The sequence below is a fragment of the Callorhinus ursinus genome, unplaced genomic scaffold (assembly GCF_003265705.2).
Source record: "Callorhinus ursinus isolate GAN/ISIS: 27379988/994484 unplaced genomic scaffold, GSC_fseal_2.0 scaffold14, whole genome shotgun sequence".
In the NCBI taxonomy this organism is placed as follows: Eukaryota; Metazoa; Chordata; class Mammalia; order Carnivora; family Otariidae; genus Callorhinus; species Callorhinus ursinus.
In genome coordinates this window covers 11079592-11151680 of record NW_027397076.1, presented here as the reverse complement: position 1 = coordinate 11151680, position 72089 = coordinate 11079592, and the positions used below count along the sequence as shown (strand labels likewise).

Genomic DNA, 72089 nt, shown 5'->3' with positions numbered 1-72089 from the left:
CTCTTGTACCAGGTTGAATAGCGCTCCCCCCCAAATTCATGTCTACCTGGAACCTCAGCACGTGACCTTATTTGGAAATAGAGTCTTTGAAGACGTAATTAGTTAAATTAAGAGATCATACTGAATTAGGGTGAGACCTAATCTAATGACTGGTATCCTTATAAGAGAAAACAGAGATCCAGAGGAGACACACAGGTAGAATACCATGTGAGACACAGGCAGAAATTGGAGGAATATATCTATCTACAAGCCAGGGAATGCCAAAGATTGCCAGCAACCACTGGAAGCTGGGAAGAGGCGAGGAAGAATCCTCCACTAGAGCCTTCAGAGAGAGCATGGCCCTACCAACATCTTGATTTCAGACTTCTATCCTCCAGAACTACATGAATAAACTTCTGTTGTTTTAAGGCACCCAGTTTGTGGTAATTTGTTATGGTAGCTCTAGGAAACCAATACACTTCCCATTTTGTTATTTTTCTTCTTGCTCATTTGAACTTTCTAATTTTTCTACAATGGGCATAGATTATTTGGACAAGAAAAGCTTAAAAATTCCAAACCCAGGGCGCCCGGGTGGCTTAGTCATTAAGCATCTGCCTTCGGCTCAGGTCATGGTCCCAGGGTCCTGGGATCGAGCCCCGCATCGGGCTCCCTGCTCCGCGGGAAGCCTGCTTCTCCCTCTCCCACTCCCCCTGCTTGTGTTCCCTCTCTCGCTGTGTCTCTCTCTGTCAAATAAATAAATAAAATCTTTAAATAAATAAATAAAAATAAAAACTATTGGTTGGATGTACATACATCCCAGCAGACATGGGTGGATTTTAAAACATAATGTTTGGTGAGAAAAATAAGAAATGGAAAGAGATACCTAACACATAATTTATACAAACTAAAAATATATACGGAAAGCATCAATACACATTTTTTTCAAATACATTAGAATGGTTTCCCACATGGTGATGGGGACAAAAGGAATAAACAGAGTAAGATCTTACGCATACTAGTTCATAGGATGCCCTGAGCTAGAGAATACAGTTGGCTCAACCCTCTACACCTGGGGTCACCTCCCCTACCCCAAGAAAAACCCATCTCTCTTCCCTGGGCTTTCATGATGGCACACTCACCTATTCCCCCTACCTTTTTTTTCTTCCCATAAATATTGTAGTTCCTCAGGGTTCCTCAGGGTTCCTTCTGTTCTTGCTTAGTCTCCCAAAATTGGGCCTTCAAATATCATCAAAGGATGATGACTCTCATATCTATATTTTTAAATCCAGTTCCATAAATCCAACTTACTTATATATCAGGAATACATGTTCATGAATTTATTAGAGCTAGGATGAGCTTCACAATCAAAATGTAGTGGTTTAGATTAAAATCCAGAGTCAGCCTTACTCAGGTTAAGGGTGTATTGTGATACAAGACACAAAAAATAAGGCTCTCCTTTCATTTTTCACCTGGCCTTTTACTGCTTACTTACTGTCAGGCAAGCAAGTAGACACTGGGCTTATTTCACCTAAACAGTAGCTGCTACAACACATAAATCCTAAGATCTCAGTGTCATTATAATCAAGCTTATTTCTTTTTTTTTTTTAAAGATTTTATTTATTTGTCAGAGAGAGACAGAGCACAAGCAGGGGGAGAGGCAGAGACAGAGGGAGAAGCAGCCTCCCCACTGAGCAAGGAGCCCGATGTGGGACTCAATCCCAGGACCCTGGGACCATGACCTGAGCCGAAGGCAGATGCTTAACCGACTGAGCCACCCAGGCGTCCCAATCAAGCTTATTTCTCACTCACATCACAGATCAATGCAAGTGTAACTGGTGGGGCAATCATCCTCCATCAGTGATCTAGGGATGGGGGCTGCTTCTTGTGACTTCACCATCTTTAACATACAGCACCCAAAGTCAGCCCTGGGGGATGTCTCCACACCAGCCATCCAGAAGAAGAAACTAGTACTGAAGATGGTCCCTGGGAGATTTTTATGGAACAGGCCTGCACGTGATCACCTCTGCACATATACCAGTGGGCAAAACTCAACATAGGGCCACATTTAACTGCAGAGGAGCCTGGAAAATACAGTCCAGGCATGGGCCCAGAAAGAAGAGGAAATAATTCAGGCAGACATAGCAATCTCTTCCACAGTGCTTTTCCTGCATTATCTCATGTACTCTTTCCACAACTACTTTATTATCTCTATTTTACCAATTAGAAAATCAAGTCATAGAGAAAAGTGAACAACGAGCCTCAAACACTCAATACTCTGAAGCATTTTCTCCTGGCCAGACTTACCAGTCAGGCAGCCAATCAGAGCTGCAAGATCCGATTGCCAAAATAAATCCACCTACATCAGCAACTTGTTGCTAAAATCCTTGAAGATGGCATGAACTTCATTTAGGAAATGGTGGACAGTCCAAGAGTCACAATTACCAATCTCTTTTTTTCCTCTCTTTTCAGAGTTGAGCATTTGAACACAGTGATATACAAATGGCTGGTACAGAATTTTCTTCTTATGTAACAGTGGATGGGTGCTGTGTTTTGATGGTCTTGGTTTAGAGCCATATTCCTTATTCATTATGTTCAGGTCCCTTTCCTTTCAAACCTATTGATGAAAGATAAAGGATTCACCTAGCCAGCTGAAAGCTGACATCTAAGCCTTGTTCCATGCACTGCACTCCATTAGGCAGTTTTAAATTTTTTGAAATAATGCACTTGACTTATAACCTCTTTTAAGTTTTGGTAATGCTAAACCTAATGAAGGTCTTTACCTCCCTCTTAAAGTCTGACCATATGTTGACATCAGTTACATTATTCATAATTCCTCATCCAAGACTTCCCAGCAATAATCCAGTGTGAGAATAGGCCAGAATGACCTTACAGAGAAAAAAGAAAAAACGTTGCATTGGTTTATTCAGTTCTCATGATGAGACACTGGAGTTAGTGGGCATCTAGAGAAGTTGGAAGTTGTCTGCCAAAAGAAAATAATTTCCATTTTCCAAACTTGACCCAAGCCATGTGTACCCTTGTCTCTCAGAGTCATGTTTTATAACCTCTTTTATCAAAGCTAAAAAAAAATGGGGTTAAGGCTATCCCACTGCTCCAACGCAGTGGAAAGGAGACAGTCCTTGCCCTGCTGGAAAACAGAGGGGCTCTTCTGCAGTTAACAAAGGTACAGGGAATCTCAATGAAATTTCCCCTTAGGGCCTACAGAGTAAACACTGACACTAGACAACTGTCTCATTCAACTTTGTTTCCATAATGCTGCACACTTAAGAAGTGCATGAATATTGGGGCACCTGGGTGGCTCAGTCGGTTAAGCAACTGACTCTTGATTTCAGCTCGGGTCCTGATGTCAGGGTCATGGGATCAAGTTCCATGCCAGGCTCAGCACAGAGTCTGCTTGTCCCTCTCCCTCTGCTCCTCCCCTTGAGCTCTCTCCCTCTCTCTCTCAAATAAATAAATAAATAATAGAGGTGAATGAGTATTAAAAATATTTGAATTATTTAATGTTAGGCCATTTCATCTTATAAAATCAAAACTTTAGAACTCTGTAAAAATTCAGTAGACTTACTCAGAATACTATTCCTTTATTACTGAGACAATAAAAATTGGGTTGTGTTTTCACATTTTGAGGAATTTGGTATGAGAAAAATATTAACAAACTGCAAGGAAATTATTTTAATATAATTTCTTGCAATTGATTTTTATGAGAATAAAAATTTTTTCTACCCTCCTCATTATTGAAACTGAAAAAACAATCAATGAACATAAACCTTTGGAAATCAAAATGCTATTTAGGTTTTGTTTTGGCAGGCAGGTCTTAAGTTTCTGGAAGAAAATATACTGAATCAACAGGTCTAGTTAAGTAAAATACATCACCTGTTTTCCCCCTGTAAAAGTTTTCGCTCCTAGATGATTTCTATGGCTTAACTCCTAGTATTGTACTGGTTTCAGCAGTCTGGAAGCTTCCTCTGACTCTCCCTTTATTTAAGCTTTCCAAGTGTTATAACTTAGTTTAAAACACAAAATCAAAGCCACAAATACACACACACACACACACACACACACACACACACACACACACACACACACACATTCTCCTTTCCAGAGCTCTCTTAATCATCTCATGTACTTTTCAAGGAGATTGGCAGCTCCCAGGGAATCTTCACCTTCTCTCTCTGTTTGGTTGCCCAGGAAGGCCGAGCACATCCTCATAGATGATGTTGGACGGGCACGTCAGCCTGGCAGCAAGAACATGCTCTGGCCCAACAACTGCCATGACCCTGCCAAGAAAAGCAGCACCCTCATCTCCCTCCCTCAGACACCCAGGCGGCCCGAGCCAGATTTCTAATCTGGACTAGGATCCAAACTTTCAGCCCAGGGCAAACCCAACTGCTCCAGGCCAGGCACCTAGGATTCTTCTGACCTGGAATGACTCAGGAGTTGGCAAGTTAAAATCCACCAACCTAAGCTAAGCTAAACCAGGGGCTGCCTCTGAATTAAACCAGCATTTACTCTTCCTCCAATGACTTAATCAGCCTCTGTTAAAAATTAATCAGAGACTCAAGTGGTTTATAATTCTACTCTTTTAAATACAATCCCTGCAGTGAAAGCATTCTGTATGGTGCTATAATGGAGGATACATACCATCACATTTATCCAAACATATAGAATGTAACCCTAATGCTACCAAGAGTGAACCCTAATGTAAACCATGGGCTTGGGATGATAATGATGTGTCCATGTAGGCTGAGCAGTTGTAACAGATGTACCACTCTGGTTCCGGATGTTGATAGTGGGGGAGATTGTGCATGTAAGAGAGGAGGGGGGACAGGGGAAGGCAAAGATTTATGTATTCTCTGTATTTTACACTCAATTTTGCTATGAACCCAAAACTGCTTTAAAAAATAAAGTCTACTAAAAAATAGTAATAGATAGGGATGCCTAGGTGGCTCAGTTAAGTCACTGCCTTTGGCTCAGGTCATGATCGATAGAGTCCTGCATCAGGCTCCTTGCTCAGTCAATGCTCCTGCTTCTCCCTCTACCTGCCACTCCCCCTGCTTGTGAGCACTCTCTCTCTCTGTCTAATAAATAAATGAATAAAATCTTAAAATAATAATAAATAAATAAACTCCCTAAATATCCCATTGGCAATATATACTTATATACTAATATTTAATTGAGTGCTATGGTATTACGGTAATTAAAATTATAACCTGGGATTACTTTTTTAAAGATTTATTTATTTTTTAGAGAGAGAGAGAGAGAGCACGGGGGGCGGGGGTGGGGGACAGAGGAAGAGGCAGAGAGAGAATCTCGAGCAGACCCCACTGAGCACAGAGCCTGGCAATGTGGGGTTTGATCCCACAACTCTGAGATCAGGACCTGAGCCGACACCAAGAGTCAGTTGCCTAACAAACTGAGTCACCCAGGTGCCCCTATTTGATATTTTTTAAACCTTGATTTTCCACATGTGGATTACATGGATCAAAAAATTTAATCTTATGAATTATGCTTTATAGTATAATTTAGAAACACAGATAAAAAGAAAGGATAAAAGAAAATGAGGGGGCACCTGGGTGGCTTGGTTGGTTAAGTGGCTGCCTTCAGCTCAGGTCTGGGATAGAGCCCCAAGTCGAGTCAGGCTCCCTGCTCAGCGGGAGGTCAGCTTCCCCCCCCCCCAATCCCTCCTCCCTGCTTGTGTTCTCTCTCTCTCAAATAAATAAATAAAATCTTTTTAAAAAGAAAAATGAGAAAAAAAATGATCTTCTCACCATCCAGATGTACATCATTTCCTTTCCTATATATATGTAACAGGATGATTTCTAAAATATTAATTTTTTTGCTTTGTTGCTCCCCACCCTCAGCTAGATGGGTGGGCACCCAATGCTTTAGACATTTTTAGCAAAGGTACTAAAGAGAACACACCATGTATATATTTTTTCTTTTAATACCAAAAGCCATATTGCAGTGTAAAATAGAAACCACTGGGAAGAATATGCAAATAGTTGAAAACAGTTTTTACTGGCCCCTCCCCTACTCTACCATCCATTCCCTGACTAGTTAAGACCCTCTGAGCTGGAAAATGTGAGGAGAATCAAAAGAGGAAGCAAGGTCAAATGCAGAGTGTAGTGGGTGCATTGGGCCCTGCAACAGACTCTGCTAACTGTGACCCAGTATCCACCCTCCACTTTCTTTCTTACTTATACAACCTCAGATTTGTTCAGATGCCATTTTCCCAGACTTCTTCTTACAGTAAAGTATGGCTATGTGACACAATACTAGACAATTACATGTGAGCAAAAGTCTGCAAAGGTTCTAGAAAATATTTTGCTTTCTTTATATAGAAACCATTTCTTCCTTCTTCCTTCCTTAAATGCAGAACTGATACCCAGTATGCAATAGCCAATTGGCTACCATGAGGCAGCAAGTTAACAGGCTAACATAGAATAGCAAACAAAAAGGTAAAAACCTTAGATCTATACTGTCCAATAGAGTAGCTGCTAGCTACATGAAGCTATTAAGCAACTGAAATGCAGCTATTTCAAATGAAGATGTGCCATAAGTATAAAATACACATCAAATTTTGAAGAATTAGGACCCCCCAAAATGTAAAATATCTCTGAAATAATTTATTTCTAATTGCATATTGAAAGGACATTATTGGGAATAAATTGGGTTCTGTGATATATATTACTAAAATTAATTTTACCTATTTATTTTTTTAATATTGCTACTAGAAATGTTTAAATTACATATGTGATTCACATTATATTTCTACCGGACAGCGCTGCCCTAGAACATGAATGACATCATAGAGTCATTGTACCACTGAAGCTTATGAGAAAAAATAAATCCTTATTAAATTGCTGTTAATCAGATTATCAGTTTCTTGCAACCAAAAGCATTCCTGGCATATACAAGTGTCCTTGAAGTGGAGTTTCAGAATGGGTAGAAATTTAAGAACCACTTTAAACTTTGGGGAGCCAAGAATAGAGATCTGTAAGTCAAGTGTAAGCTGAGGAGGTATAGAGGCTCCTGACAGCCTCATGGAGCAGCAATCATAGAGCAGAAGAGAGACACATTTCCATATTAAAAGAGCCTAGTGACCCCTGGATCTCCATGGTTCCCAGATTGCCATGCAAGAGCATCCAAAGGCTTCCCAGAGTCCAGATGGTGCTCAGAAGTAAGCTGAGTGAGGAAAGGAACTGCCTGGACAATAAGATCATCCTTCAGCCCAGACAAGAAATCCCTGCAATGAAAGGTAGAACACAGACTTGCTGTACTTGGGGAGTGTTGAGGATGAGGCCCCATCTCCAAAGAGTGGAAACTAGTTGGAGCCAAGCAAGGGCCTTAAGACTGACAGGTGGATAGGGAGACATCTGATGCAGAATGTCGTGCACAAGATGAGAAAGCAGGCACCCCCTTTGCCCTGCTGCCAGAGTGGCGTTTACACAAGCTTCTGTTAAGTTCATTAAACAGGAGGCCACTAGACTGGTGTGGCTTTAAAGCCATAATGAGCCTACATAAGCAAACCAACATCTAAGCCTGAAGATGTCCCAAGTTTACAAAATCAAAATGCTAAGGACAAGCAAACACAAACAGCCATCTAGGCTTTAAGCTGTAGCCAATCAGATATCTTCCTTTCTTAGCTTCTGCGCCTTCTCTAGATGTCTTTCCCCTGATTTCTGTCCACAGAGTGCTCCTAGCCACTTCTGGTTTGGCACAGCCCCCACTGGAATCAATTTTTGCTCAAATAAACTCCTAAAATGTTTAATATGCCTCAGTTTATCTCTTAACACTCCCCAGGGCTTAGCATCAACTCCAGGGGAAAAGAAGCACAGAGAGGAAACAAGCCTATGTCAGGACTTTAAGACTGAATGACTAAGAAACCAGTGAAGCCAAGCGTGTTTATCGGAAGCAGCTAAGTACCATTTTCTAGATCAAAAGAATGTGCAGGGCATGGATTCTAGGGGTGGGAATTGGGAATTGTAGTCATAAATTGAGTTTTAGAATATAAGTAAGTCACATTTCTAGCACACCCAATTTTTTGTGACCTTGATATATCATACCCTCTACACACACACACATACACACACACACACACACACACGTGCATGCAGGCACACATACATGTAGAGATGCAGCCTTGCATATTTTTTGTAAATGGAATCATACTGTACATGCTGTTCTATGATCTGCTTTTCTCAGTTGATAACATACCTGAAACAGCTTTCCATGAACCAAACTTTCAGTGCCAGGCTGAAATGGGTTCAATCCATGGCACCCTTCCAGGCTCCAGGAAACTGCATTTTCCAAAGAGTCTTCAACAACATATCCTATCCCACGTGCTCTTCTGCAATGGGACCTGGCCCTCTGCCATCAGGAAGTGGAGACTAATCTGCACCCCCTGAAATCTGGGCTAGCCTTGGTGACTCACTTATACCAAAAGAATGTAGCAAAAGTGACCACTTTGTGACTTCTGCCACAAGGTCAGAAAAGGCCATGCAGCCTCCCCTGATACCCTTGCATTGTTGGCTGGCTGAATGCTCTCTTTTGGAACCGACTCGCCATGCTGTAACAAGCCCAAGCCCCAGGGAGAGGCCAAATGTAGGTGCTCCCAGTAACAGCCCCAGTCAAGCCCAGCCTTCAAGATGTCCCAGCTGCCCAGGCACCAGCCATGGAAGTAAAAAGTCTCCAGATGATTCCAGCCCCTCACATTCTAAATCCTCCTTTACTATTCCAGTCTTCCCCATCTGAGGCACCAGATATTGTGGAGAAGAGGCAAGCAATCTCCACAGCCCCTCGTTGGATTCCCGACCCACAAAATCTGGAAGCATAATAAAATTGTTATTTTAAACCACTGAATTGTACGGTGGTTAGCTCTGCAGCGATTGAAAACCAGACCCCAAATCCAACAGTATCTAGGGTGCTATAGACAGAATGTATCCCAGCCAAAATTCATATATTAAATCTTATCCCCCGATGTAATGGTAGTAAGAGGCGGGACATTTTGGAGGGGATTAGGTCATGAGGGTAGTAGTGCCCTTATGAAAGAGGTCCAAGAGCTCCCTTATCCCTTCCACCAGGGAGAAGACAACCATCAATGAACCAGTAACAAAGCTCCCACCAGACCTGAATCTGTCATAATCTTGATCTTAGACTTCCCAGTTTCCACGACTCTAGGAAATAGATTTCTATTGTTTATAAGCCCCCAGTCTATGGCACTCTGTTGTAGCAGCCTAGACAGACTAAGACACAGGGAAAACTAATGTTGCCAGCCTAAAAACTAACTAAAAAAGCAAATTCTCTATAAACATCTAATGCAGTACAATGAGAGCCACGCCCTGATTTAAATTTATTTTGAATTCTCTCTGCCAACTTTCCCCTTTGTGGGGGAAGTGTGTGGCTTTCCATGTGTGGCTTCATCATGTGTGGCCAATGCATGTGTCAGATACTTTATAAAACACCAAACATACTAAACACTTCATAATTCACAAGAAGTCTGTAAGAAAAGTATTTTATCCTCATGCTACAGGTAATAAATCTGAGGCTCAAAACACTTAATCAGCTAATATATGGCAGAGTAGAGATTTGAATGCCAACCCTCAACTCCAAAACACCATGCTCTGCCCACTACATACAAGAGTTAACTGTGTAGCATTTGCAGGAAAGCTTATTTTACCATAATAAACCAACTCTTCACCATTCCCCTAAAAACAGAGGGAGGATTTCAGTGAAATATGGTCATGGAGAGGATCCCACAGCCTCATTCCTCGTTCGTTTTGTGTGATGGAATACTCTTGTCGTTGCAGCCACTAATCTTCTATTTCATGGGGATGTTTATATAATTATACAGTTTACATAATTAATATCTTTTTCTCAAGCAAAATCTTTATCAAACCAGTTTGTCAGCATATACACATATAAAAGACCCCCTCCACCAAGAAACTCCAAAAATAGCATTATTAACATGCTCTGAGTTGTTCTTTTTCTATTTTTGATTTTTATAAGGGTGTATGTTGACTTATTACTACTATTCTGTGATGTAATGGCGGACAAATAAAGTGAGGAGAATATATGGGAATACAGGGAGTATGACAGAAGCATTTATAATTTATCAGGATATTGGTACTAACCCCTCCTGTTTTTTATTTTTTTGGTTTTTTACCCAGAAAAGGGGGATCTGAATTTAACACTAAAATAACTCCTGGAACATAAACCATCAAATGGTTTTTTTAAGGTTCAATTTTATATCCTCAGCTTTGATTGTCCTTATATCAACTATAATACCAACAACATCAAGGATAATAATTTGAACTTATAATTACAGAGTGTTCACCAGGTTAAATGCTTTACACTTTACCATGTTTAATATTAATAGCACCTCTACCGTATCTTGACTCTTATTATCTGTAACTTACCAATAAGGAAACCGGCTTGAATGGCTGACTCAAAGTGAGTCAAGGGAAGCTGTGGAGCTGGTCTTGAACTAGGGCCCATGTGACTCCAGAATCCATGCTCTTAGCCCCTTTGATTCTCTTTCCATTTGGCATGTGCCCTCTTCACGGTGGCCCAGGATCTATTGTACGTTCTTCCTGTTTGGAGAATTTCTCACACGATGAGTCCCACTCTCAAAGACAGAAACCAGAGACTTGCTTTCTCAGCCTCTCTTGCAGCTGGGAAAGGCTCTACTAATCAGATGCATCCATATGAAAATTCAACTTGCAGAACAAGAGGAGGCAACAGGCAGCGTGCTGAGCAAAACAGGCAGCATACTTCTGGGAAAGGTGCAGGTGGAGCAGCCAACCTCTGGAGGCAGCAGGGACAGATGTTCCAGTGGAGTCTTCACCGTGGACAGCAGTCGAGAGCACTCGAACACGGCCTTTGGTGTAACCGCCATGTTATTTGTCTCTGGCTGTGAGGCCACCAAGCCTGACTCTGACCCTCTCAAAGTTTCTCTGAGCTGTCAGTCAGTCCTCAATAAATTCTGTTTCTGCTAAACTAGCTACTAAGCTCTGTTACATGGGATTAAGACCCCAATTGGCACAATCCCTTCAGAACTCAACCAATATTTCAAAAGGAGCCACATACACCTGTTTGTTTTGCTTTTCACAAGCTACATTCAGTTTTATTATTAATCATTTATTTTAAATGCACACAGCTTTTGGGGCACCTGGCTGGCCCAGTCAGTGGAGGATACAACTCTTGATCTTGGGGTTGTGAGTTTGAGCCCCATGTTGGGTGTGGAGCCTAGTTTAAAAAAATTAAAAATTAAACGCACGCAACTTTTTCTAAGTGGATGAGTTCCCTAATAATTCATCAAAAGCGGTGGGACTAACTAACCTCCTCAGCTATGTAGAACAGACCACTGACTTTTTCACCAACAGAAAACCATTTCTTTCATAAGTGGAAATCCCAAAACACTTCAAGTATACTTCTTTCCCTTTGGAAGTATTTTCTTTCTTGGCTTTTTTGCAATTAATATTAATGTGATATACCTAGTCCTACCTATGAATTTGATCAAATTTGTATTCCACTGTCTTAACTTTATTCTTAAAGCCAAACTCTAAAACTTTTGCTCATTCTGTTCAGTTATTTCATTCTTATGAAATCTCCTCCTTATCCTCCACCTCTGTTATACTCATGGATTGGGCACTGCACCTTAAATGATGTTGCATAACTGCAAATCATTCAAAACACTTTAAAAAAAAGATTTATTTATTTACTTTAGAGAGAGAGAGAGAGAGAATGAGCAGGGGGAGGGGCAGAGGGAGAGGGAGAGAATCCCAAGCACACTCCCCACTGAGCACGAAGCCCGACATGGATGGAGCTCAGTCTCACAACCCCGAGATCGTGACCTGAGCTGAAATCAAGAGTTGGACACCCAACTAACTGAGCAAGCCTGGTACCCTCAAAACACTTCTAATCTGATCTTGCCTACTGGTTTGTTGCCATCTAATCAACAGTCTTCAGGGTTCAGTAACATCATGGATACTGTACTGAAATCAGGTGTATTAAATAACTGTGTTCACAGAAGGCTGAATGCTGAGACCCTCAGTTCTCTTTCCTTATTTGTCTCCCAAACATTGGCAACCAGATCTGAATCCTCCATGTAGATAACTGAAATACTCTCTGAGTAATCTAAACAGCTCAAGAGGAAAGAACTAAAGAGAGTTATGGGAATAGAGAATGGTCACTCAGGACACCTACACAGTAAGGTTCCCAAAGTGAACAAGATTTACCTGCACTCTGAAAAGTGCAAATTGCCTCTTGGGTGCTCACTCTTAATCAGGAGTGAGACAACCCAAGGTTTCCAATCATCTGAGAAAAACCCATAGCATATATAAATTATATATATGCTTATTTAGTATATATAAGCATATATAAACCCATAGCATATATAAGCATATACAGAAAAACCCTCTGACTGGGAGTCAGAGAGATGATTCTACCAGCCTGCAGAGAGAAAAAAGGGATCACATATAAAATATGAAGAATCAAAATTGCTTCAGATTTCCACACAGCAAAACAACTGTACAAGTCAGGGTTTATCAAAGAAAACAAAAGTTACTCTAAGTAGATAAAATACGAAGGGCTTTAGCAGAAGGAATAGAGGCTTATACAACTAAGGGTTGAGGGTATGAAGGTCAGGGAGAAGCCAGTCAAAGCAGGTGATTCACAGGACTTCACCTGCAAGCCTCTGAACATCTCAGCACTCTAAGGCAAGCCACTGCTGTTGGTCCCAGCTGCTGAGCAAAGATCTGAGGGCCACCTCTCAAAGCTGAGAGAGGTCCCTGCTGAGAGCCAGCAAGACAATAAGGACTTTCATCCTAGAGGTGCAAGGAAATGAATTCTGCTAATAACCTGAAGTAGCATGGACACATAGCCTTCCCCAGTCAAGCCTCCAGATGAGACACAACCAATCGACACCCTGATTTCAGCCTTGAAATATCCTGGACAGAGGAGCCAGCTAAAATGTACCGGACTCCTAGCCTGTGGAAACTATGGCATAATAAGTGGGTGTTCTTTTAAGCCTCTACATCTATTACTCGGCAACAAAAAACATACCCACCACTGCCTGCTGCCTGGGTGAGCTGAGGAACTTTACTTCACCCCATAGAAGGGGTCACCTTTGATTTCCTCTTGAGAACAGGGGAGAGGCCACAGAGAGCTAGAAAGCAACAGCTAGAGAGCTGCCCACCCCAACTATATTTCTGCAGATGGACATTACCTGATACAAACTACACCTCTACCAGGTGTCCCAACTGTGGTACAGCCTGTGTTTCCCAGAACTCACTCTTGATCCTGATCCCTGACCTCCCAGAAGAACCTTGTGGATTCTCTGAAGAACACAGGGACTAAACGTGTCTCGGAGCTCTGTTCAGCCAGTCTTTTGAGAGCCTGTGGCTACAGTTATGCTTGCCACTCAGTTGTCAAGAATCTGAACAATGTTTTTTTTTTTCAAATATTTTTTAAATTCTAGTTCATTAACATAGAGTATAATATTGGTTTCAGGGGCAAACAATGTATTATCTAAGGATACATATAGGTGGTAAAAGCATAAAACAAAGCAAGGAATAATTACCAAAAAATCAGGATAGTGGTTACCTCTTAAGGAGGAGAGCAGAGAATATGATTAAAGTAGAGCACAGGAAGGAATTTCAGGTTACTGGCCATTTTCACTTGTGAACCTAGGTAACAGGCACACGAGTGTCATTTTACCATTATTCTTTATATTCTACATATGTTTCATACAGTCTTCTGTGTGTATTACGCTCACATAAGTGCTTAGCAAAAGGTAGTGTTAATTGTAAAATGGAGAAGTGTAAGACATGAAACTAAAGATTAAATTTTCATCCTGAATCCTCTGCCCTTGAATTCCTTTCCTTAGAATTTAAGTAGAGTATTAAAAGTACTAGTCATAAGAAACGGGATCCCTGGGGACACCTGGCGGGCTCAGTCAGTACAGCATGCGACTCTTGATCTCGGGGTTGGGAGTTCAAGCCCTACATTGGATGTAGAGATTTAAAAAAATAATAAAATCTTAAAAAAGAAAATGGAGCTCCTGAAAATCGGGAACCTTTTAGAGTTTCCATTAGTAGGAAAAAGGTGGGATCTTTGATAAACAATAACAGATTGAATTCATACCTCAAAAGTTATGTGGAAATAAATTCCAGATTGATCAAGATTTATATGTGAAAAATTGAAACCCTGAAAGTACAGGCATAAAATATGGAAGAATTATTTTATAATCTGGTAGTAGGGAAAGCCTTTGTGAGCATAATACAAAACATAGAAGCTATAACAGGAAAGAAGCTAAATATAAAGACATTTTTTAAATCCTGCTTAGAAAAATACACCATAAACAAACTCAAAAGACATAAAAAACTAGGAACATCAATTTACATTCCTACAAATCAATAAGAAAAAGACCAATAACTTAATTGAAAATGGGCAAAGGAAATGAAAAAAAGTTCCCAGAAATTTCAAACGGCTTTTAAACATATGAAAATACACTCAATCTTCTCCATAATAAGGGAAATGCAAATTAAAACTGCCAGACTGTCAGATTAAAATTTTGATAACACCATGTAGATGAAGGTTAGAAAAACAGATGCTCTCGCATATTGCTGGTGGGAGTATAAACTGGCTCAACCCCTGCGGAGAACAATTTGACAATATCTATCAAAATCCGAAATGCATATTTTGGCAGCCACCATTAGTTGCAGGCCCCAAAATCATTCGTCCATATTCCTTGCTAACAGAATCCAGTTGCTCAGGTGGCAATGTGCCAGGCTCCAAGTAATGAGTTTATTTATTGATTCATTCATATTTAAGCACTTTCTGTGTACTATGCACTGTTCTAGGCTCTGGGGATACAACAGTGAAGGAAGCAGACCAAAACCTACTCTTCATGATAATCCTGTACCAACTAATTGAGATTCCAGAGTAAAAAGCTAACTGTAGTATTTTGATGTATATTTCAAATAAGAGGTGACTATAAAATTTTCATCCAAACTAAGACACTTTTGAGAGTGAATGGAGTGCTATTAATAAAATACACTGGGGCAACAAGTGCTAACTGCGATTCTTCCAGGCAAACTGGGAAACGTGGTCATCTCTAGTAATCCTGAAATAAAGGTGATACCACCACTGTCTCAGTTACTGTTCTAAACAATGCCCTTCCATTCTAACATGACTCCACCTGGAGTCCTCCAGTCCGCTCTGGAAGAAATTAGGACCCAAAACTAGCTTTAGAGAAAGTACAAATAACAGATAAATATGAAAAGATACTCAACCTCTTTAATAATGAGGAAAAGTGGAATTAAATCAACAGTAAGAAGCCTTGGAATGATTTCAAAAAGAGAAAGGATATGATCAGAATACTTTCAAAACATGTGCCTTTGATTTAAATGTTAATGCAATTATATAATTTTCTGGGCATATCTCCAGACATAAAAGTGATTAAAACATTATTGTTAAATTAAGGAAAAACAGTGTTAGGCTAACAAATTTCAGTTCTTAAAAATAGCACAGAAGACTAGAATACTGAAAACTGATATTGTAATCACTACTCATTTCCTTTTGCCAGATAGTCACTTTCCCAATCTTGCGATCCAACAGTGGCTAAAGAAACAGGAAAACAATCTCCAGAGGGCTTCTGGGATGGTTTTCTTCCTGTTAAAAGGGACAAATTCAAAAGGAGCATTTGCTCAAACTGCCCCCTACCTCATGCTCCAACCTCAAAAGTGGCCATGACATCTGGAGCTGCGGCAGCTACCCTGTAACCATGAAGTGACAGTCATGAAAAGAAAAGTCAATTTGTGTAGGATTGCAGAGGAAAAAACATCTGAGGAAAAAGAAGAACCCAGAGATCTTGATGACCTTGGTGAGCTACTGAACCAATCTTTACATCACTTGGGATGGAAGAGAGACTTTCTTTTGTATACACTTTGGTACTTATTGAATTTCATATTTGAATCACCTATGAAAGATAGCAGTTTATGCCACCCCAAAATATGCCACTTTGGCATAAGAATTATTTTGGAAAAATAATTTGGAAAACAGCAGGTTTTCCTTCCTAAAAGCAGGAGATAAAACTCCCATGTGAAAGATATCCTTCTTACACCAAAAGGAAAGAAATATGCTTATCACCAGAGATGGGGTATCAAGGCTGAGAGAATTCTGTACAAACAGATCTTATTAAAATAACTCTTGTCTTCCTCTAGCCTCCCCATATATTTTGGTTCCTTATCCAAAATTGGCTCTCTTTCCTCAAACTGGTATATAAGCATTTAGGTTTTGCCACTTCTTTGAGCCTTTGTTTTCCTATGGGGAGGCCCCCACGCACATGTAAAAGCTGTATGTTTTTTTCCTGTTGATCTGTTTTATGTTAGTTTAATTTTCAGACTCAGTGGAGATCCTTAAGAGAACAGAGGTAAAGTTTTGCCTTCCCATTCAAATAAAACTTAACGGGATCTTGTCAATTCATAAATATTTAACCAAAAATATTATTTGTCTACATTGGTTTGCTTTGTGAGGTTTTTGTTATTATTTTGTTTTTTCAGTGGAAATACAATTTTTAAAAACACAGTTTGATGAAAAATGCAGTAAGAATCAATTACAGCCAAAAAGGACTTTCAGGGGTGCCTGGTACACTCAGTCAGAAGAGCATGTGACTCTTGATCTGAGCATTGTGAGTTTGAGCCCCATATGGGGTGCAGAGATTACTTACCTACATACATACATACATAAACAAACTTAAGAAAAGGACTTTAGTATAGTGATAAATCTCTAAGTGGAAGAAATCATTATCAGGAATCAAGCTAAAGTCTAAGTATCCAGACCTCTTTCACCTAATGTGTTGGCAATTACTCCAAAGTACTGACCTGCTATAATTATAAAACAAAATGCGCCTTTCTTAGGTTCAGAGGCCAGAAACCTATGCTGACTGCTTTCAGAATTGACTTATTAGATCTCTTTTAAATAGGCAGATGTTGATTTTAAGTGTTTTTTTTTTAAACCAACAACCACACCTATAGTTTCAAAGACTAAACCTGCCAAGCATTTTGGCATGTGATTACTTCCTCTAAAATGTATCCCTCCTCTTAAAAGGCATCATCAGGTGGGGAGAGCGTCGTGTGGAAATGGCCGTGATCTCTGTGAGTTATGTCTAGTTATACCTCACTGGGACACCAGAGGGCGCGCGGAGGACTGGCACTTGTTTTCCTTTAAACCCTGAATCGAAATCCTTGTCGAGAACAACAAAAGACTGGAAACGCAGGGGCCGGAAGACAAAGGGACAAGGAAAAAAAGGCTGCACACCCAGTTTTACTGACGTTGAAGTTTGCTTCCTCATCCCTTCACCTCCCTACCTTAAGGAAGTAAGACAATTTAAACTGCAAAATGAAATCTTCAACTAACAAGGAAAATCAGAGTAGAATAGTCACTACAGTTCTAGGGAAGACTACCACAGGTGTGCATTTAAGCAATTTGCTTTGCTTGGTATTAGTAACTTTTTTTAAAAAAAGTTACTGTTTTTCTGAGTTCAAGAATAATATATGCATTTGGTAGAAAATTTGAGAAATGGAAAAAAGCAAGAAGAACAGGGATCATCGACATGTTCTCAGCCAGCTATAACTACTTCTAGTATTTTCACATATTTCTTTCCAGACTTCTTTCAATATTTATAAATGCAGGGGCGCCTGGCTGTCTCAGTCCACTGAGCAGGAGGCTCTTGATCTTGGGGTTGGGGCGGTGGGGGGGGGTTGTTGTCATGAGTTTGAGCCCCACCTTGGGTGTAACGATTACTTAAAATAAATAAACTTTAAAAAAAGATTTAAAAATATTTATAAATGCATAGAAAAATAGTACTCCTCATACTATTTTGTATTAGTTTTGTTCTCATTTACTGTATTATCAACTTCATTTTTATCAAATTCTGATAACCTTTCTAGTCACATGAGTGACTCACAAACAGAAGAAATTTCAAAAGTATTACAGGCAGCTTTTTTCCTAAGATGGCAACTTCAATACCTGAGTATTTAAAGCAGGAATTTTGCTGTTGCTTTGCATTTAGAAGAGGAAACAGGTAAAGACAAAGTAAAGAGGGGCACCTGGGTGGCTCAGTCGTTAAGCATCTGCCTTCGGCTCAGGTCATAATCCCAGGTTCCTGGGTTCAAGCCCCACATCATAATCCCAGGTTCCCGGGTTCAAGCCCCACATCGGGCTCCCTGCTCAGCGGGAAACCTGCTTCTGCCTCTCCCACTCGCCCTGCTTGTGTTCCCTCTCTCGCTGTGTTTCTCTCGAAGTAGACACTATTTCATCCCACCCGCAAATAAGCAGAATGAATTTGTCCTTCGGGCTGCCTGAGAACTGATCCCAAAGAGCTAGGGGAGAGTGTGGGTCAACAGGACCCAGTAGTCCTCCCAGTGGGGCCAATGCTTGCCCTAAGGCCAGACAGATCAATGAGCACAATTACTAATACCAGCAAGCCCGCAAGCAGGTGGTCTGCAAGGCAGGAAAAAGTCAGGAACAGGAAGGTCAATGACCTTGAGGCTTGTGGCCAACGCCAGCAGGTGCTTTCCTCAAAGGAAAAGAAGCTGAGACCAGCCCAGGAAAAGTTAGCCACAGGGAAGGTGGTGCCAAGATCTGATGCCCTGGATTCCCTCACATCACTGCAACAAATACAGGGAAAAGTGGTGACGTTCTCAGCCCTGAGAATTAGGGAAGTCACTGGAGCTCTCCGGGCCTCAGTTTCCTTACCTATAAATGAAAGGGTTGAAAAGATCTGTAAGGTTCCTGCTAGCTCCTCAAAGTCTGTGATTTTTAACTTCCTGCCTCCTGCAATCCTATCCCACCAGCAGCAGGCCCTCTACTTGGCGTTTCCGAAATCCCCACATACTCTTTCACCAGCTCTGAACCTTTGCATTAGTGCTTCCCTCTTCCAGAAGTGCTGGAAAATCTTTTCCCTTCTCTTTCAAACCTCATCGTCATCTTTTGAAGTGGTTTTCTTTGAAACCCTGCCCCTCCACCACCGGCAGACCCAGTCCTTCCTTTTCTATAATCCCATAGTTGTTTGCACTACTATGTGTAACTTTCTTTGTGACCTTAACCTTCTTGTGCCTCAGTTTCATCATCTGTAAAAGGGGAAGAATTACTGTACCAAATGTACAGGATTGTAACAAACATTAAATAGTTTTCTTATGTAAAACACTTAAAACAGCCTATTCACAGTAGGCTCTCAGTAAGCATGGACAACGCTGCCACCATAGCACTTAACAAACTATCATTAAGAGGGTCCGCCTCCCCTATGAAAACTGAGTTCTCCGAGGGCAGGAAAGGAATATTATTCATATCTTTGTCCCCAGTGTCTATCTCCACACCTGGCACAAAGAAAAGATCAACAAAGTTGGGTTTTTTGTTGTTGTACATTGTTTGTTGGGTTTTTTTAATGAGAAGGAACAGACTAAAGTGTTGATTGCACTGGAGGGGAAAAGATGTTTGCCTCTCAGTTTTAACTCTGGATTATTTAGATAAATTAGACTGGGAAATGGTGAAGTATGAGCATCCTCAATAGAAACTTTTTTCCTTTAATAATCTAAACTTGTACCCAGCTAGATATGTCTTCCAGGCCCAAATCATAAACAGTCACCTTTGAATTTGAATTTTAATGTTTATGGAGGGTTAGTTTCATATTTGCATAGGAAGAGTTACATTTTAATAAATGTAAGCCATGTTTCTGTGAATGAATGATTACAGAATCAAAAACTACCCAGAAGCAATTTAGACTCTTTTTTATTTATGGAGGAGGAGGAAGGGGAAAAGAGAATGTTGAGTAGTGAGCTGGCCCAAGCTCTTGTTTACACTGTTGTTCAAAGGCTAAGTTGAGGAAGTGAAAATAATAGAGAAAAAAGGGAAGAAACACAAGAAACCGGGTCATGTATGCTCTGATAAAATCAAAAATTCTTTACTCTTAATTATAGGAAACAAACTGAGGGTTGCTGGAGGGGAAGTGGACAGGGGAATGGGGTAACAGGGTGATGGGCATTAAGGAGGGCACGTGATGTGAAGAGCAGTGGGTGTTACATGCAAATGATGAATTATTGAAGTCTACATCTGAAACTAATGATGTACTATATGTCGGCTAATTGAATTTAAATTAAAAAGATAAGGATATACAAGTTAAAATTTTTTAAAAAATCTAAAATTCTTTAAGAGAGTGAAAAAAACAAGACACAGCTTGAGAGAAAATGTATCTCCCAAGATATATTATATATGTGTTGATATATCCCAAGATATATATCAGATTTCAAAAAACAAGTAATCAGAATATATTAAAAAAAACTTTCAAAATTCAAAAAGAAAACAACCCAATTGAAAAATAGGCAAAATATTAAGATGCTTAAATAAGCCCATGAAAATATGCTCAACATCATCATTAATCATTAGGGAAAGACATATTAACCACACCGAGATTCTACTACACACCTACTAGAATGGCTCAAACAAAAACTACTTACAATATCAACTGCTAGCAAAGATGTGGAACAACAAGAATGCCCATGTATTGTCAGTGGAAATGCAAAATATTCCAGTTAGTTTGGTAGTTTCGTATAAATGCAAACACACTCATCCCAAGACCCAGCTATCCCACTCCTAGATACCGACCCAAGAGAAATGAGGATACAAAAACCTGTGTACTGTTAAAAAACAAAATTCAACTGAGTAAATTTGAAGATTTACTTGACTTTATTCAATGATTCATAAATTGGGCAGCATCCTATCTACCAAGTAGAAAGGAGCTGCAAGGAACTGTACAGAATAGAATTTTATAGGCAGAAACAGGAAGGTTGCTAGCAAAAGAAAGGATTCTTTCAGGCAAATTCACCTTCCCCTTAAGGGGCAGAACAGGTAGTCTTATCATGCAGATTACCTCACAAGTGCTGATCAGGAAATTCCAGACGCATTCGTTTAAAATTTCACTCCTGGGAGAGGCTGAAACTACAAATAGGTAGTCTTGGTGGGGTGTAGCAAAAGTGACTCCACTTTGGTCTGTTGTTTCTTTTTAACAACACTAATGTTTATAATAGCTGTATTTATAATAGTCAAAAGCTGGAAACATCTCAAATGTCCATCAACTAGTGAGTGGATAAACATCCATACAATGGTACACTAATCAGCAATGGGAAAAAAAAAAATCTCACTGATAGAGGAAACAATGTGGATGACTCCGAAAAACATTGTGCTAACTGAAAGATGCCATATTCGAAAGACTACAAACTGTACCTTTCCATTAATATGACATTTTGGACATGGAAATCATATCAGTGGTGCCTGGGGCTGGAAGGAAGGGATTGACTGACAAGGGGCTTAAGGGAAGTTTGTGATGGAAGTGATAGGAGTGATAGAAATGGTCTATAAGTTGATTGTGGTCAAAACTGATAGAACAGTACACCTAAGAAAGAATGAATTTTACTGGATATAAATTATACCTCAATAAACTCTAAAAATAGTAAATAAACACATTTATTTGATAAAGTGAATAAGAGGCCAAGAAAAGGTTAACACAGCTTGAGAGATCCTGCATCACCCACCCTACTGCCATGGGCCTGTCACCCTCATCTCTCCCATGGTCCTCTTTAGGATTTCTACCCACTTCTACCCTTTCAATCCCTCTACTCACCACACTTCCTCAGTTCCTATAACCTTTGCACATACAATTCTATCTACCAAGAAAGCTCTTCCTTCTGCATCTTCTTAGTAACTGTCACAATTGTAATTTTACTTTTTTGTTGTTATTATTCTTTGATTAATGATATATGTCTCCTTCACTCAAATGAAAGTTCCTTGAGATCAGGATCTTTGTTCATCATGGCACCTGCAGCACCACACACAATGCTTGGCTTATACAATGAGTACTCAACCATGATGTTCAACTACCTATTCAATGTCTCAACCTTAACACATCCCAAACTGAAATGCTGATTATCCCTCCAAATACTGCTCCACATACAGAGCTGCCACGTTCCACCCTTCTAAGGACTGCCAACCACAGAGCATCTATGTGAGTGGTGCCCTGCCTCCTTCCCAGTGTGCTCTTGCTGGGGGCCAAGGGCAGGCTGCCCCAAAATGGGCCACTTTGGCATTAATGTTATTTTGAGTTAAAAAGCAATCCAAACCCAGATGATTCAGAAAAAGCTCTTGAGCTAACCCACAACCGCCTAAAATAATTGAGATATAAGTAACTACATTACAATATGAACTAAGTATGGTAGACAGGGAGGAATTTAGCAAGGCCTATTTGACTGAAGTCCTCTCTTCATCCCATTGTTTCTGAGTGGCCCAGCACACACTTGTTTACCGAGTATTTACCCTTTTTCATTCTTCAGAAAGAAAGCATTCCTTCCCTTTGAATACCAAGACCCCTACCCCCTTCTCCTTAGTTCCTAATGACGTATATGCCTCATTTTGCCTGTCTTTGGAATTTCCATGTCTGTATGGATTCCCTGTATGTATGCTATTAAATTTTATTTTTTTCCTATTAATATGTCTGTCAATTTGTTTTTTTTTTTTTTTAAGAAGGTCAGGGAGGAGCAGAGGGAGAGAGAGAATCTTAAGCAGGCTCCACGCCCAGCACAGAGCCCAACATAGGGCTCGATCTCACAACCCTGAAATCTGTCTTGTGTCACTTTGATTCTTAGTCTAGCTAGAAGGGCCTTAAAGGGGACAGGAATTCTTGCTCCCTTCACGTCGACTGTCAATATCGATGGTGCCCTCTGAAGTTGTGCACTACTCTTCTCCACTTCGGTTGATAGCAATTCTATCCTTTCAGTTGCTCAAGCCAAAAAATTTGGAAGAATCTTTGATTCCTCTTTTACTCTTATACCTCACATTCATGGTGTCAGGGCGTTCTGTCAAGAAGGCTCTACATTCAAAATTTGTCAGCACCTCTCATGTTCTCCACAACTTCCAAGCTAACCTGAACCACCTCACCTCCTACGTGGGTTATTACAACAGATATCATTGGTCTCCCTGCTTCTGCTGTTGGCCCCCTACAGTCTATTCTCAACCCAGTAGCCAAAAACTCTAAAACATAAATTAGACCAGGTCACTTCTCTGTTCAAAACCCTACAGCAGCTCATTTCCCCTCAGAATAAAAGTCAAAGTCTTTACAATAACCTCTAAGGCCCCACATCTTCTAGATACCTATATGACCACACCGCTTACTTCAAGTCTGTTCAAATGCTATCTTATTAAAATGAGCCTTATTTGACCATTGTATTTAATTTGCCACTCTCTAAACCCCCTTATAATGCTATTTTTTTCTATTTCCATTCTTGTCACCATCTAGCATTTTCATGTATTATATTCTTGTTTATTGTCTACCTTCCTTCTATTAGAATATAAGCTCCACAAAAACAAAATGTATCCATTAAAATCTCCCCATATGTCTAAAACAATGTCTGGCACATTGTAGGTTCAATAGTGAATGAATAACTACAGTGCCTAAGCAATTAGAGACTAGTAAATATTAATACAGGAACGAGTGTGACACATTATGTTGATACTAGTGATAAAGATTTTCTCTCCATAATGCGTGATTTGTGAATATACAAGTATGTGGAACTATACAGCAGGGTGAATTTTGTACAAGATTTGCAGTGAAGGCTTGGGTGATTCCTGGCCTCTCACGACTTCCTATCTGTGTGACTCTACAAGATTCTCTTTCTCCACCTCTAAAATAGGGATAAAACACCCATCCTATTGACCTCACAGGACTGTGGAGAAAATGAAATGAATGTGAATGGTTCTGCAAGCTGTAATAAGCTAGACAACCAATTATTTAGGTAGAGAAAGATTTGAAACTTTCAATAACATTGATTGTCATCATGCTATTCACCTCCAAAGAGAGTTCTGTGCCCCCTCTACTGCCAATCAGATTTTAACCTTTACTTTCACCCAGTGCTGACAGTGAGGAATCTCTGAGCTCCCTTACCCTGTTCAGGTTAATTAGCCTCTCTTCCTTTCCATTTTAGGAAAATGGGCAGCAGGTGCTGTTTCCTGCTCCATGATCTCTGCTGACTCAGGCTGCTTCTTCATTTCCCTAGGGAGGGAAAAAAAGTAAAAACACATGTATGAACACTGGAATAGCTTTACCACAGCTTAGGTGGAGAGGATGATGTCTCTTCTGAAGGGACAAGGATTAAGCTTCGTCTAGCGGGAGTGGGGGAGGAGTGAAGACAGGCTGTTCAATTAATCTGGGTTCCCACTGCCCTGCAGTTTTGCCAACAGAGAGACCTGGGACAAATTCTTTCAATCTTACAAGGAAAAAAGAAATCATCATAGTTATCACAGTGCCCTTTGGAATTCATAAGAGTTACTAGAGAGAAGTAGATGGAGGCCACAGGACATGGAGTTTGAGGCTTTTGGTGTATTTGAGAGTGAAAAAAAATATGCCAAAACAGGCCTCAAAAATTGCCGTTTTTTAAAGTCTGCACTAAATAATCCCTTTCATCAGGTGGAAAACACCATGTAACCTATGATTCCCCAAAAAATGTGTTAATTCATTACGCTACAAGGAATGGATTCCATAAATTCAGGTTCTACAATGAAAACTTTCAATCATGTCAGTTTGTGACTACGAATTTGCTTACATAGAGATAATGTCAAAAGTTTATATGGGACGTCCTCCTTGGAACAGGTTTGATCCTGTTTATGAAAAGGCTAAGGACGGTACAAATTATTCTATTAGCACACCTTCCTAACCCTATGTTTAATTAACAGCACATCCTTGTTTTGAATTTCTTAAATGTGTTATTTTGCCACTTACGTGTTTATCATTTTCAAGCAAACTGTAGACGCCTCAAGAAAGAGACCGAAATACAGAAGAAAAAAATCAGCTAACAGAATTTCATTTGACCACAGCTGGTCCAAAACGTGAGTCCCTTTGTGTCACAAAAGCTTACAAATTGTTTGAAGAGGCACTGTATTGTGGGACAACCCTGATTGCCCTGGACATCTGGCAACCATAGGATAGCCTTGAACTTCGACTTCAGAATGAAAATATAAATTTGTAAAGTTCTGCTTCAAGTCACATCCTCTTGGTCACTATCAAATTAAAAACCTCCCGCCAGAAACCTAAATCATCTGTAAAGCATAAAGCGCTCCAGAAAACAATTTTCATCAATTCATCACTACTCAAACTGGAAGCGCATTTTGTTTCAATTATTCTAAATAATTTACTCTTTCCACCAACCACGAGTCCAAGGCGCCCAGAGGGGAATAGCGAGAGGAGGAGCGGTCCAAATGTTCCTATTTTCACACTTGCCGGTGGTAAGCAGAAGGGAAACGAGCCTGGGGAGGGAATCTTTCTTACTTTTGAAGAGATATTTGGAGGAAGTTTTGTAACGAGCTCCTCGTTAGTATAGTGGTTAGTATCCCCGCCTGTCACGCGGGAGACCGGGGTTCAATTCCCCGACGGGGAGGTTGGTAACTTTTGTCAATCGAACTGCTTTTTTCCCTATAATTCAACTGCGTGATGCCAAACCTGCTGACAAATACAATATCTAGATATCTTTTGTGAGTGTGTCTTTTTTAAAACGAGTGACTTTTAAGCTTAATGCTCACCTTGAAATAAAAGCCTACCCTGGCAGTAAAAGCTTTTTATCGTTGGTGGAAGAGAAAGAGAACCAGAGAGGCCTCCGTGTTAGCTACCAGCTGCTGGCTGGCACAAGTGTGCGCCTGCGCAGTGACGCCCGCCAAATTCCAACTTGAGGTCATGAACTGGGCGCGGAACCCGAAGGGGGGAGGGGAGAGAGAAGGCGGAGTTTCCGTCCCTAAAGGGGCGGGTAAGAACGGAAATTGCTTGTTGTAGAAGAGGAAGGAACAGTTTCCCTTGACCCTGGGGACCCGACTGAAAGGGAAACTCAGTTCTGCCGCCTCCACTGGTCCGGTCCCAAGTTAGCTGGAGGGTTAGCGATCAGGAAAATGTGGGCGCTAAAGTGATCAGTCTTTATCTAAAACGTGTACCGGGTGGAGGGGCAAGGAGAGAATTGGAAAAAAGATGTCGGAAGAAACGCCATGTTCCTTGAGTCCTAAGAAACTGCGCGAGCCACAGCCCAGCAGGACCTCGTGGCGCAACGGTAGCGCGTCTGACTCCAGATCAGAAGGCTGCGTGTTCGAATCACGTCGGGGTCATGGGCTTTTGTAGACTCTCTTTTTTTAAAACACTCTTTTCTAGAGATCTAGTATTCCCGCCTTTTTTGAAAACGCCTTTTAGGATTAAATCTTCCTTCTTCAAATGTAATCCTAGTGATCCTTAGTGTGCAAAAAGACAAGGCTGACTTTATATCGTAGTCTTAACGTTGATCGTTTTGTACTGTTTGGCTTTGTACAGTGAGTTTTCTGCCATTAAAGTAAAAAGTGCATATCACTAGTAAAGTGACTATTAACTACTGTACCCTAGGGGGCCTATCAGTCCAACCGTCCTTAACAAGAAATGTACAAGCTGTTTTCCCAGACCGTTTTGAAAGCAAGGACCACAGTAAAATTTCTAACTGAATGTTGTTGCAGTGTGCACGTCCTAGCCTGTGTGCCAATAAACGATCTTAGAACATGTGATTAGTATCCCACTCTTACAGTCTCTAAGGATCACCCAAGTTTTCAAACAAACTAACTTACGACATATCCTTGTCTTTGCCAAATGTTTTATTAAAAAGGTGGGAAATTTGTTGAAAGAACGTGTTAGAAGCCATTGGACCTAAGTGATATATCAATGCCCCCTTTATATTTTCATCAATTCATGTGAATGGGGACAAGTCAGATACTACTTTCAATTAATCTCTTTAATAGGGAGCAAAGCTTAGTCACCTTTTCGAGCTCCAGGACTCTTAGTACTGAATAGGGCCTGACAGGCATGTGTCAAACATTTGTTGTACAAAAAATGAATAGCAAGATGATGAGAAATATTTTTAGATCTTTATTGGCTATGTTCCATAAAAGTCCTTGAGTTTTTCTGCTGTTTTGAAAATATCAAGTACTAATTTCATATGATTTAACCTAATACAGGAGTATAGCTGGACATTATATTTTCACTTTGTGTAGTTTGTTCTTTCTCCTACTTGGGTGGATTGAGATTAGACCATCCATTTCAACAGATACGAACCACCAACTATGATGAGCCTAATACTGTGCTCAGCACTGAGGGGTACACTGAGTAAACAAATACCATAATATGTTGGGCTAAGTGCCATGAAAGTAACATGAACAGAGTGGTATGTAGATGCTAAAATAGGACATTAACTCTGCCTTGGGTAGCTCAAGAAGGCCTCATAAAGGAGAATCTTCAAAAATAAAAGTTTACTATGTTGCTTTAAGGCATTTATTTATCCAGTAGACATATATGAATGCCTTCCATGAGTCAAGCACTTTCACTTAATATTCCTGGGGTCTGATTTCTTCAATTATAAAAGTAGTGGTTTATACTCATTTGCTAGGGCTACCATAGCAAAAGATCACAGACTGGGAGGCTTAAGCAAGAAATTTAGTTCCGGAGCCTAGACGTTCAAGATCCAAGTGACAGCAGGGTTTGTTTCTTCTGAGACCTGTCCTTGGCTTATAGGTGGCCACCTTCTTACTGTATCCTCACATGGTCATTCCTCTGTATGTGCACATCTCTGCTGTTGTCCAAGTTTCCTTTTATAAGGAAACCAGTCAGTTTAGATTAAGGCCCACTCTAATGGCCTCATTTTAACTTAATTACCTCCTAAAAGTCCTTATCTCCAAATATAGTCACATTTTGAAGTACTGGGGGTTAGGGCTTCAACATATGAATTGTGAGGGGCCACAATTCCACCCATAACAAAAGTTAATGTCCCTTCTCCCCCGGCAACCTTTGCATGTATAGCATATCTCTGTAAAAATACTCACTTGATCTTAGTTTGGACCAAGCATGTTATCTCATTTGTACAAAATCATACTCTTGTGAGGCAGAGCAGGTAATGTTACCTTGTTAATCATTTTGTGATAGCAGCCCTAGCAAACTAATACAGCTTCTTTGGAGAACTGCTAGTTCTCCAGCATGGCTGGAGAGGAAATGAGAGAGAGAAAGCTATTGAGGTAAAACAGGAGTCAGATCAGTCAGGACCTCCTAATTTGAATTTTATTCTGAGGGCAAAGCAAAGCTATTATTCAAGACTATGACAAGGTCAGCTCTGGCTTTACAAAGAATGTAAAAAATAAATAAATAAAATGGCCTTGAGCTGTTGTTTCCAGACCAGTACCCTATGAACAAGTTAGAAATGCAAATATTCAGGTCCCACCCCATACCTACAGACTCAGAATTCTTTCTGGGGATGGGGCCTAACAATCAGAGTTTTAACCAGGCCTTCCAAGTGATTCTGATGGCCAGCAAAAGTTTGAGAACGACTGGAGGTCCCACTTAACCTGACAGGGTTGTTAAGAGAATCAAACAAGGCACAGCATAGGGAATATTGTCAATGATACTATAAGAGCATTGTATGGTGACAGATGGTAGCTACACTTGTGGTGACATAGCATAACATATAAGAGAAGTTGAGTCACTATGTTGTACACCTGAAACTCATGTAACATTGTGTGTCAACTATACTCAAAAAAAATTTTTTTAAAAGAATCAAATGAGATATACATAAAAATGTTGTAAAGCAGTATATATATAGTATATATACATGTCATTATTTATACTGCTGCAGCTCTAAAACTGTTACTTCGCAGGTTCCAGCTTCTTTCCAAGTTTGGACATCTGTACTTTCCTAGAATAGCCCATTTGCTGGCTTGCTATAACTTTGAAACAATTTGAAATCCAATACTTCATTTTAACTTTAACTTCTACAACCATTATGTAGGAATGATGTCAGGAAAGAGGCTCTGAAATACAGATCCATATTTGAATTCCCACCCAATAGATCTGTGATTTTGCTCTTTTCCTCTGAAAACTTTCCAGGCATTATTCTTCCAAGTGGATTTATCCACTACTATCGAATGCTCTGAGCATTTATTTCACCTGTTTAATAAACTAGGTTTCTCTTTTGAGATTATTTTTAATCAGTTACCTAAGACTGATGAGCTGATAAAATGGAGCCTTTGGAAATATAAAACTGAAAGACTGAATTCTGATAAGCCAAGTGATTTCCCAATTTTTCACACTAATTCCAAAAGAAAGGTAGTTATATTTATAAAAGCATGTGGTCATTGTAGAAATCTTGATAAATACAGAAAAAATAAGAAAATAAAAATTACTTGTTCCCCACCACCTAAACAAAATTACTACAAACATTTCTAGTCTTTTTTCTTTGTATATATTTTAAATAAACACATATCCATACACACTGTTCTTTACAGAACTGAGATCTTACTCTAATATGGTTCTCTATTCTTTTTGACTTATTTTTACTTAATGCTTTATTGTGAAAATCCTTTCATATTCTTAAGAAAAATGTCAAGGACATGACTTTTATGACCACCATGTAGTATTTGGTCATCTGCTTTGTTTGAGGTGACACCTTTAAATTCACAACCAAGCTCTATGCAAAACGGAATAAGGAAAAACAAGTCAGCTGTATGTTAATAACATTAAAAACTTCAAAAAGGAAAATGAAGGCAGTTATCCAAGTGATATGGAAAAAAAAGTTTCAGAACAGTTTTCTGACAAAGTCATTCCATTGATTTATTTTTTTAAGCTGTGGCTTCACATAGGGGTATCTTTTCACTGTTTCCCAAGGTTTGTGGTATCAATGCTGAAACATTTAAAATTTTTTTTAAACCTAAAACCTAATACCTGTTTCAACATAAAAGGTAATTTTTAAAATTTTTATTTGTATGAATATAACAAAATAAAATGCCAAGTCTTTTTTTTTCAATTAAGAAATTTCACAGGGCAGTAGAGCATGTAACTCTTGATTTTAGGGTCATGAGTTCGAGCACTATGCTGGGCATGGAGCCTACTTAAAACTAAAAAATAAAAGAAAAAAGATTTAAGAAATTTCACAGATGATAAAAATCCTTGAGCAGGAGAGAAGGATGAAATCCAGAGTACAAGGGGTAGAGTTCTTTCTGATAGGAGTGTTCTCTGTTTTCCATTGAAACAAAAAAGATGCAAGAGCAAATGAGCACAGAAATGACCTTCTTAAGTTGAGGCATTCCCTGCAGATGGTTTCCAGTTTCTCAAGTATGATGCAAGTTCACCAGCTGAAAATGGGGACAGGTAGGGGGGAAAGGATGTGAAAGATTTGAGTAGAGAAGCCAAGGTGTGAATGGTTAATCCAGTGAACGAATAGTTTTGCCAGCCAGTATGAAGTGCTCCCATGAGGTCTGAGGTCATGAATTAAAACCAGTCAGCCCTGTCATATGATTTTTCTATAGCAATCTTTGCTACTTGGATACCAGCAATGGAATGGAAAAGTTTGTTTCAGTAGGGTTCAGTCCAAACAAGACTAAGTTTCTACCTGGAGGTTCCTCCAAGTAAGAAAGATAGACAAATTGGGGTAAGAGAATTGAAAATGTCTGCAAAAGAGCAATTACAAGGATTAATTGAGGAATCTAAGTTGGATGAGTTGGAAGTGTTTATGTCAGAATCATATTAATAGTTTTTTTTAAGTGTTGGGCTTAATGGATTGGAGGTGTTAATAGTTCAGTGAGAGTATAATAAATGAGCTGAGGAAAAAGGCTAGTGATTGACAATTGGGACGCTTGAAATTGAGATTTAGAAGGCAAAACAGTTATTGATGACAAGGTTCAAAGTCTCACCACTTGGAGTGGATGGATGATATGGAATAACGGAACAAGTTGTTGGAGATGAAGAGGTAAAAAATCTAAAAGGCCAAGTGCTGAGGGTGCCTGGCTCTCTCAGTTGGAAGAACATGTGACTTTTGATCTCAGGGTTCATGAGTTTGAGCCCCATGTTGGGTGTAGAGATTACTTAAATAAATAAACTTTATTTCTTTTTTAAGATTTTATTTATTTGACAGAGAGAGACACAGCGAGAGAGGGAACACAAGCAGGCGGAGTGGGAGAGGGAGAAGCAGGCTTCCCGCAGAGCAGGGAGCCCCATGTGGGGCTGAATCCCAGGACCCTCAGATCATGACCTGAGGCAAAGGCAGACGCTTAACAACTGAGCCACCCAGGCGCCCCAAATAAATAAACTTTAAAAAAATAAAAATAAAATGCTGGTGTTGCATGGGCTATCTATAAGAATGTTAAATTCACACAAAATATAGACAGGAATGGTGGGGAAACCTAGAGCAAGGAAAAACAGCCTATAATATCTGAGGGAGAGTGGCCAGAAAGTTGATAAATGATAAAGATGATAAAGGGTGATTTAGCTAGATGATATGAACTTCAAATGTTTCTGAAGGAGGAAAGAGGAGAATAGTTTTGAAGTATTAATCAGGAACAAAGAAGCCACCCAAATTCTGTAGCCCAACCTCTAGGACTTAAGGTACACAGAGTATGAGGGTAAAAAATAACTCCTACTTAGGAGCTCTACAGCAGAGTTAAAAGCAAAAATTACCTTCATCACTAAAAATTAATAGTGCTGGGGATATAGCTGGATGCATCTAGGACAATTCCAAGTCTGAATTGGGTAAGTCATGACATTATGGATGAGGTAGAAAGGCAATCTCACTGTCTGATAGCTTATGACATCAACCATGTCTCCTGAGAAATGTAGAATCTGCAAGTAACCTCCAGTTGATAGTGTCTAAGAAAAGGAGAGACAATTAATGAAAGGGAATGAAAATGTTTTTGCTCAAGGAATATTCACTTCAAGGATCTAGAATGCAGTTCTTTGTGAATTATATTATCTTTACTGTTGGCCTGTAGGGCATAGTACTTGTCTATTTATTTTAAAGATTTTATTTATTTGAGAGAGGGAGAGTAGGGATGGGGAGAAGCAGACGGAGAGAGACAAGCAGACTCCATGCTGAGCTCAGAGTCCCACGTGGGGCTCAATCTCACGACCCTGAGACCATGACCTGAGCTGAAATCAGAAGTTGGACGCTTAACCAACCGAGCCACACAGGTGCCCCATACTGTGTCTATTTAAAACAACTTGCAAAAACAAGCAAATACCTTGCAAACTCAACAGGTGATTTTTTTTAGCGTGTGGTTAAAAAGTAGGATGAAGTACTGTCTTTAAAAATTAAACGGCCTGGAAAATGGAAAAATATCTGGTGCAAGGGCCCTTTCAAAAAAGTCATTGCACTATCCTTGGGTGATTCTGTGACTTCATCATTGTATTCTACTCACATCAAATTTAGGTAGAATATTATCCTCAGGTACCAGTGATGTCTCCTTCTTTAAGGATCCATTTCAGGGACCAGGCTGCTCAGGTAACCTCAGACCATAGGGCAGCTGTCAGAGCCCGGAGACCCTTCTATGTACCCAACCTGGTCAGATCATATATAGTCCTGGTAACTATGACCCCTTTCAGATACAGCATCAAAACCTACCTCTTAAAAACTGTTAGTACAGTCAGGCGGGAGCCAAATTTCTTCAACTTGTTAATTCAAATAGAGTAGCATAGACCCATCAACTGTGGTCTTGCCAAGATTATGCAGACTGGGACTATCCCACATGTATTAATTACGTTTGTGGTGCAAAATCATGGTCCTTTGCCTCTCAGCTCAGTTACCCCATGAAGATAAAAGCAATTGCCTATGCGCCCAGGGAAGCTGTGGGGAGAAAAATGAGGTAACTTTCAAAAGGCATCCTAAAAATGTACAAAACAATTTGCTACTTAAAGTACAATTTTTAATTTGCACTACTAGCTTATTACTATTGCTTAAATATATGTAATACTGAGAGTTTTAGAAAATAATTTAAATATAAAATTGCCCCTAGAAAAAGAATCCATCATTAAATAGTGTCTCCTCAGTTTGAACAAAATAAAATGACTTAACTCATAGGGAACATTTTTAGTGAAGGCATTTTTAAAAAATTTCCTCAAACCTAAACAACCATGCAGAAATCAGATAAACATTTTTTAAAAAATTTAAGCAGCTTATAAAAGTTTGGAGGTCAGAATTTTGGGGAAATTATTAAAGTTCCCTAAATGCAAGGTCAGTTTCTTTTGTTTCTTGGAGGAAAGCATCTTGGAACATATATATATATATATATATATATATATATATATATATATATTCGTTAAGAAACACAAATATTCGTCATCAGTGTTGTTTTCAGGAAGACATTTTAATCTTATTACATTTCTGAGACTTTTTAATTTGGATCAGTAATATAGGTTTGATTAGGGTTCCCAGCCTGATTATAGGTCACCAGTCTATTCTATGATTGATATCTAGGTATGCACCATCTCAGTTACCTTAAGTTGCCCATTAAAGCATTCCTAAACGTTTTGCTCCATCCTGTTGTATAAACATTAGATGTGATTAAGTTACGGTAAGATACTTATGTAAGACTAACCCAGGGATGCTCTCAAAAATATGCAGTTGTGCCCCAATGTTCAAAATGAAATAATTCAGAAACGTCCCAACCTGTAGGGTAAGAAACGAATGGAATATCTGACGATACAATTTTGTCACAAATTCAGGGGCATTTTAAAGTGCCCAAGAGTCGAAGTCTGGCTTTTCCTGAATTTCAGGAACAAAAGAAGCGTTCGCAAGCAGAGAGGGATTTAACTGCTTGCTCTCCCCCTTTCCACTCCCCAGGTAAACCAAATCAAGGAAGATGAGCGCCGACAGGCACGCCTTGCTCCTTTTCTTTCCCTTCATGGGCAGCGTTTGGGGAAGGAAAGACTGTGGTCATTCTTCGGTAAATCAGTATCCTACGATTGAGAAAGGCCCAGCCCAGGGTCCTCGCAGCAGGCGTGAAATTCGACCCGTTCGAAGGCGATCGACCCCAGAGAGGAAAGCTTCTTCTCAAGCAGGACGGGGGGCGGGGGGGGTTGGAAACCGCACACACAAGTAGTACGATTTGTCCCTTATCAGCGTCTTAGGGGAAGGGTGGAGAAAAGGGAAACAGAAACAAACCAGTCGCCCAGGATCCCGCCCGAGCGGCTTTTAAACTGCGTTTCTACAACCTCTCGCACGGTGCAGCGGCTAATGGAACCCGCGCGAGGGCTCCTACCAATCACTGCCCAGCTTCCTCCCACCGCGGACCAATGGCGGCGCGCGTTCTTGGGGCATGGGCGAAACAGGCTGCTCTCTCCTTGCTTGTGTAGTGTGTAGGTTGGGGTTGGTGGAGGCTCCTATCTTGCCCGCACTTGGTCCGCACTTGTGCTTGGGGGGCTTTTGTGTCCGGTTTTTGCTTTGCTTTGTGTGTGCGAGTTTTTGCTTTGCTCCGCGGCGCTCCTCCTGGGCGGGAGCCGTGAGGCTCGAAGGCGGCAGCGCGGTCCCCCCCCACCCCGGGCAAAGAGCGAGCGCGCCGGCGTGAGCTGCGGGTGTGAGGTCTGCGGGGAAGGGGATTCGCCGCGGAGATGCCGGAGTTCCTGGAAGACCCCTCGGTCCTGACGAAAGAGAAGTTGAAGAGTGAGTTGGTCGCCAACAATGTGACGCTCCCGATCGGGGAGCAGCGCAAAGACGTATACGTGCAGCTCTACCTGCAGCACCTCACGGCGCGCAACCGGCCGCCGCTCGCCGCCGGCGCCAACAGCAAGGGGCCCCCGGACTTCTCCAGCGACGAGGAGCGCGAGCCCACCCCGGTCCTCGGCTCCGGGGCCGCCGTCTCAGGCCGCAGCCGGGCCGCAGTCGGCAGGGTAAGGACGTCCGGCCGGGGCCACAAAGGCGGGCGGTTGGCGGTTGTCGCCCCTACCCCTCCCGCCCCGCGCGCGGTCGCAGCCCTCCCTCCTTGGCGCCCCCTCGGGCCTCCTCGGCGGCGGGGCTGTCCCCGCGCCGGACCGGGAGGCTGGCCTGTGGGTCTGCGGACGCGGGATTCTGCTCCTTCGCCGCGGGCTGGCAGGCTCTGGAGAGGGAGGCCGCTGGAGGGGAGAATCGCGAAGTTGGGGCCGCAGACTAGCGGTTGTGTGTCTTGAAGGTGTGAGGTTGGCGTTTGCTGTTCTGTGGCTCGCGGATAGCTCGGTGTTCCTTGACCGTCGGGAGTGGGTATTTCGACGGGGACTTCCGTGCCCGATTCGAAAGCCTTTTGAGAGGAGGGTCAGCCTGAAACTGCAGTAGGTTACGTTCGAGCGTTTTCCCGCTTTATTAACTGAAATGACTAGTAATCGAGTCTCAGAGCGCTCCCTGGAGGGCAATTTGTGACATACTAATTTCTAACCAAAATTTGAAATAAAGAAATTCCCGCCTTTTTATGGTTTTGCATATGGAGGGCTTTTTGAACCGTTTGTTTTTCTTGTTTAAGTTTTCCAGCAACAAGCCATCTTTTGGCGGGGCAATGTTCTAATTTAAAGTGAGCCCTTAAAATAACATCTTTAAGCGGTTATCCTATACGCTGAAAATTGGAAATTCTAGTTACAGAGGGTTTGGGTTTTGGGTGTTTTTTTCCCCCCCTTTTTGGTAAATTTTGCGTAAGAAAAGGAGAGATTTCGGAACTCATTTCTTGACATTCTGACGTATCAATGATTGCAATTTGGAATATCTAATCCTAGTTAAATCTCAGATTGGTTCTACCAGATGCGTATTCTGTTTGAGAATAGTTTAGTTTTTGTTCTGTGGGTTTTTATATGCTGTTTTGTTGGCGTGAACTGCCTACCTCTCAGATTTCAAATCATGACAGACTGTAGTTAAAACTAGTGATTGGATGTAATATACGTTGCTTTGTAAGACTTTGTGGAGTTTATAGAGTTGTTGAGTTTTGGTAACTCAGAAGTACTGCGTCTTTCAAAGTTGTGTTGTTAGTTTTTAAAAAATCTGTGTTTTTCTGGACTACCAGGTGGAAATGAAAGAAAGATGTAATAATGTAGATTTAACTGAAAATCTTAGCCTGAGCTTTAGAGAAATTCAAAATCTTAATGTCTTAAGTCCGTGCCTGGCAAATAGGAGTGTCAAATATTTGTGTTAAATACCACTGCACTTTATTGTTTCTGATGTCTTTGTGGATTTGAAGAAAGCCAATTTACTTCTCCATAATAAAGAGAAATTTAAGAGGTTTCTTAAAAAAGAGAAAGTAAAGCATATCCGTTATCTGCTTTTTCCCAACCCCTCTGGAAAAAATATTCAAACGATTTTAGTAAAGATTTTTGGTGGGAATGAAATCTTCTCCATTTAAATCAGCACACTTGAAAAAAGAGAGTCTTCTGTAGAAACCTATATTGTCTTCTGTGTAAATGTATTATTCTTGAGCCATGGAACTACTTGGTTGTGTTTATAATAGGATTGGTCATTCTTACCTACTTTTATGATTCGTTTTCAACAGAAACCTCCACCTTGGTTTTGATGTTTTTCCTTCAGAAAATTTTTTTAAAAGAGTATGTCCCAACTAATATAACATTGTATGTTAACTATACTTCAATTTAAAAAAAAAGTATGTCACAATCTACTCTGTGTTCTTGGAGGTGTAAAAATTGAAGTTCAGTTATCCAGCATTTTTGAATTTCTACCAAGTGCTGGAAACTCCTGGAGATTGATTTCTGCAGACCCTGCCCACTACCATGATTATATAATTTGTTGGATTTTTTTTGTACGTTAATTGATCGTGTTTGTTACACATTTCATCTCAAATTTCCCATGTTATCAAAGTTGGTCAGCACCATGCAAATAAGTTCGGGTGAAAGGAATTAATATTTTAAGAGAATCTGCAATGTCCAGTGGCATGTTAAGCCCTTTATATCTCATTTAATATTTTAATCCATATTAAGAAAAACTATTTGATAGCCATAGATTCAAGTCTTACCTGCCTTGAATTTTTAAAACTCAAATGCCAGGCTCAATGGTGTCAACAATTTGAAAAAATTAATAGTGGCAGTTGGGCGGTAGCATCATTTTCTGTTTTAAAGCACATTAAGTAAAAGTGACTTATAATTGAATTTAGGAATATGATAGACTTTGTCAGGCATAGGAAAAATAATCTTGAATTTACAGGAAAAGAGCCTTAGGGCATTTATAATAATCGATAAAATTATTCTCCATGGCACATTACTCTTATGTGTACAATATTTTATGTTGTGGCTATTGTTAGCACCATATGTAAAATAATGTCACATTTCTTAAAGAATATAATCTAGCAGAAAGTCAAATGATGTTTGAGAGTTGTAGATAAGGCAGATTTTTTTAAGTGGTACATTTTTAGCATTTTAAAACAAACATAACTGTGGATTGGCCAAGGACAGAGCACATACCTTCTATTTAAACATGGGTTTATGAGGAGTATATTTAATTAAAGCAGAAAATTTCCATTTAGCCATGGCCACGGTCTCTTAGATTCATTTGGTGTGATGTGACAAACGTATTTGCATGTTCAAAATTTGGTTTTGGTTTTCAGTTCTCTTGTTTCTAAGCTCTTATTTAATGCATCTTGATGACACCAGTGCTTTTGGTGTTGAAATTAGCTAGATTGTTGACACAAAAATAAAGTCACAAAGTTGGCGATCTGCTTTACATCATTCCAAGGTACAAAGAGCAGGTATAGCTATTTGGAATCCAATGGAGCATAGCATTCTTGAATGGTCTCATCTAGTGGATCATGAATTTTTAACAGGAAATATTTAAAGACATGGAACAGAACAGTAAAAAGTATGTTAGCGATGGTGAGTTAAATCATAAATTGACTGCCATACTCTACAGTAAGGTGTTAAGTGTAGAGACTTTGAATCAGAGCATTCTACAGTAGAGATTAAAATTCCGAGTCTGCCGCTTATTCGGATGACTTTGAACAATAAACATTGTCTATCAGATGCCCAGTTTTCATCTGGAAAATAAGAATAATCTAGTAACTACTAGTAGCTACTTAATTGAGGATTATTAAAGGTTGCATTTGTTAAGGTGTCTAGTGCTCAGCAGTTGATACCTATTACAACATGGGATTTCTGAATTTTTTTGTGTTTATTTAGTTCCAGAGCAATACAATGTTACCATAATATTTTTTTCAGAATTGGATGAGGTAAGTTTTGAAAGTGATACAGGCATAAAGTCTGTTCAAATGTTACTGTATTGCTGGAGTTAGCTCTGCAACTTTGGTCTTCAGTTTCCTCTCCTAAAATGGGGTTGTTAGTATCTGTCTCATAGGATTTTTAGGATTCTATTAATACATGTAGGAAGTTATCCAGAACACAACTTGATATATACTAAGTGCTCAGTAGAATCTATTTTATATTAATTATTGTTGTACTGCATCTTGCTACTAGTCGTGGAAATTTAAAAATAAGAGTAGCTGGGGGCGCTTGGCTGGCTCAGTCAGTAGAGCATGCAACTCAAATCTCAGGGTTGTGAGTTTAAGCCCTACGTTGGTCGTGGACCCTACTTAAAGTTTTGAGAAGTAGTAAATAATAGTAGCTCATAGGTGATATTATCAAAGAACTGTTGGATTTTAAAGTTGAAAAAGACACTAGAGATCATCTGGTAGTTGGGAAGAAACTGGAGAGCAAACAGTGCCTGGCACATAGTAGGTACCTGGTATTTTTTGACCAAATGAAACTAAGATCCTTTGATTTACTCAAAGGAATGAAACTCTGGATGCAGAAATCTGTGCAAGTAATGGTTCCTTTTTCCTGATTGAAACTGCTGGCTTGATAATTATTGGTAAGACACTACCTGTCTCCCAGTTTGTATTCCTATTAAATTTAATATTTCATAAAAATAGCATTAAATTTCTGGAATTTTTCTCCCTGCAAATTAAAGATAAAAATCAGGTAACTTGTTATGAATTTCTGCTCTTTTTTTTCATTTTTCATTAAATTTTTTATTGTTATGTTAATCACCATACATTATATCACTAGCTTTTGATGTAGTGTTCCATGATTCATTATTTGCGTATAACACCCAGTGCTCCACGCAGAACGTGCCCTCTTTAATACCCATCACCAGGCTAACCCATCCCCCACCCCCCTCCCCTCTAGAACCCTCAGTTTGTTATTCAGAGTCCATCGTCTCTCATGGTTTGTCTCCCCCTCCGATTTCCCCCCCTCATTCTTCCCCTCCTGCTATCTTCTTTTTTTTTTTCTTAACATATAGTGCATTATTTGTTTCAGAGGTACAGGTCTGTGATTCAACAGTCTTGCATAATTCACAGCACTCACCATAGCACATACCCTCCCCAATGTCCATCACCCAGCCAACCCATCCCTCCACCCCACCGCCACTCCAGCAACCCTCAGTTTGTTTCCTGAGATTAAGAATTCCTCATATCAGTGAGGTCATATGATACTTGTCTTTCTCTGATTGACTTATTTCACTGAGGATAACACCCTCCAGTTCCATCCACGTCGGTTGCAAATGGCAAGATCTCATTCCTTTTGATGGCTGAATTCCTGCTTTTTTTGACTTAAGCTAGTTTATTGGCCTCTTAAGATTTCTTTGTACAGCTGTAATCTTAAGTTTTTTTTATAAGATTTTATTTATTTGACAGAGAGGGAACACAAGCAGGGGGAGTGGGAGAGAGAGAAGCAGGCTTCCCACTGAGCAGGGAGCCCGATGTGGGGCTCGATCCCAGGACCCTGGGATGGAGCCCGATGTGGGGCTCGATCCCAGGACCCTGGGATGGAGCCCGATGTGGGGCTCGATCCCAGGACCCTGGGATCATGACCTGAGCCGAAGGCAGACGCTTAACGACTGAGCCACCCAGGCACCCTCTTTCATTAAGTTTTAAGAAAATATAAGACTGTTGGGTTCTGCTTTGAGTTGATAAACCTTTTTTTTTTTTGATAAGCCTTTATTTCTTTTTTTTAAATATTATTTATTTATTTGAGAGAGAGAGAGCAGGGATGGGCAGAAGGAGAGCATCTGAAGCAGACAATCTGAGTGCGGAGCCGGGGATGGGCTCCATCCCACAACCCTTGAGATCATAACCTGAGCCAAAATCAAGAGTCAGACAGATGCTTAACTCACTGAGCCACCCAGGCACCCCAAGCCTTTTGTTATTTCTTAATAAGAAATGGGTTTTTAAAAATTAATGACTTATTTCTTCTTCCCTAGATGGCACTTTCATTCACTCAACAAAACATCTGTCAGATACCTACTCTTGTGTCAGGCAGTCTTTTTTTTATTTTAGATGCTTGGGATACAATATGAATATGACAGTGCCTCTTCTTTCTGCTACTATCTTAAATGCTGCATCCAAAACACCTGAGATACACGTTAAAATACAGATTCTCAGGCCCAAGATTAGGACTCAGACTGGGGTAAGACTTTTTAAAATAGGGGTTAACTTTTCCAAAAGTTTTGAAGTTCTGATAACCAGACTTAGGGACTATTGCTCAAGGAATTCACCATCTGGAGAAGAAAAAGTATGTTTACAAATAGGTGGAATGTGATGAGTGCCAAAGAAGGAGATTTCTTGAAAACCTCAGGCTGTTGTAAGAAACTAAAATTCTTGGATGTTTTCTTGATAATAAAATTTGAAAATTCTTAGGGTGGGAGGGATTATCTACCAGTAATCTGTACTTGATTGATTTTCTTTTATTTAAAGTATTTATGTTATACAGGGGAGTTTTTCTTTCCAACCTTTTGGAAAATTCAAGTAAGTCATTAACACAGGATTTGGTCTATTTGATTAAAAAAGAAGTTTTTTCTCTGAAGAATTCAAGGCTATGCTATATAGAACTCTTAGACCCTTGGTAACTATTTTGACATTAATGTGTAAGTTGCTTAAAGATTTGAGCCTGATCCTTTTTCAGTGCAATATGTGTATTAAAGTCTTCTGAAAGTACCCTCACTAACTTCCATGGCCATTTTTTAGTTGTATTAAAGATTTCTCTTGAATTGATGTCATTGTTCTTATTAGCAGTTATCTTTAAAAAACAATTTCTCATAATCCTGCGTTATATAAAATATTTCAAATTTTTATTTGGCTAAAAAACAGAAATTCTAACACATGGCCAAATCATGTCTGATATTTCTTTTCCCCCCCCTCAGAATCATTGAAAGTAAGCAGTCCATACAATTATGGTTTTCACCATTTTGCATAAAATATTTCTAGGATTCAGTATCGACTCATTTGCCTTAAATAGCAGTTTGGGCCTAAATTGACTTTGATATTTGTGGCCATTATTTAAACAGCCATTTTTTTGTTCAGTTCTCTGATGCTTTCTGGGTTACTGAGGCATTTTGTAAGGCTATCTGCCACATCCCTAGAAGGTACCCATACTTCTGCTTTCTTCTCTTGCTTAGCCTTGGAAGTTATATAGTTTAGTTTTTCCAGTAAATACTGCCCATTGCTTAAGTTATTTTTTTAAAAATTCCTTTGAAATTTCTCTCAAAGCTTGTTCCATGTTCTTTAACCTTTCCTAAGAAAACGGCCACGTAGGACTAAGTGTGGTGACAAAGCTGTGTCAAGAGGTGATAGCCATAAAGTTTGACTTCTTTCATGGGTCAAAAACTGGCCACTAAAGTCACTGTATTCATTTGGGCTTCTTAAATTCTGATGTGCTTGTTTAAGGAAATCATTTTTAAATATAACATATCTTTATGGTATAGTCTTAAACTTACATAGAATAATTTAAACTTTTAAGGATTTTTAAAAGAGGTCATTAGTAAATCGTATTTCTGAATGTCTGGGTGAAAATGTTTAATCCCACTCTGTTTACTCTTGAATTTTTTATGCCATCACCTCTTTTTTAGATAGGCTAGCCAAAACTGACCATTTTAATGGTAATACCTTTAAAATATGAGTTATTTGTTACAATACCTTCAAATAATGAGTTGCTTTTAATTTAATTAAATTGCTAAGGCCTAATAAAGCTATAAATCGACAGAGGGTGAGTTTACGTGTTTATTGTATACAGTCCTATATAGTAGGTCAACATTTTTTAACTGGAAATTATAACTGGATTTTGTTAACAGAAAGCCACAAAGAAAACTGATAAACCCAGACTAGAAGATAAAGATGATCTAGATGTAACAGAGCTCACTAATGAAGATCTTCTGGATCAGCTTGTGAAATACGGAGTGAATCCTGGTCCTATTGTGGGTAAGTTGGTAAAATTTCCTTTTCTGTGAGTGCCCCACATTGTTTTCTTGTCTAGCAGAGTTTGGGTTCTAAGGAACAGTGTATCATTAATTATTTATATGACCCGGACACAGTTTCCTTAACTATATATGAGGAAAATGAGAGAAATGAATTTAGATAATCTCCAAGATTATCTCTGTTGTTGAAATTGTTTCATATGGTGCTCATGTCACAACTACCTGGTGAGACATAGGGATCTTACATGACAATTGAGGAAAATCTGAGGTGATATAGTTGGCCAAATTCATCCAAGTCAGTAAATTGGTGACAGACTTACTAATATAACTCAAGTTAATCAGTTCATAGCATAGTACCCATTTTCAGTTACCATTAAAAGTACCGTTTTTAAACTCTTGTTTTGATTGGAAATCAAGAATGATCCCTTAACAAACTAAAAGAAGAAAACTTGGTACTAAATACACTGGATTTCCATCATTTGGTTACTGTCGGTGATTTTTGCCTTAATTTTGGAGGGTCTTGAGAGTAACCTCAAGATGAGAAACGTCTGTTTTGGTCTTCTAAGTTATGTAAAATTTTGAACACTGGACAAATCATAAGAGACTCAACCATAGGAAACAAACTGAGGGTTGCTGGAAGAGAGGGGGTGGGAGATGGAGTAACTGGGTGAGGGGCATTGAGGAGGGCACGTAATATAATGAGCACTGGGTGTTTATACACAACTGATGAATCACTGTTAACTCTACCTCTGAAACTAATAATACACTATATGTTAATTGAATTTAAATAAAATAAAATTTTTAAAAATTTGAACACTGAAGATTTCAGATTTTTTTTTCCTATAGGTGAAGTTGTAAACAAAAATTTAGAATGTTGTCTTTCATTTTATTTAGCACACTACTTCCAAATAGCTGGTAATAAACCTATGAATATAATTACCAACACATTTTTTTAAATTTTTTATTGTTATGTTAATCACCATACATTACATCATTAGTTTTTGATGTAGTGTTCCATGATTCATTGTTTGTGCATAACACCCAGTGCTCCACGCAGAATGTGCCCTCTTTAATACCCATCACCAGGCTAACCCATCCCCGCACCCCCCTCCCCCCTAGAACCCTCAGTTTGTTTTTCAGAGTCCATCGTCTCTCATGGTTCGTCTCCCCCTCCGATTTACTCCCCTTCATTCTTCCCCTCCTGCTATCTTCTTTTTTTTTCTTAATGTATAGTGCATTATTTGTTTCAGAGGTACAGATCTGTGATTCAACAGTCTTGCACAATTCACAGCGCTCACCATAGCACATACCCTCCCCAATGTCTATCACCCAGCCACCCCATCCCTCCCACCCCCCACCACTCCAGCAACCCTCAGTTTGTTTCCTGAGATTAAGAATTCCTCATATCAGTGAGGTTGTATGATACATATCTTTCTCTGATTGACTTATTTCACTCAGCATAACACCCTCCAGTTCTATCCATGTCGTTGCAAATGGCAAGATCTCATTCCTTTTGATGGCTGCATAATATTCCATTGTGTATATATACCACATCTTCTTTATCCATTCATCTGTTGGACATCTTGGCTCTTTCCACAGTTTGGCTATTGTGGACACCAACACACATTTGATACCCTTTCTAATTTTTCATTTAAAATTCCAAAAGGAAGATGCTGCAAAAATGTATATTATATATTAATATATATTAAGTTACATGTTGGCATACCAGCAGTTCATTTTTTCCCAGCTTTTTTGAGGTATAATTGACAAGTTATATATATTTAGTGTGTATGACTTGATGTTTTTGTATTATATATTGTGAATTGATCACTGTGATCAAGCCAATTAATATATCCATCACCTCACAGTTTTATTTTGTGTATGAATGTGTGATGAGAGAGCACTTAAGGTCTACTTTTGCAAATTTCAAGTATATTAACTATAGGCCATTATATATGTTAGATTTCCAGAACTTACTCATCTTGCAGAAATTTTGTACCCTTTGACCAACATCTTCCATTTCCCCCTCCCTAGCTGTTCATCTTACAACTACTTATATAACATTTTGAGATGTGTTGTTTCTAAAAAATGTATATTTATTATCATTTTATTCAGCTTAGAAACCAGGGAGATATACAGCTAGTCTAAAATAGAAAATAAAAGCTATTTTTGGTGTTGGTTTTTTTTTTAAGATTTTACTTGTTTGACACAGAGAGAGAGACAGCAAGAGAGGGAACACAAGCAGGGGGAGTGAGAGAGGGAGAAGCAGGCCTCCCGCCAAGCAGGGAGCCCAATACGGGGCTCAGTCCCAGGACCCTGGGATCATGACCTGAGCCGAAGGCAGATGCCTAACCAACTGATCGACCCAGCCACCCTGAAAATAAAAGCTGTTTTTGGCTTTAAATTGTCATTCATGCTGAAATGTGTTAAAAATGTGTTTATAATCCATTTTACTTTGTTATCTAATTGGTATGTAATTTCTGCTTGTGGCACACATTTTCCATAAAAGGTCATTTTAATCACAAAGTAGTTTTATCTAAATGTGATTTAATACCTTAAATTTATACAGATTATTTTTTTAAGATTGTATTTATTTGAGAGAGAGAGCACGAGCAGGTAGTACAGGGAGAGGGAGAAGCAGGCTCTCCACTGAGCAGGGAGCCTGATGTGGGGCTCAATCCCAGGCCCCCAGGATCATGACCCAAGCCAGAGGCAGACACCCAACCCACTGAGCTCCCCAGGTGCCCCCAAAATTTATACAATGTTATATGAAAATCAACTAAAAAAATGATTTATATGACTTTTCCCATACCTGAGTGGCTCTTTTTAGGCATATTAAACTCTAAGAGTTGTGAGGTTTTAATCATAGTATTCAGAGGAATATAGTCTGTTTATAAAAATGACTTTTTCTACAAGGGAAATACTATTACATAGTACTGGGAAGAAATACAGTCCAAGACTTTTCAGTCAAAAATACTTGGTCATACATGGCTCTTTAGTAGCTGATCTGTAGTAAAATTTATATCAATCTACTATGTATGCCAGGTTACTAAAAGAAATGTTATAATCATGTATTTAAATCTCAGAAAAACAACTGTTTTAGAAAAGAATCTTTTATATAGTTTTTAAAGCACTTAAATGTAGAAGAGGAAAGAGTGAATGTAACATTTCAATGTTGCTGAAGACAGTGAGCAGGATCTTAAATAAGACAATACAAATGCTAAAGCAAGTTCTGCCTTAATACAGGAACAACCAGGAAGCTGTATGAGAAAAAACTGTTGAAACTGAGGGAACAGGGAGCAGAGTCAAGATCATCTACTCCCCTGCCAACAATTTCTTCATCAGCAGAAAATACAAGACAGAATGGAAGTAATGACTCTGACAGATACAGTGACAACGAGGAAGGTAAAATTTTAAATGATGTTAGTCAAATATATGTAATTTTTTTCAGACTCATAAGATACAGTAACCATGAAGAAGATAAAATTTTAAATATTACCAAGTTATATGTAATTTTTGTTCATATCATCAGTAATCCTCCAAGTAATTTGATTTAAATACCTTTTGTTGAGAATTCTAAGAAACAGAAATATACAAATGTCTGATTTTTTTTTTTTGGTCACCTAAAATTGCCAGGTACCTTTATCTTTTTTGCTTCAAATTTCATTTTTCTAAAAGAATAAAATATTAAAAATAAACATGAAGTTTCCCCACTTACCCTTTCCAAGTATTATTAACACAGAAGCAACCACCATCATTAATTTGGTGCTAATCTTTCCAGTCCATTTTTAAATACTTTTTTTGTGTGTGTGTGGGCTTGAATTCATGACCCTGAGATCAACACCTGAGCTGAGATCACGAGTCGGACAAACTGACTGAGCCACCCAGGCGCCTCTAAATACTTTTTCATATGCATCTAAAACATAACATTATTTTGAACTTTAAAAAAACTATATAAATATCATGCCAAATCTTATCACTTGCTTTTCTTTATTCTGTTATCCTTTTGAGACCTTATCCTACTGATAGATTACATGTGTCCAGTTTATTATAATTAATATATAGTAGTAGTATTTATAATAAGGCATATATTCTCTGTTTTCTATTTCTATTTAAATTTATAGTTTTGGTAGGTGATGTGATTTCAAGGCAGCTATGAAGCAAATATTTTGACATTTTTAGTAGACTATTTTAAGAAAATTTGACCATAATATTTAAGTATTTTTTGAAACTAGTACATGAATTTAATGACCTTTCTGTAATAAGAACAACTTGATATTTATAAAGTTTTAATTCATATGACTTGTCAGTTTCATGATTATTTAATTTGACCCAAATTGCTTATATCTTCATAAGCACTGCCTGCCAGGGCACAGTGTGTCGAATTGGTTGTTCAGAATATGAAATATAGTCTTTTCCTTCAACAGCACTATGTTAGCAAGGAGGCAAAGAATAAAATCAACTTAAACACAAGTAATGCTTAAACTTCCTGCCTCTTTTGCCTCTACAGGAAAGAAGAAAGAACACAAGAAAGTGAAGTCCACTAGGGATTTTGTTCCTTTTTCTGAACTTCCAACTACTCCCTCTGGTGGATTTTTTCAGGGTGTTTCTTTTCCTGAAATCTCCACCCGTCCTCCTTTGGGCAGGACTGAACTACAGGCAGCTAAGAAAGTTCATACTTCTAAGGGAGACCCACCTAGGGAACCTCTTATTGCCACAACCTTGCCTGGCAGGGAACAGTTGCAGAAGTTAGCCTCTGGAGGGAATTTGTTTACTTCCTCCAAGTCTAGCCATGATAGATGTGTAGAGAAAAGTTCTTCGGCATCTTCTCAGCATGAACTCGCTGCCATGTTGGTCTCTGCTGCAGCTTCTCCTTCACTGATTAAAGAAACCACCACTACTTGCTATAAAGATACAGTAGAAAATATTTATCGTGGAGAGAAAAGTGGAATTCAACCATTGTGTACTGAGAGGTCCCGTGTTTCAGATCAGTCAGTTCTCTCCAGTGAAAGGAAAGCACTAGAAGAGTCTGAGAGATCACAAGTAATTTCTCCACCACTTGCTCAGGCAATCAGAGATTATGTCAATTCTTTGTTGGTCCAGGGTGGGGTAGGTAGTTTGCCTGGGACTTCAAACTCTACACCCCCAATGGATATAGAAAACAGATGGAAGAGAATTGATCGATCTGATTATCAAGACACTGAATCCCTGTCTCCTCCACGAAAATTCCCTAGGCCCAATGAAAAGACAGTAGAGGAAAAGGATTCAGGTTCCTTTGTGACATTTCAAAATACACCTGGATCTGAACTGATGTCATCTTTTGCCAAAACTGTTGTCTCTCACTCACTCACTACCTTAGGCATAGAAATGTCTAACCCATCACAACATGAGAGAATAGATGCCCCAGAACTATCTTTTCCCTTCCATGAATCTATTTTAAAGGTAATTGAAGAGGAGTGGCAGCAAATTGACAGGCAACTGCCTTCGTTGGCATGCAAGTATCCAATTTCCTCCAGAGAGGCAACACAGATGTTATCAGTTCCGAAAGTAGATGATGAAATACTGGAGTTTATTTCTGAAGCCACTCCACCAGTAGGTATTCAGGCAGCTTCCACGGAGTCCTGTGATAAACAGTTAGACTTGGTACTTTGTAGAACATACGAAGCTGCAGCATCAGCATTGCAGATTGCAACTCATACTGCCTTTGTAGTCAAGGCTCTGCAGGCAGACATTAGTCAGGCTGCACAAATTCTTAGCTCAGATCCTAGTCATATGCACCAGGCACTTGGGATTCTGAGCAAAACATATGATGCAGCCTCATTTCTTTGTGAAGCTGCATTTGATGAAGTAAAGATGGCTGCCCATAGCATGGGATCTTCCACTTTAGGTCGCCGCTATCTCTGGCTAAAGGACTGTAAAATTAATCCAGCTTCAAAGAATAAGCTGGTGGTTATGCCCTTTAAAGGTGGAACATTATTTGGAGGAGAAGTACACAAAGTAACTAAAAAGCGTGGAAATAAACGCTAATAACGTTAAGAATAAAGATACCTATTTGATCTTTGATACGGGGAACTTAGCAGCTTCCCTAAGAATTTCAAGTGCTTTTATGCCAAAATTTTCTTTGAAAATCTTTTTTTTAGTCTCCAGGTTGGGCTATTTTCAAAGTCAAGCTTCTACCCATCAAATTACAATATAAAAGTATTTGCTTACATAGAACTACCTTTTTTTATTTTTTCAGTTGCACAGACAGAAAAAGCCTGATACAAACAATTTAAAGATTTCTAGGTCACATTTTTGCCCCATACAGTTCATTCTCTCCTATTAAGATTTTACAATTCTCCAAAACTAAGAAAATGCTAATAAGTAGAATGTAAGTGGAGTCTTCACTGATTTAAGTTTTACTAAATATCTTTTCACTTTCTGGAACTTGTCTACTTTTTTTTTTTCTTTTATTCTTTTGTTTGTTTTTTATTTCTGTATTCCTTCATAATCTAGATCAATGAAATTCAAAGTGCCAGTCTACAGACAGTTATTGATCCACAGATAAGTATGCACCAGAATTTGGATCTAGAGACACTTAAGATCAATGACAGTGTTTATTTTTGTGGCAAAATTTTATTGATAAAACAATGTGCCAGTTTACATTCTGGTACAAGTGTCTCATTTCTTCAAGGACTGGTAGCAACAGTTCCTGGACCACACCTTACAAAATACTTCTCTAAACCATATAATTCTGGAATAGCGCATTCTCATCACTGTAGTTTGTCAGATGAACTAGACACTGGAAAAGTGGGGCTTTTTTTTTTTTTTTTTTTAATACTTTCAAGTTATGTTGTGGTTCATGGATGATTAGGTTTAACCTAAATTCTAAAAAGCAAATTTATTAGGTTTTTAAAAATTCATAAGAAATCATATTATATTTTGTATAAAGCAGTATATTCTGTGTTTTCATTTCTATGATTGTAAGATGAGTCTAACTGTAGAGGCATTTAATAATCAAGTTTCTTTGTATTTTTATGGAAAATAGTAGTATTAAGTATCAGCAAAATACAGTCCCTTTGGTCCTCCTGGCCATTATCATATTCTTAGTATACATGTCCATCTTTGCAGGTTCCTGGGAGTAATTTTATTTGTTATTTGTCTTCTGGAATGTACATGTATACATGTACCTACTAAGTGCTATGTGACTTTTTTTTAAATGTATTACTGTAGAATGCTTCTGCAAATTCAATAAAGTTGTAATTTGAACAGTTTTGTGTGGTCTCCAGAAACCTGTTGTATGTGTGTTTTATTCTTGGAGTTGCAACAAGTTAGGTATTTGTGCATGAACATTCCTTTTCTGTTTCTTCAGTGAAACTTGCTTGAGATTCCAATGGTATAGTTGAAAATACTCTATTTATCGTTGTGTGGTTTTTCTTCTATTAAAGACCAGGTTTTTAGCTGTTCGAATTTAAATTTGAGAGGAATTAATCTATAACCAGATACTTTAATCAATTTCTGCTCAATTACTACTGGGTTCTTTACTTTGTGATTTCTCATTCTTAGATTTTGTGTTAATAAAACATAAGGTTTATAATGCTAAGGGTTGTCCCTTAATATATAAATATGTCAATATCCATCCATTAATAGACATTTGGGGAGGTGGGGGTGGGGTTGATGCCTTAATCCTAAGTAAAATTGAACTATTTGAACTAACATGGTAAAAATCACTGTTTGGGGGGAAATTGCAAGTAGACTCAGGACTGACTAGTACTAGACTAGATAGTTAGCAAAACTTAACTGTCCTGACTACTTTTTAGCACCAGTGCATCAAGTTCATGAAAAACTAAGCTTTTTAAGAATTGACTCCATTTCTATCTCTGGTAGGAAAGTAATCTAACTTAAATTTTTGGTAATAAACAAGTTTTAGTAGTCACAACAGACACTAATTTTGCTATCCTATGATTAATGGCCGCAAAAATGTGGGAGTTAACTAAAACTTTTTACAAGTCTTTAAAAATCTAGCTCTTCAGGGGCACCTGCCTGGCTCAGTTGGTACAGCATGTGATTCTTGGGGTCATGAGTTCAAGCCCCATGTTGGATGTAGAGATTAAAAACTAGCTCTTCAAATGGTGATAAAAATCAAGGCTAGGAGAGTGGAATATTGAAGACTATAAAGAGATATATTTGAGTTGTTTGGCATCATGGTGATATGCTAATTAATATATATGCACTAGCTTCTCTTTAAAGAAATGTTATTTTTATTATGGAGAGGAGGAACTCGAGAAATGACCTGTGAGTGTTATTTTCTGTAAACAGGATTCTTCCTCACCTCCTCAGTTGTACCCAGGTTTTTTTTATAATCACATTAAAACAAGTGAGGACTTTTAAATTGTACTAAAGTAGTAACATTACTGCACTTACTTGTTATTAGAGGCTTGATACCATACAGGTGTTTTCAGTCTTAAAATGCCTTATAGCTTTCTTTCTTCCATATTTCAAATTTTAATGACTAACCTTTGTTTATATAGTAGTAATGCACTGTATGCACAAAAGAATATTAACAACTATGTGTTTCAATATCCTTTCCCCACATTCAAGTAGTTTTTTGTGAAAAGCCTCCATGGGCAGTTTGAATTCACTTTATGTTTTAGGTAGTTCCAGAAAAAGGAAAGAATAAATAGGAAGAAGCAGTGATCAGACAAAGGAGTTGGAGAGATAAAAATGGAATAAAATAAGAATGGGAAAGTAAAGTTTTTAAAGACAGAAATTGCAGTTGAACAGTCATGGTCTGTTGAGGTAATAACCAATAGGCAAACTTGTTTTACATAAGAATGTGCCTAAAACCAAGGTTCCAGAGTAATGTTAGGATGACATTATAGTTTATTATGTATTCCAGAGAGTAATGTTTCTCCGATGTTATTTCCAGACTCTAAAATAGAGCTCAAGCTTGAGAAGAGAGAACCACTAAAGGGCAGAGCAAAGACTCCAGTAACACTCAAGCAAAGAAGAGTTGAACACAATCAGGTATCTTTAGTTTTATGATCACTGTGTTCAGGTATAAGTAATCTGACAACACTAATTTGCTTGTGTCCTAGCCTTTGGTTAAATTCCAGTGTACTCAATGAAGTGTTCATTCCACTGTTCATTAAATGGCATTAGAAATCTAAACTTCATGTTTTTTGTCAGTAGTATAGCCTGTGCTTACTGCAAAAGCAAGTGTTTAATGAATGTCTCATTTGTGTTTGATTCTGTGCAGAGCATGGTTCAGTCAGTCATACTGCCTTTTAAGGGAAATATTTTTAAAGATGGAAATAAATGCCTACCTAAGCATAATTTTTTTTAAAGGACGGGAAGGATTTTATACTTATTAACTTTGTCTAGATTTCTAACTTTGCTTTTACTTTTGCTTGTCTTCTGTGACTTTTCCCTCAACTCCGAAGCTAGTCTGTTCCTAAGACCACACTTCACTTATCTGAGGTGAAAATTTTATCTTTTTCATTGTGGGTGAGGCAATATACAATTTTTCAAAAGGAAAATGTAGGAAACTAAGGGAGAACTAATAAGCACAGGTATAAATGAACTAATTTACAGAGAACAAATTATTGACTAATCTAGCATTGATTTGGCTGACCTTTACAAGATAGTTATCCCTGGAGTCGTTTTCCTTACCCTTATTTTGTCTAGCTGGAAAGATTTGTCTAGTTGGTTATTTTATCTTTTCCATCTTCTCTTTGTCATTTTAAAGTCACACATCCTCAGAGAAGTTCTTGATTTCTTAAGCCATGTCTGTCTTGGTTTGATGTACTTGATAAGTTGAATTTCAGAATTACTTGTTAGAAATGAATTTGGTGATTATGGAGAATGTATAGAGCACTCAGTGAAAGATTTTGTTTAATATAGAACCAAATACTGGAATAAAGATATTATTGCCCTTTTATCTCGTATTACTAGGGAAGAGCTACAGGGTCATGCTGAAGAATAAGGAAATAATAGAGCAAGAGAAACTAGGAAAATCTGGTGAAAGACAATGAAATAGACAAGTATAGAGAATTTTAGTCTACAGTGTGAAGGCAGGATGGTATAGTGCCATCAGGAATGCTGGACTGGTCAGATAATGGGTTAAAAGCCGGGATGAAGGATGGTATTAAAGATGGTTTAATTGAGTTGGGGAATCCAAACTGAGGGACAGGGTAAATAGTAGATTTAGGAGATGACAATGGCTTATACAAAATTTAAAACATCAAGAAAATGGGAGGGAAGATTTTAATGACCCTTTAGTCACAGAGCCTCACAAGTTTTAAACATTTTACTAGTTTTGTTTCATCTTCACCTGTACCCTCCAGCTTTTTAAATTCCTTTTGGTTTTGTTATTTTGCTTTTTGCTGGAATATTTTAAAGCGAATCTCTGACATCATTTCACACATTAAAGTGTCAGTATTTCAGTATATATCTCTAAAAGATAGGAGCTATTTCATATATACATACATAATAACAGTGCTACTATCACACCTAATAAAATTAATAATTCTTTCATGTCTAATCTGTTTAAATTTCTCCAGTTTCAGAAATACCTCTTTTATGATTAAATTACTCAAATCAGGATCCAAGCAAGCTACACATGCCATTTGGTATTTTGTTTTGTTGTGTTTTTATCTCATAAGCCTATAACTATCTCCACTGTAAGTTTCCCCTCCATTAATTTGGTGAAGAAACCAAGTCAGTTCTCTCCAGAATTTCCCAAACTCTGGATTTGGCAGATTGCTTCTACAAGTGTCATTTAATCTCTTATTCTGTAACTCTGTACTTTCTGTAGACTGGAGTTAGACCTGTAGTAGAACTGGGTAGTAGACCTTTCTGTGATGATGGAAATGTTTTTTATACCTTCTGTCCATTGTGGTAGCCATTAGCCACATGTAGCTATTGAATACTTGGAATGTGGTTTGTGTGGTAGAGAAACTAAAATTTTAATGTTAAATTTAAATAGCCACATGTGGCTAACAGTTACCATATTGAACAGCATAGATTTAGAGGATTGGTTAGATTCAGGTTCAGTTTCTTTGACACGAATACTTCATAAATGGTGTTCTGGTTTTCATATTGCATCATTTCAGGAGGCAAATGATGCTAATTCCACATCACCCTTTTCATTTAATGGTTACAACTGCCATTTATGATTATTGCCTAGATCCACTATTTTGTTTGAGGTTGTAAGGTAGTGATTTTTCTCATTCTCTTACTCCATTACATCTATAACTGGAATTCTTTTTAAGTAACTTTTCCCTCATGATCTGCATAGTTATCTTCAAATAAAATAAAATTCACACAGGAGAGCCAGCATAATTTGCCAACTTTCAAATTAAAGCCTAGTCATTTTGAAAGGTGATCAATAAAATTTTTTTTAACTAGTAATGGTTTTTATACATTTCATTTATGATCAGTTACACTCATCATTCTTTTTCCATGTTCAAATCGTGCCATCTTTAGCCATTGGGTTCCTGTGTCATTCTGTGTCAGTTCCTGTGTCGTTTTATTGACCCTGTTTGTCTTTGATAGTTTCTTGTTTTCTGCCACAGTAAGATGTCCCAGGCTCATGTATATTGCCTGCCTTTTACCAAATCAGCCATTTTTCCAAAGAACCCTAATCCTTTCCATTGAAAATATTTGGGGTGCTAGGTTGTTTATTTCTGCTGGGTTGTCATTGCTTCTAGGCTTTTTACTAGGTAGAGCTAGGAGTACTTATTTTTTAGAAAGAGAAAATAGGGGCGCCTGGGTGGCTCAGTCGTTAAGCGTCTGCCTTCAGCTCAGGTCATGATCCCAGGGTCCTGGGATCGAGCCCCACATCGGGCTCCCCGCTCCGCGGGAAGCCTGCTTCTCCCTCTCCCACTCCCCCTGCTTGTGTTCCTGCTCTCGCTATCTCTCTGTGTCAAATAAATAAAATCTTTAAAAAAAAAAAAAAAGAGAAAATAAATCATGAGTTCATCAAAATTATGAATGCAAGCTATCTAACTTCTGGGTGTTCTCTTATGCTGAGTATCTTGGTTCTTAAAATGTGATTTATGTAGTTATCACTATATAGATGTTTCTAAATACAGTACTCCTGATCATAACACTGCTAAATGGCAGTTTTGGGTTTTTTTGCAGTTTTTCTTGTCTTTTGAGCATAAAATCAAAATACTGTGCTAAAATTACTTGAATGAATTTTTTTTCTTTCCTATTTTTTAATTATTGAGAATATATAGTTTTCTTTAGGCAAAATAAGATGGAATCTGAAATCTGGCTTTTATCTTTGTTCCTTCCATTTATAGGTAACTGTTTCTATTAAGTTTGGGTTAATATTTTCTTTTTGAAAACAATAAGTAAATACATAGATTTATACACTTATTTTTACTTCCCTCCTTACATAAAAGGCAGTAAACTTGCACATTTCTACCTTTCTGGTAATCTAAACACGGAGGTCACTCCAAATCAGAACACAGTATAGCCATCTTCCTCATTGCTCTGTACCACTGCATGTCATTGCATTTTATGGATGTACTGTATTTTATTCAGCCACTTTCCTTTGGTGGATATTTGGATTATTTTCAGTTATACTGTTTAGGTAATGCAAAGATGAACTGATGAACAGCCTTTTACATGTATCATTTCATATTTTAGCCGATTTATCTTGGGGAAATCTAGAATTGAAATTACTGGGTAATTTTGCTAGATGTTATCAAATCCCCTGCATAAGAGCTGAAGCATTTTGCATTCCCACCAGCAATGTATGAGAGTACCTTTCTCTAATGGAGGGATGGGACACTGTTTTGAAAAAGTTAATATGAGTTAACCAGATTACTAAATTGGTAGTTCTTCAGAGTAAAGTGGCTTTTAATTATACTATTTCTTTTTATAACTTAGATTTATGTAAACTTTGTTTAGAGCTTGTATTTTTACTGAGAGATCTATAGCCTCCTTTAATACCCCAGCTTCTGCAATCTCTTGTGCCTCAACTGCCTGCTGTCTTTTTTGCCTGATAGCTTATTGAAAGGCAACGTGAGAGGGTTTCTGTTTCTTTCTCCTGTTGGCTTCCTGATAAATTAAGAGGAGCTGCTGCAGAACATCTTGTTGAAAGTAGATGACACTGCAATTAGTATTTGGACAAAGAGTATATAGCAATCACATTAACTACTAATTTTACATAGCCGTGAATTTCTTTTCAGTCATTAATTTTCACTTGTTTATAGTGGACTCTGGTAGAAAAACGTCAGAATATCTTTTCTGGTGTGTGAAGAGTTGTCAGTTTTCTGTGAAGGTGATGAATTCTGAATTAGATAATAATAGTGAAAGAACTAATAAAACTAGTTGACAGCCCTCAACCAAAGAATTTAATAAACCTGGACAAAAGGAAGTATAAATGATTTATAGTGAAAAGTTTCTTTCCCGCCCCTTCCCAGCTGTTCTCACAGGCAACCAATGTGTTTCTTGTGTTTCCTTCTGTAGAAAAAAATAAAAGAATCTTTAAATGGAACTTGACCTTAATGTCAACAATGACTAATAGAAATGTAAACGTTATTTTTTTTTATTAACTATAATAGTTTCAGTAGATGTTGGTAAAATTTTTGATGAAGAGATTATTTCAGTTCAAAATATAACATGGAAAATCCTGGAATTTGGTAGATAAGGAAGAGCGATATTTCCCCTCACCCCCACCTTCATGGACAAAGATAAAATATCTGGTCTTTATATTTTATCAGTTTTATTAGCCCTTTCAAGAAATATAGGGGTGCCTGGGTGGCTCAGCCGGTTTAAGCATCTGCCTTCAGCTCTGGTCATGATCCCAGGGTCCTGGGATCAAGCCCCTTATTGGGCTCCCTTCTTAGTGGGGAGCCTGCTTCCCCCTCCCTCTCCCTCTGCCACTCCCCCTACTTGTGCTCTGTCTCTTGCTGTCGTTCTCTCAAATAAATAAAATCTTAAAAAAAAAAAAAAAAGATGTAGTGTTTTAGGGTCACCTGGGTGGCTCAGTTGGTTGGGCGTCTGTCTTCAGCTCAGGTCATGATACCAGGGTCTTCCTCAGCGGGGAGTCTGCATCTACCTCTCCCTCTGCCCCTCCCCCCACTTGTGCATGCACGCTCGTGCACTCAAATAAAATCTTCTAAAAAAAAGAAATGAAGTTTTTAATTCTTTGAAGAGTTTTAAAATACTTAGTATATGCTGATTATACCAAATAGACTGTCAAACCAGAATATTTTTAAAATACTGCTTCTAATTAATTTTACTGGCACTGAGCAACAATTGACTATGAAAGAGGAAGCAGAATTGAAAGTAATTTTAAGAAAATACTTGACTTTGAGATGCATCACAGTTCAGTTACAATATCTTAAAGCATGTGTTCTCAACGCTGGCTGCACATCAGAATCCCCTCAGGAGTTGTAAAAATTAACTATGCCCAAGGCCCTTCTAGAAGAGATTCTGACTTAATTGGACCAAGGTAGGGTTGGGGGCATTTGATACGTCTCAGAAGCACCCCAGTTGATATTGTGCTGCCAGGATTGAGAACCTCAGGTTAAAACTATTGTTCCTTTCTATTCAAACAATCAGGAATTTAACTATTAATGAGTATTTATCATATTTGTATGTAACTTAACAGATTTGACTGACATTAAATTTGCATTCAGCAAATATTTCCTAATTGATAGCAGGAAAAGGAACCCAGAGTTTCCATTTGCAAGTTAAAGAGAAACTCTTATAATGTTAATCCCAAATATAGATAGATGGCGAAATTAGCTATGAGAATATGTTTGTACCTTGTGGGATTCTGGAGTAATGTTTCCAGTGAAATAAGCATTCTTATTGGATAAGCACTCTTGTCCCAGGATAAGAGTAAAATACATCTGTCTTTAAAATTAATAGGCACTCACTTGAATACAAAAGCATCAGTTATTTAGATAAATTATTAGCTTGAAAGCAGAAGTGACAGTATGAGCACACTCTAGTATAATACTAATCACTGGTGGATGTTCTCTGGTTAATTTATCTGGTAATAGCTTCAGAGTTGAATAACTTGCTTCTTGGAATGCAGAATCTCAGGCCCTACCCAAGAGCTGCTGGATTATAATCTGCACTTTAACAAAAACTCCAGGTGATTGATATGCATATTATAGTTTGAGAAGTACAAGTCTAGTGGTTTTCAAACTATTATGTAAGGACTACTGAATTATTTTTGAAATGAAAAATTGGTTGCCTTTTCAGGGAGATAGGAATCTGGAAGATACCAGTGACCCATCACTATTGGTATCTTTCTGTAGTGAGGAGTGGGTAAGCATTGGGTTTGGCATTGATGTTATAGGCTTGCCAGTTTGTGAAAGAGGTGACCACCAGGTTTTTGTTGCTCAATGTTAATATCTGTTTCTAAGAAAAAGTTTGACACCTGGGAACTTTTAAGTTCAGATAGCTGTTGTGTAGATTATAATTTAAACTGAACCTATTTACATAATCCTAACTACTTGAAAAAGATAACATTTAATTTGTGCTAACAATTACAAAATTTTATTTTGTTTTTAAAGGAAACTGCCTTGTTATAATAAATGACTTTTTTATAAGTCATGATCAGCCTGCTTTTTGTTTAGAAAGCCAAAGAGATGCAGTTGTGATACGAGAGCCAAATAGCAAACAGCAAGTCACAGAAGGAGCTGGTGATAAATTACGTGCTTTTTTCTTCTTGCTTTTATTACAATTTGTGAGCTCCTGTGTATTCTACTATAGTTTAAGCGTTTTCCAATGCCTGCATATTGGTTCAGTCAATACATTTAGAAATACTTTGAGGGCATGGCATTGTTTGCAAATGCTGGCATTTGGAGATTTTTCATGACTTCTCAGTGTGCTAGCTAATGGCCATCATTAAGGTGTTTGATGTTAGAATATGACTTTTTTAATGTGTCGATGCTTGAATAGAGCTATTCTCAAGCTGGAATAACTGAGACTGAATGGACAAGTGGATCTTCAAAAGGCGGACCTCTGCAGGCATTAACTAGGGAATCCACAAGAGGGTCAAGAAGAACTCCAAGGAAAAGGGTGATGCAAGGCTTATTGCTTAGAATTGGGTTTTCAGATTGGTAGGGTTTTAGTGATTATTTTATATTTATTGTTTTTGTTTTGTTTTCAAACTAACAGGTGGAAACTTCAGAACATTTTCGTATAGATGGTGCAATAATTTCAGAGAGTACTCCCATAGCTGAAACTATAATGGCTTCAAGCAACGAAACCTTAGTAAATATGTTTCATAAACTATACAAGTGGTATTCTTTGTAAATTACCCTTTAATTAGAATTGGGGAGGTGGTAAATTTTGGCAAATCTCAAACTTGTGTTTTAAACAATTATATTTTAAATTCATTTCCCCAAATAATTCTGAATTTTATAATTTTTTATTATAGCCAAGTTTTATATATATATATATATATATATATATATATATAAATTTGTACAAGAATCCTACCTCTAAGTATTATAAGGAAACTTTTTTGCTAAAATATTTAGAGTGCTAAGGCTTCACGTGAGAAGCACTGAATATGTTCCTTTCTAGGTTCTTTTGCCTAAATTTTTATTAAGGGAAGTTTTCAAATATTACAGAAATAGAGTATCTTTTTTTCTTTTTACATGTCTTTGCTATGTTTGGATAATTCTGAGTCTGAATAATTTGAATCTTGGCAGGTTGTCAATAGGGTGACTGGAAATTTCAAGCATGCAGCTCCTATTCTGCCAATCACTGAATTCTCAGACATACCCAGAAGAACACCAAAGAAACCATTGACAAGAGCTGAAGTAAATGCATAAAATTTAGATCGATGCTATCATTGATCTTTTAAAGAGGAAATTTTTTATTTTATATTTGTTTTTTGCAGTGGGAGGGAGCAGAACTTTCTTAACTGGGTGGGGTGTGTGTGTGTGTGTGTGTGTGTGTGTGTGTGTGTGTGTGTGTGTGTGTGTGTGTGTGTGTGTGTATCATTTTAAAGACATGCTTTTATTAGTGACAATCAAAAGTAATATAGTATGATATGCTAATACTATCTGCTTGCTACTGTGTGCCTCTTAAGTTCCACTTTTCAAGGGAGTATTCATTTGTGTGCTGCTTCTAATATGTTCTCTTATTGATGTGGGTTGAAAGTGTTATTGGGCTGTTGGGAAGTCTTTCACCGAAAGGTCAAATAATGGGACTTTAATGGGACTTTGTATGATGCTTGAATTGATTAACTCCTGTATAATTAAGCTTTAAAAGTACTAACTGCATGATACATTTAATGAATTTTCACCAAAGGTGGTTTTGATCTGGGCATAACAATAAACAGCAAAACAATCAGGTTGTTTAAAAAATCATTTTATGGTTTTTTTAAGTTAGGAAGATTGAATTGACTCTCTGTAGTTAAAAGATACACTAAAATTTGTTAAAGATCCATGTAAATTTGATATCTTCCACATTTCATAATTTATTTTATCACAAAATTCTCAACAGAAGAAACAGTGTACTCTTAATATTAATGAAAAGCATGGGAAAATCCAGTGGGGGAACTTAATACTGCCATATTAGCTGTGCGGAATTTTAGTTTTGCGGGGTTTTTTTTTTTTAACTTGCTTGAATGTGTGGCAATCCCCCATTACCACATTAACATATCTCCATATTGAAGAAATTTGAAGAGAGCTTTGGAAGTATATGGATACTTAGGTAATGAATTCAGGAAGGGCAGTGGTAAAAGCTGGGGCAGATTTGAATGCACTCTGTTCTCTGAAAGCTTTTTTTAAAAAAAAAAATAAAAATAAAACAAATTATGTTTTAATTACACATTTATACTAAATGTTAACTTGTGGTTGTTTGTTTCTTATTAGGTGGGAGAAAAAACAGAGGAAAGAAGAATAGAAAGGGATATTCTTAAGGAAATGTTTCCCTTTGAAGCATCTACACCAACAGGAATTAGGTATTCAGATACATTAAAACAAGAATTAGTGTATTCTACTAGTGTGTTTTTATTTATTTACTTATTCCCACTTTTATTAAGGTGTAATTGACACATAAAATTGTATATATTTAGGATGTACAACATGATTATTTAATATGCATATATAGGAATTTTAACTTAATTCTTCACACGGTTATTGTACCTGTGTTCTCAGAATTAAACTGTTCTTTGAGAGCAGTTTTAATTCTTCTAAGTCACTAGTTCATATTCTTAAAAGTTGAGTCAGATTCAATATGATAAGCTGAAGTATTATAATTTGCTTACCATCTAATTCTTCTCTCTAAACAAAAACATAGTAAGAAGGAAATACTTGTTTTCCCTGAAGGTTTCCCTTTTCTAATCAAAAGGACTGTTTAGATAAGAGCTGAATTGTTTCCTGACTGAAAGAATCACAACCAAACTACCTATTTTTTTCCTCTTATCTCCTAAATATACTGGCCCTGAAAAGAAGACAAGTTTAGTGAATATTTATCAGTGTTCTGAATATTATTTTCTAATAGAAGGAGCATCCAACATTTTAAATGAAAAATGTATAGAGATTTTAAATAGGCTATTTACATGTGACAATTTTCTGTTATCTCAAGGAGTGTGTTTGAAATTAAGAGTGGTAATGACATTTTATATTCTATATATCGAAATCATGACTTTTATCTAAATTTATTTTTTTCTTCCTGTTTTCACTCCCAACAGTGCTAGTTGCCGCAGACCAATCAAAGGGGCTGCAGGCCGGCCATTAGAACTCAGTGATTTCAGGATGGAGGAATCTTTTTCATCTAAATACATTCCTAAGTATGTTCCCTTGGCAGATGTCAAGTCAGAAAAGACAAAAAAGGGACGCTCTATTCCCACGTGGATAAAAATTTTGCTGTTTGTTGTTGTGGCCATTTTTTTGTTTTTGGTCTATCAAGCTATGGAAACCAACCAAGGAAATCCATTCACTCAATTTTTTTCTAATGACTCTGAAAAATCCATCTGAATGATATCTCTTTTGGCACACTCAATTTGGTCTCCTATTTTTTCTAATAACTGTATAAACATTTGTGTACACTTGACTTGAGAACTAAAAATAATGTGATTTCACCTCAATAAATGTAATATTCCATTGAAAAGCAAACAGGATATATAAATGGACTTCATTTAAATGTTTTGGACTTTGGACTAGTAGGAGATCACTTCGTGCCATATGAATAATCTTTTTTAGCTCTGGAACTTTTTTGTAGGCTTTATTTTTTTAATGTGGACATCTTATTTCACTTTTGAGAAAAATGTATATTGTTTTTGTGTATTTGGGAAACAAGAAGGGCAAAACATGATAGTATAATGTGAAGCTACACATTAAATACTTTGAATTCTTACAGAAAAGATTTTAAGAATTATTCTCTGCTGTATAAAAACTTATAGAGATATGTGAAACATGAAATTTGGTAAGAAAAAGGGTAACTTGAGTTGTACTTTTTGTAACTGCCACAGGTTTGATGTGTTTATGGAGGAACATACAGCAATAATCTCTTCTGTAACTTTTATTAATAGTAATATTATTGTAGTCCTATTGTACTCACTTTTTAAAAGATTTCTAGTATCATGAATGTCCTACTTAAGTAAGACCCATTTAAATGCTGTTGATATTTTAGCAGGGATCCTTAGTGCAGCATATACATGTTTTAGAGAATTGTGAGCTGGCTGTACATGTTTTTAGAAACTGTTTAGCTAGCTATAAGGCTGTAATTGGAAACTTGTACTTTTTATTTACAGCAAAACACTTACTCTGTCAATCCAATTTGCTACCAAAATATTTTTTAGATAAATAAGTGTGTGTCTGTTTAGAAGTTAGAAACTTTAACCACTGGTCTGAGGTTCCATTTGGATTCATTTTTGCATTGTCTTCTGTTACCAAAAACAAAATTTGCCAGGTTTTTTTTGCCCTACATTTTCCAACAGAATTTGATTAAAAGTACAAAAAGTGTTTACTTTAAAACTACATAGTAAACTTTTCTTAGATACAAAGTAGTTAATACATAAATTTATAAACTCTGAATATGGAGTGGGCATTATGATTTTTGTATACTCTTGAAATGGTTAACTTATCTTTGTGGTTGATTTATCTTATTTTTTAGCTAAAACTTACCTCATGTATAACTTGGTTAAGTAAAGTAGTAGGTAATTGAAATTTTGTAGAATCAAGTAAAACAAATTTAAACTTATTCATTTGAATTTCAACTTTACAGTCCATTGACCATAAAGCACACTAAAAATATAAGTTATTTTAAATACCATCTGAAATAAAAAGATACTTTTTAAAAAGCAAAAAGCTTAATATGTATATTTAGACCAGCACACAATTTTGATTTCATTAGCTGTATTCTGATGTTTAGCTTTGAAATATTTTGTAGACATTTTTCACTTACTTTGCAATTGATCAGAAACTTTTGTAGGTCTGGTCCCATGGGGGAGTGGGAAACTTACTCCTAGATCAGAAATGCTTGCCTCTCTGAGTAAAAGTGTTTCTTTGAGATGAGCCACAGAGGGGGCACGTTTTACTCTTTTCTGCAGTACAGTAATAGCAGTCTACTTTTTCCTTGTTTCTAAACTTTGCTTCCTATATAGTTTTCCGTCTTTTCTTTTAGATTAGAAATTGTGAGAAGCTGCATTTAATGTTTAAAAATATGGGAAAATAAATTGAACTTATATGTATGTAAGATCAATTTTTCTAATAGAAAGGTATGGTCCAAGATAGTAAAAGAAGGACCAGGTAAAACATGTAGTCTTTTTTTTTTTCTTTTAATGTGTACTTGGTCTTTTGTCTGTGTCTGTTTTATTCCACTAGAATAAATGTGTCCTTGATGTAAATGCAAAGCATTTCTTCCTGATTAAATTGTAGATGTAGACTTTACAATATAATTCAATAATAAAAATGTAATTAACCTCTAGTTTTGTCATTGTAATAAATGCTTTTCAGATAGCACAAACTATAAGATACCTGATAACGTTCCTTAGGTGATTTTTATGGATAGATGAGTTTTAATTCTCATTTCAGTCTACTCTTTTATGTTTTGCTTCTAATCATTTCATGATCAGCTCCTTACTTGTTCATGGATAAGCAGTGTATGGCCATTATACTCACAATCTTAGAGGGAAGCTTTCAAAGGCACCTCTCCCACTCTACAATACAGTAATATAGTACAATATAATATACTTTTTTCAGGCTCCCTTTCCTTTTTTTCTCCCATTTGTACTTAGTATTTATCTCTGACACTCATTGTTAATTAGTCTTGCTTTGAGATTAAGCAAAGATGTTGCCAAGGTATATTATCGTGGAGCTGTGTTCATAAGATGAAAGTGCTTTTCTCTCCATCATTCATGTGTTCCCCAAAGGTGAGTTTATTTAAATTAGTGATTCTTAAAGTATATATATCCTATAATTAATTAGAAAGCACGTAGCACCAAAGACTTAACCATGCTTATTGCATGCTTCCCATGTGCTAGATACTGCTTTATACCCTTGACATGTATTGACTTACTTAATCCTTGTGATAATCCTATGAAGTAGGTATTTTCTTTTTTCTTTTTTTTCTTTTTTTTTAAAGATTTTATTTATTTATTTGAGAGATAGAGAGCACGAGAGGGAAGAGGGTCAGAGGGAGAAGCAGACTCCCTGCTGAGCAGGGAGCCCGATGTGGGACTCGATCCCGGGACTCCAGGATCATGACCTGAGCCAAAGGCAGTCGCTTAACCAACTGAGCCACCCAGGTGCCCTGAAGTAGGTATTTTCTTACTGTCTCATTACAAATGAGGAAATTAATGCTCAGAGGGGTTAAGAAACTTGTTCCCACAGCTGGGAAATGATGGGTCTGGTCACATATGTATGATATGGCTGAAGGGACATGAAAGACCAACATCCCACAAATACACTCTGTACCCATTTTCTTGTTCAGCCTTGCTTCTTCCACAGTATTGGTTCCTCTAATTCCAAATTTCATTAGGGGTTCTTTAAGATCCATTTCTAGTTTTAATCTTTCTCTGTAGCCATTTAAGTTTCTTATTTTTAATAAATTTGACAATACATTGTATAAATTTAATGTGTACATGTTACTTTGATACATTTATTTATTGTGATGTGATTGCTGTTGTAGCGATTTATCACTATAATTATATAATTATGGTGTAATATTGTTTATACTAAAGACCATTTTTCATAAATAATGGGATCTCTGTTCAAAGTCCAAATTTTGCTGGAAGTTATTTTTAATTTGGCATCATAATCATAGTACATTAAAATACATTGATCAGTATCACCCTATCCTATCATGAATTATATACCAGCTTTAAATGCATAAATACTATCACTTTTTCTCCTTAAATTTATTTTTTTTAAACAAAAGGTTTTTTTTTTAAGATTTATTTGTCAGAGCGCAGAACCAGGGGGAGCAGGAGAGGGAGAAGCAGGCTCCCTGCTGTGCAAGGAGCTTGATGCAGGACTCGATCCCAGAATCCTGGGATCATGACCTGAGCTGAAGGCAGATACTTAACCAACTGAGCCACCCAGGCGTCCCCGTCCTTAAATTTAAAATGATAATTTCAGGGGTGCCTTGCTGGTTCACTCAGTGGAACATGTGACTCTTGATATTGGGACTGTGAATTAGATCCCCACATTGGGTGTAGAGATTACTATAAATAAATAAACCTTAAAAAAATAAACATTTCAAAATAACTTGTGATTAATTTCCTTAAAGATGTTATTTTCTGATTTATATCTTGTGCACTCTATTTTTTCCTTTTTTTTTTTTTAAAGATTTATTTATCTTGAGAGAGTGAGAATGAGAGAGAGAGAGCGCACATGAGAGGGGGGAGGGTCAGAGGGAGAAGCAGACACCCTGCTGAGCAGGGAGCCCGATGTGGGACTCGATCCCGGGACTCCAGGATCATGACCTGAGCCAAAGGCAGTCGCTTAACCAACTGAGCACCCAGGTGCCCTATTTTTTCCTCTTTAAGTTTCATTTTTTTTTTAAATTCCAATACAGTTAATGTACAGTGTTACATTAGTTTCAGGTGTACAATATAGTGATTCAACACTTCTATACATTACTCAGTGCTCATTAAGATGAGTGTACTGTAAGTCCCTTTCATCTGTTTCACCCATCTCCCACCCACCTCCCCTCTGGGAACCATCTGTTCTCCATAGTTAAGAGTCTCTTTTTTGGTTTGTCTTTTCTTTGTTCACTTTTTTTTTCTTAAATTCCACATATAAATGAAATCATATGGTGTTTGTCTTTTTTTTTTTTTTTTTAATAGGCTCCACACCTAGCATGGAGCCCTATGCGGGTCTCAAATTCACAACCGTGAGATCCAGACCTGAGTGGAGATCAAGAGTCAGACATCTAGTCAGCTGAGCCACCCAGGCACCCACATGTAGTATTTGTCTTTGATTGGCTTTTTTTTTGAGATTTTTATTTATTCATTTGACACACAGAGAGCACAAGTAGACAGAGGAGTGGGAGAAGCAGGCTTCCTGCGGAGCAGAAAGCCCCATGCGGGGCTCCATCCCAAGACCCTGGGATCAGTACCCAAGCCATAGGCAGACGCTTAACTGACTGAGCCACTCGGCCCACTGATTGACTTATTTCACTTAGCGTTATACTCTCTAGATCCATCCATATTGTTGCAAATGGCAAGATTTCATTCTTTCCTATAACTAATATTCCATTGTGTATATGTATATACCACATCTTTTATCCATTCATCTATCGACAGGCACTTGGATTGTTTCCATAATTTGACTGTTGGAAGGAATGCTTCAATAAACACGGATGCATATATCCTTTCAAATTAGTGTTTTCATATCTTTGGGTAAATACCCAGTAGTGGAATTACTGGATCATAGTGTAGTTCTATTTTTAATTTTTGGAGGAATTTCCATACTGTTCTCCACAGTGCCTATACCAGTTGCATTCCAACCAACAGTGCATGAGTGTACTTTTTTCTCCAAATCCTTGCCAATGTTTCTTGAGTTTTTTATTTTAGCCATTCTGGCAGGTGTGAGGTGATACCTCATTGTGGTTTTGATTTGCATTTCCCTGATGATGAGTGATGTTGAGCATCTTCATGCATCTGTTGGCTATCTGTAGGTCTCCTGTGGAGAGATGTCTGTTCATGTCTTCTGCCTATTTTTATTTTCTATTTATTTATTTTTGGTGTATAGTGGCATAAGTTCTTTATATATTTTGGATACTAACCCTTTATTGGATATGTCATTTGCAAATATCTTCTCCCATTCAGTAGGTTGTCTTTTGTTGATTGTTTCCTTTGCTATGCAGAAGCTTTTTTTTTTAAAGTACTCCCAATAGTTTATTTTTGCTTTTGTTTCCCCTGCCTCAGGAGATACTCTAGAAAAAATTTTTGCTATGGCTAATGTCAGAGAAATTACTGCCTGTGCTCTCTTCTAGGATTTTTATGGTTTCAGGTCTCACATTTAGGTCCTTAATCCATTTTGAGTTTATTTTGTGTACAGTGTAAGAAGGTGTTCCACTTTTATTCTTTTCTGTGTTACTGTCCAGTTTTCCCAGCACCATTTGTTGAAGAGACTGTCTTTTTCCCATTGCATATTCTTACCTTTTTTGTTGAGGATTTTCTGTTTCTTAATCTGTTTTCCATCTTCATACTGTTTTTTGAAATACATTATCTTTTTTTTTTTTAAGATTTTATTTATTTGACAGGGAACACAAGCAGGAGGAGTGGGAGAGGGAGAAGCAGGCTTCCCGCTGAGCAGGGAGCCGGATGAGGGGCTCGATCCCAGGACTCTGGGACCATGACCAGAGCCGAAGGCAGACACTTAACGACTGAGCCAGTCGGGTGCCCCGAAATACATTGTCTTTGACATCTCACTTCTCTCCCATTCTGTCATTGTGGTAAACATTTTTAATTTCCCTTTTCAGTAATAGAGTCTCAACAGGAAGAGGCTGTGTGGTCAGGCTGTCACCTTGAATTAGCAGTCACTGACTGCTTTTCAGAATTCATATAGCATCCTCCCACCAAAGAGGGAAGGAAGTAGAGGAGACCCCGAGACTTGAGTGCAGGGTGACTCCAACAGATTGATTCCACTGTGTTCTGGGAGAGAATCATTAGTTTAGCTGACATTTGATGGCATTTATGCTGTATTCACAGGGTATTGAAATGGATGGCTTGTAAAATTTTACCACCCACTTAAATATTTGTTTGATGCGTCTGTGCCGGGTATCATTTTTGGCAGTGCAGGATACCGTTTTAAAAATACCTTTGAACTTGTCTTGGTCATTCTTACGAGAAGTAATTAAAAAAAATTTTTTTTAATTGTTCCATTAACTAATAGCAATATAGGTTTTTCAGCAGTTTAAATATTGTAGCCAATCATCTTTACCTTATTGAGACAAATTAATAACGTTTAACTCTTGTAAGTCAAAAAACCAAAAATTGGTCAGATCTTGTTGGGAATAAATTATGAAAATACAATTCTAATCAAACAGTAATATCCTAGACCACTGTGGACTTTATAAGTTGAGAATTTAACACATTGATCTCATGATAGTGCATAATTTGAAATTGTGAGGCAGTGTAAAGTATACCTGTTTTATTTGTCCTAGTAACAGAAATTACAGTTTATCACAGCTGTGGTTTAATTAGAAGAAATAAGTTATCTGTTAGTATGTCTAAAAGCTTTTAGACGATACTGCAGCTCTGGCTGACAGTTTAACTACAGTCACAAGACCTTGAATCACAACCACACACACAGCCAAGTCACTCCCTGATTTTTGACCCATAGAAATGGCAATAATTGAGTTGCTAAGTTTTGATTACAAACTAAGCACTACCAAGTTAGGAAAAAAAAAAATAGTGCCAGAGAAAAAAGATCTCTATATAGGAAAAAATTAACCCTTAACTCCTAGTATGCACAAAATTAATTTGAGGTGGATCATTGACCTAAATGTGAAAGCTAAATCAAGCTTCTAGAAGAAAATAGAAATCTTTTTTTTTTTTAAGATTTTATTAATTTGAGAGAGAGCATGAGCAGGATGGGCAGAAGGAAGGGACAAGCAGACTCCCCACTGAGCAAGGAGGGCGCTTGATGTGGGGCTTGACCGCAGGACTCTGAGACCGCGACCTGAGCTGAAGGCAGACGCTTAACCAACTAAGCCACCCAGGCGCCCCTGGATGTAGAGACTACTTTGAAAAAAATAGCCATTTATTATTTCACAGTTTCCATGAGTTAGTAGTCTGGGTACACTTGAGTTCTCTGCGTAAGGTCTCAGAACATCAAAACCAAAGATGCAGTAGGAGAGGCTCTGGAAAAGAATCCACATCCAAGTGCCTTCAAGACTGTGGCAGAATTCAATTTCTTATGCTTTACACCTGGCCCCTCTCTATCTTCAAGCCAGCAAAGGTTGATGAGTCCTCACATTTTGACTCTCTGCCCTGTTCTGCTGCTTTTAAGGGCTCATGTGATAGGCCCATTTGGATAATTCAGGATAATCTCCCTATTTTAATAATTCAAAGTCCCTTTGTCATATAATGTAAGATAAGCACAAATCAACACCAGGAAGGGGAAGGTGTTTGTAGTCAAAATTTGCCTACCACATGTTCAACTGGAACTGGAACATTAATCAAAATTGACCATATGTTGGGCCATAAAGCAAGACCTCCAAATATTTTTTTTTTAAGATTATTTATTTGAGACAGCATGAGGAGTGGAGAGGGGCAGAGGGAGAGGGAGAAGTGGGCTCCCTGCTGAGCAAGGAGCCTGATGTGCGTGATCCCAGGACCCTGAGATCGTGACCTGAGCTGAAGGCAGACGCTTAACCAACTGAGCCACCCAGGCGCCCCAAAACCTCCAAATATTAAAAGACAAATATTTTACAGCATATTCTCTGACTACAGTGCATTTGAGCTAGAAATCAATAAAGAACAGTATTAAGAAAACCTGTTATTGGGAATTAAACACCACACTTAAATAACTCATGAATCAAAGGATACAATAGAAATTAGAAAATATTTTGACCTGAATGATACTAAAGATACAACTATGAAAATTGGTGAGGTATAGGGCGCCTGGGTGGCTCAGTTGGTTAAGCGACTGCCTTTGGCTCAGGTCATGATCCTGGAGTCCCGGGATCGAGTCCCACATCGGGCTCCCTGCTCAGCGGGGAGTCTGCTTCTCCCTCTGACCCTCCTCCCTCTCGTGCTTTCTCTCTCTCATTCTCTCTCTCTCAAATAAATAAATAAAATCTTTAAAAAAAAAGAAAATTGGTGAGGTATAATCCATGATTAGAGCAAACATCATACCCTGGTAAAATTTTAAAAGCTTTCCATTTAAAATCAAGAGTAAGACTGGGGCGCCTGGGTAGCTCAGCATTAGCGTCTGCCTTTGGCTCAGGTCACGATCCCAGGGTCCTGGGATCAAGCCCCGCATCGGGCTCCCTGCTCAGCAGGAAGCCTGCTTCTCCCTCTCCCACTCCCCCTGCTTGTGTTCCCTCTCTCACTGTGTCTCTCTGTCAAATAAATAAAATCTTTAAAAAAATTAAATGTCCACCAAAAAAAAGACAATGTCCACCATCAGCATTTTTACTCAACATTGTACTGGAGTTCTTAACAAGAAGACAGAATAAATAAAAAGGAAAAGCTTTCGGAAAGGAATAAATAAAATCATTATTCACAAATGACATGATTGTATATGCAGAAAAACCAAAAGAACCTACAGATAAAGAATTAGAATTAATAGGTGTATTTATTTAGCAAGGCCTCCGAATATAGGGTTATTGTATTGAGATCAGTTGTGTTGCTGTGTATCAACAATAAAAAAATAGAAAATGAAATTTTGAAAAAAATGCCACTTATAATACAAAAAGCATCAAACACATGGAAGTAAATCTAACAATGAAAGACCTTTCACTGGAAACTACTAATTTTAAGAGAAATTAAAGGAAATCCAAGTAAATACCATGTTAATTAACATAAAGATGTTAATTGTCCCCCAACAAACAGATTGAGTATAATCCCAATCAAAATCCCAGCAGATTTTTTATTCAAAAATTAACACAAAATTTTGATTTAGCTGACTCTAATATTTAGATAGCAATGCAAAGAGTTAAAAATAGCTATGGCAATTTTAAAGAAGAACAAAGCTAAACAGTAACACTGCTAAATAACATGACCTATTATAAAGCTGTGGAAACTTATTTTTTTTTTTTTAGAGATTTTATTTATTTCTTTGACAGAGACAGAGACAGCGAGAGAGGGAACACAAGCAGTGGGAGTGGGGGAGGGAGAGCAGGCCTCCCGCCGAGCAGGGAGGCCGACGCGGGGCTCGATCCCAGGACCCTAGGATCATGACCTGAGCCAAAGGCAGCTGCTTAACAACTGAGCCACCCAGGCGCCCTAAAGCTGTGGAAATTTAGACACTGGTTTTGTTCCAACAGTGGACAAATAAGCCAATGGAACAGCACAGAGAGTTCACAGACAGGTTGAATAGAGTCACCTGATAGATAACAAAGACTATTTTGCTGTGTAGTGCAGAAAGGATGGTCTTAGTATGGCTCAATAGAATATCATATAAAAAAACATTAAACTTAATCCCTGCTTCACAATCATAAAAATTCCAGATGGATTATCCTTAAAATTGGAAAGATAAAGCAATAAAGATTTTTTTAATATAGGAAATAAAATAGAGGAAAATAATATCTTTATGAACTCTTGAGTAGGTAAAGCTTTCTTAAATAAGACACAAAAAGCACCAACCATAAACTAATTGATAAATTGAACTCTAGTAAAATTAAAAACTTGTTCACCAAAAGACATCATTTAAAGAGAGTGCAAAGGCAAGTCAAAAAGTGGGAGAAGATATTTACTATATATGTGTGTCTGACAAAGGGCTCATATTTGGAATATGTGAAGAATTTCTAAAAATCTATATTAAAAAAAAAGCAACCAGGGGCACATGGGTGACTCAGTGAATTAAGCGGCTGACTCATGATTTCGGCTCAGGTCATGATCTCAGGGTCATGAGAGTGAGCCCCTGTCGGACTCCGTGCTGGGCATGGAGCCTGCTTAAGATTCTCTCTCTCTCTCTCTCTCTCTCTCTCTCTCTCTCTCAAAAACAAAAAAAATGAAAGCAACCAGTAGAAAAACGGGCAAAAGACAGGCATTTCACAAAGCAGTATGCCCAAATTTCCTATATATATGTGGACTTTATGCATAAACAAAAAGACAGTTTTGACTACATTAAAATCAAGACCTTCATTTCATCAAAAGACCTCATAAAAAGAGAAAACACAGAACATGAGAGAAAATATTTACAACATATGTGTGTGTCAAAAGACAACCCAGAACATAAAGATTCCTACAAATAAATGAAGACAATCTTTTGCTAAAAATGAGCTAAAGTCTTTAACAGGGAGTGCACACATCATGAAAAAACATAAAAAGGTGTTTGGCATCATTGGTAAGTAATTAGGCTCATGTAAAGCAAAACCACATATATTACACATTCACCAACCTGCCAAAAATTAGTGTTACATCAAAAAAGCATGTGGAGTATAATGGGGATATCCATGAGCTACTGGTGAGACTGTAAATTGCTACAACTTTGAAAAACAAGCTGACATATATGTTGAATATAAGTGTACCCTAAGAATGAGCAGTACTACTCAAATATATACCCTGGATAAACTCTTACACTTGAGCATCAAGATGCATGTGAGGGTGCCTGGCTGGCTCAGTGAGTAGAGCATGCAACTGTTGATCTCAGGGTTGTGAGTTCGAGCCCCACGGTAGGCATAGAGATTACTTAAAAAAAGATGCATATAAAGAAGGTTTACTTACAGTACTGGTAATAATTACTAAAAGTAATACCAAAAGAAACTTAATAAGCTGTCCTTCAGTAGTAAAACAGATGGATAAATTGTGGTATATTTATACAATGGAATATTACAATGTGTGAACTACAGCTAGACAGCATGAAAGAATTTCATGATGTTGAGCAAAAAATGCAAGTTAAAATAATACATAATATAATACTAATTAAAGTTCCA

The 72089-nt window shown here is 38.0% G+C and overlaps 1 protein-coding gene and 2 non-coding genes across 8 annotated transcripts; all 3 read left to right on the top strand.

Moving 5' to 3' along the window:
- The first annotated feature begins 25409 nt into the window (after positions 1 to 25409).
- Positions 25410 to 25481, top strand: TRNAD-GUC (transfer RNA aspartic acid (anticodon GUC)). The gene has a single exon. It is a non-coding gene; the product is annotated as a tRNA-Asp (tRNA).
- Positions 25482 to 26121: 640 nt separating this feature from the next.
- TRNAW-CCA (transfer RNA tryptophan (anticodon CCA)) lies at positions 26122 to 26193 on the top strand. Its single transcript has one exon. It is a non-coding gene; the product is annotated as a tRNA-Trp (tRNA).
- Positions 26194 to 34021: 7828 nt separating this feature from the next.
- On the top strand, positions 34022 to 62963 carry TMPO (thymopoietin). 6 transcript variants are annotated; one of them, XM_025882362.2, is made up of 9 exons: positions 34135 to 34747; positions 41943 to 42069; positions 45312 to 45470; positions 50974 to 51071; positions 57978 to 58097; positions 58197 to 58292; positions 58736 to 58846; positions 59906 to 59994; positions 60727 to 62963. In XM_025882362.2, the coding sequence occupies exons 1-9, from the start codon at positions 34469 to 34471 to the stop codon at positions 61010 to 61012; spliced, it is 1365 nt and encodes a 454-aa protein (XP_025738147.1). In that variant the 5' UTR covers positions 34135 to 34468; the 3' UTR covers positions 61013 to 62963. The 6 variants fall into 6 exon arrangements, with proteins under 6 accessions (XP_025738146.2, XP_025738147.1, XP_025738148.1 ...); XM_025882363.2 differs by lacking the exon at positions 57978 to 58097 and having other exon boundaries at positions 34136 to 34747; XM_025882364.2 differs by lacking the exons at positions 57978 to 58097; positions 58197 to 58292 and having other exon boundaries at positions 34142 to 34747.
- The last annotated feature ends 9126 nt before the right edge of the window (positions 62964 to 72089 follow it).

What these genes read in the sequence shown, in the direction of transcription:
- TMPO (XM_025882361.2), top strand. Translation starts at nt 34,469, where the DNA reads ATGCCGGAGTTCCTGGAAGACCCCTCGGTCCTGACGAAAGAGAAGTTG. An exon ending in GCCGGGCCGCAGTCGGCAGG is followed by an intron (nt 34,748 to 41,942) that starts GTAAGGACGTCC and finishes TTTTGTTAACAG; the next exon opens with AAAGCCACAAAGAAAACTGA. An exon ending in GAATCCTGGTCCTATTGTGG is followed by an intron (nt 42,070 to 45,311) that starts GTAAGTTGGTAA and finishes GCCTTAATACAG; the next exon opens with GAACAACCAGGAAGCTGTAT.